The sequence below is a fragment of the Tenrec ecaudatus genome, chromosome 6 (assembly GCF_050624435.1).
Source record: "Tenrec ecaudatus isolate mTenEca1 chromosome 6, mTenEca1.hap1, whole genome shotgun sequence".
Lineage (NCBI taxonomy): Eukaryota > Metazoa > Chordata > Mammalia > Afrosoricida > Tenrecidae > Tenrec > Tenrec ecaudatus.
In genome coordinates this window covers 123,112,474-123,184,562 of record NC_134535.1, presented here as the reverse complement: position 1 = coordinate 123,184,562, position 72,089 = coordinate 123,112,474, and the positions used below count along the sequence as shown (strand labels likewise).

General features: G+C 38.3%; 2 protein-coding genes and 1 pseudogene across 2 annotated transcripts; 2 read left to right on the top strand and 1 right to left on the bottom strand.

Moving 5' to 3' along the window:
• The first annotated feature begins 22,680 nt into the window (after positions 1–22,680).
• Positions 22,681–43,682, top strand: KLRF1 (killer cell lectin like receptor F1). The gene is made up of 6 exons (XM_075553355.1): positions 22,681–22,765; positions 27,548–27,646; positions 28,689–28,844; positions 35,163–35,302; positions 36,189–36,301; positions 43,565–43,682. Exons 1-6 carry the CDS (start codon positions 22,681–22,683, stop codon positions 43,680–43,682), a joined length of 711 nt encoding a protein of 236 aa, XP_075409470.1.
• LOC142451992 (U2 spliceosomal RNA) lies at positions 38,542–38,720 on the top strand (annotated as a pseudogene).
• Positions 43,683–44,136: 454 nt separating the features above from the next.
• CLEC2B (C-type lectin domain family 2 member B) lies at positions 44,137–67,678 on the bottom strand. Its single transcript, XM_075553354.1, has 4 exons — positions 67,657–67,678; positions 49,432–49,598; positions 45,809–45,912; positions 44,137–44,254 (listed from the first exon to the last, which is right to left on the bottom strand). The coding sequence occupies exons 1-4, from the start codon at positions 67,676–67,678 to the stop codon at positions 44,137–44,139; spliced, it is 411 nt and encodes a 136-aa protein (XP_075409469.1).
• Between the last annotated feature and the right edge of the window lie 4,411 nt (positions 67,679–72,089).

Sequence of the window (72,089 nt, the reverse complement as noted above, 5' to 3'; positions counted from 1 at the left end):
ACAAGACAAGGATGCCCCCTGTCCCCTCTTCTATTCAATATCGTTTTGGAGGTTCTGGCTAACAACATAAGACAGCGGAAGGACATCAAAGGGATCCAGTTGGGAGAGCAGGAGGTGAAACTATCGTTATTTGCAGATGACATGATCCTATACATTGAAGACCCCCAAAACTCCACAGTTGGAATACTTATAGCAATAGAGGAATACGGAAGAGTAGCAGGATACAAGATCAGTAAACAGAAGTCGGTAGGGTTTCTATACATATCGGACAGGGCCAGGGAAGAGGCGATTAAGAGGGAAGTACCCTTCACAGTAGCCAAGAACAAACTGAAATACCTAGGAATATATTTAACAAAAAATACTAAAGACCTTTATAAGCATAATTATAAAACCCTATTACAGGAAACCAAAAGTGACCTTCACAAATGGATGACCCACCCCTGCTCATGGTTAGGTAGGCTGAACATAGTAAAGATGACAGTTCTTCCTAAAGCACTGTACAAGTTCAATGCTATACCAATCCAATTACCATCAACCTTCTTCAAAGAATTGGAAAAACTGACCACCACCTTCATATGGAGAGGGAAGAAACCCAGAATTAGCAGAGAACTCCTCAAGAAGAAGGACACAATTGAAGGACTCGCCCTCCCTGATTTTAATGCCTACTACACAGCTACAGTGGTCAAAACAGCATGGTACTGGCACAATGATAGACACTCAGACCAGTGGAAAAGAATAGAAAGCCCAGGAGTAAAATCATCAGCATATATCAACTGATCTTCGACAAGGGTCTCAAAAATGTCAAGTGGGAAGCAGATGCCCTCTTTAATAAGTGGTGCTGGAAACAATGGATATCCACATGTAGAAAGTTGAAACAAGACGTCTACCTCACCCCATGCACAAGAATACACTCAAGGTGGATCACAGATCTAGAAGTCAAACCTCAAACCATCAGGACCATTAAGGAGGGAATCGGGACTAATCTCAGAGCACTGGCCCAGGGAGCACATAGGCTCACTGCAACAGGGAAGGGGACACACACAGGTGATCTGGAAATCGACAAATGGGATCTAATAAGAATAAAACACCTGTGCACCTCGAAAGACTTTGCCAAGAGGGTGACAAGGCAACCCACAGACTGGGAGAAGATTTTTAGTAATGACACGTCAGACAAAGGGCTCATTACTAAAATCTACAACACCATCATGACCTGCAAAAAGAGGAAAACAGTTAACCCCCTAAGGAAGTGGGCAAAAGAAATGAGAAGAACTTTCACTAGAGAGGAGATCAATATGGCCAATAAACATATGAGAAAGTGCTCAAAGTCCCTTGCCATAAGAGAAATGCAAATCAAAACAACCATGCGATACCACCTAACACCCCTGAGGCTAGCCCAGATCAGTAAATCAGAGAGCAACAAGTGTTGGAGGGGCTGTGGTGAAGTAGGAACCCTCCTCCACTGCTGGTGGTCGTGCAGATTTGTACAGCCACTGTGGAAAGCAATCTGGCGATACCTAAAGAAAATGGAAATTGATCTACCTTATGACCCAGCCATCCCTCTACTGGGCATATACCTGGTTGAAGCAGCAAATAAAACACGACCAGTCATATGCGCTCCAATGTTTATTGCGGCACAATTCACAATAGCAAAGACTTGGAAACAGCCTAAGTTTCCATCGATAGACGAGTGTATTAGCAAACTTTGGCACATACACACAATGGAGTATTATGCAGCACTGAAAAGCACCGATGAGCACATGAAACACGTTATTTCATGGGAAGAGCTGGAAGGAATTATGTTAAGCGAGGTAAGCCAGACCCAAAGGGACAGGTACAACATGAGTCCCCTGAGGTAAGTACAATCAGCATGACAGAAATAGAAGAATAAACATCCATCCCACAATAAACAGGAGGAAGCATAGATAGTTGGAGGGAGGACAGGCCACACCTAGGGAGGTACATGAGAGCCCAGCATAAAGAATGAGTAGTGGGGTAGGGAGAGGGAGAACCGGGAGGGGGAGAATCCGAATGGATGGTATGGGGGGGGGGCAGGGTACTAACCCACCTGGGGGAGAGTATCGGTTGTATCCCCACAGATCTGGAACATGCATACGGACCCCAACACGACACACCAAACAAGGAGGGCAACACAAAGTACAGAGGTCTACACAAAGAGGCTGGACGACAAGCCAGCCCAACCCAGAATTAGGCCGACCCCCACACTCGAAGGGAATACCACAGAAAACAAAAATAGATCGTCTGGTGTGGGAAAGGAACTGACCCACCACACCACATCCAGAAGGAAGCTGAAACAAAAGAAGGAGAAAGGACGTAGTGGAGTACACCTGGGTCCACCAAGCCCAAAGTCGATAGACCAGCTAGAAGGGCCCGTCATACAGAGAGGACCATTCAGCTGACCACACTACGAGATACGACATCCTGCACCAACACATGGCCCTACACGGGACAGCACCTGAGACACAATGGGGGATGGGCGACTGAGCTGACGCTGCCACACTGAGGCAAACACTGGGGGCGTGCAATGGAGCAGCGGAGGAAGCAGAGCAAAGGGAGCCCGAGGGAGTATAAAGGATGGTCTTCTGGGCCAGGATGTGGCGCCTCACAAGCTACACCTAGAAAACACTCCTAAAGGCCAACGAAAGGACCTTGAACTACTAGCAATTTTTCTTTTAATATTTGCTATCTTTTTGCTTAGTCTTTTTAAATTTGTTTTGTTTTTTACCTTGTAAATTTTGTATGTTAGTGGCTTTTCTGCTTATCAGTGTGTCGATGTTGCTTCTGTCAAAGCCATGTTCTTATGGGCCACTTGGGCGCAGTCAAAGTCATATCCATTTGTATGCACATATTACTATGTCAGCAGGTCCACCTAGACAAGATAGGCTGGACAAATAATGAGAGAAGAAAACAACAGGACCAACGGTCCTGGAGGGACATGAGAGCGTGGGAGGTAGGGGAAGGGAGGAGGTGTCGCCCAACACAGGGACAAGGGAACAGCGAATGGTTCAAAACCAGAGGAGGGAGGGGAGGGGAGGACTGGAAGGGAATGACCAAGAGCAAGGTAACTGAGAGGAACTACTGAATCCAGAATGAAGGCCAAACATGGTAATGGGTCAGGAGGAAAGCGAAAGGAAATAGAGGAAAGGAGTAGGAGGCAAAGTGCATACAGAGAAGCCTAAATACAGACATGTACATATGTAAATATATTTATGATTATGGGGGCAATAGATTTATATGCATATATTTATAGGTTCAGTAGTAGGGTAGCAGATGGACATTGGGCCTCCTCATGCATAATCCCCCAATACAATAGCACCTCGCCCTGCTAAGCAGACATTGCAGGATACCCATCTTCCCGACATGATCACTGAAGACAGCCGTGTGTGTAAGCAAATGTGGTGAAGAAAGCTGATGGTGCCCGGCTATCAAAAAAAGATATAGCGTCTGGGGTCTTAAAGGCTTGAAGGCAAATAAGCGGCCATCTAGCTCAGAAGCAACAAAGCCCACAGAGAAGAAGCACACGGCCTAAGCGAACACAAGGTGTTGAATGGACCATGTAGCAGATACAAAGGAACAAAAACAATCATTGTGTGATCACCTTCCTCACATAATGGCTGAAGACGAAAGTGTGCATAAGCAAGTGTGGTGAAGAAGGCGGATGGTGCCCGGCTACTGAGAGATATAGCGTCTGGGGACTTAAAGGCTTGAAAGCAAACAAGCGGCCATCTAGCCCAGAAGCAACCGAGCCCACACGGAAGCAGCACACCAACATAGGTGACCATGAAGGACAGAGGAGACCAGGTCTCCAACATCAAAGGTGGGGTGGTGGTGAGAATCACATCACTATGAAAGAATGGGAGTGCATGATGGGGACCCAATGCCCACCTGCAGACAGCTGGACACCCCTTCCAGAGTGGGGTAGCGAGGAGGAGATGGGCCACTCAGGGTTCAGTGTAGCAACAATGAAACTCAAAACCTTCCTCTAGTTCCTGAACGCTTCCTCCCCTCCCAATCCTACCTTGCCTTGCGGACCTGGTTGTACCAGAGGATGTACAGCGGTGCAGTGGGGATCTGGAGGCACAGGGAATCTAGGACAGACGAACCCCTCAACACCAGCGGTGGGAGTGGCGACACCAGGAGGGAAGGGCATGTAGAAAGGGAGAACCGATCTCGGAGATCTATGTGTAACCTCCTCTCTGGGAGATTGTCAAGGGGGATGCGGGTGAGGGGAGACGCCGGGGAGTGTAAGATAAGATATAATAATTATTTATAAACTATCAAGGGACCAGGGGTGGGATCGGGGAGGGAGGGGGATGGGGGGAAAAAAAAGGGAAACCGAGCTGATTCCAGGAACCTAATTGGAAGCTGAATTATGAGAGTGACGAGTGCAACGAATGTATAAGGGTGCTTTGCTCAATTGATGTATGTACAGATTGTGATAAGAGCCTTATGAGCCCCAATAAAAAGATTTAAAAAAATGTAAAAAAAGAAAAGGAAAAAAAAAAGAAAAGAAAATGATTAGTGCAAAGAATGTACAGATGTGCTTTATACAATTGATGTATGTATATGTATGGATTGTGATAAGAGTTGTATGAGCCCCTAATAAAACGTTTTAAAAAAATCCAAAAGTATTAAGTGTTTGAGGGGCTGTGGGGAGATAGGAACTCTCGTCCACTGCTGGTGTACCTGTAGGTATGCACAACCATTATGGAAATCAATTTGGCAATATCTAAAACAGATGGAAATTGAGCTACCATTTGACCCAGCAGCCCCCCTGCTGGGCATATACCCAGAAAAGGCAAGAAAAGAACCATGGCCATACATCTGTGTGCCAATGTTCATTGCAGTGGAGTTCACAATCTCAAGGAGTTGGAAACAACCTAAATTTTCCTTTGTTTTCTTTTGTTGTTTTGTTTTGCTCTGTTTTGTTTTTGTGCTTATTATTGTCTCTGTATATCTATATAGAGAAGCTAGGTGGGATAAACAATCTGGAGGAGAAAACAACACGACTGATGGTTCTGGGGAGACAGGAGAGAGGGGAAGGCAGGAGAAAGGAAGACGGTGTCAACAAACCCAGGGACAAGGGAACAAGTGATCTAAAATTGATGACGAGAAGGGCATAGATGCCTGGCGGGGCTTGATTAAGGGAAATGTAGTTGAGAGTAATTTCTGAAACCCAAAGGAAGCCCGAACATGATAGTGGGACAATAGGAAAGTAGAAGGAACTAGAGGAAAGAACTAGGAGGCAAAGGGCATTTAAAGAGGCCTAAATACAAACATGTACATATGTAAATATATTTATTTATACAAGTAGGGAAATAGATCTATGTATACATATTTATATGTTAAGTATTAAGGCAGCAGGCAGACATTGGATCTCTACTCAAGTACCCTCTCAACGCAGGAGCACTTTGTTCTGGTAACCCGGCATTCTGTTATGCTTTACCTTCCCAACTCTATCACTGAAGAGAAAATGGTGCTTAGGCAAATGTGGTGAAGAAAACTGATGGTGCCCAGCTATCAAAATATATAGTGCCTGAGGTTTTAAAACTTGAAGTTAAACAAGTTACTCTCTAACAGGGAAGCAATGAAGTCCACATGGAAGAAGCACACCAGCCTGTGTGATTACAAGGTGTCAATGGGATCAGGGAATTTCCAATTGTCTACGGATGGGTTTAGAGTCTCCAAATAAAAGGTCAGAGCCCTCAATAAAATGATTTAAAAAACTGTACTTTGGACGGCCAAAAGAACAAACACATCTTACTTTGAAGAAGTATAGCCAGAATACTCCTTAGCGGCAAGAATAATGAGACTTTGTCTCAAGTACTTTGGATATCATGTCAGGATAGACTAGTCCCTGGAGAAAGACATCATGCTTGGTAATGTAGAGGGGCAGTAATAAAGAGGAAAATCCTCGATACGATGGATTGACACTGTGGCTGTCATAATGGGATGAAACATAGTAACACTTGTGAGGATGGAGCTGGACAGGGCAGTGTTTTGTTCTGTTGTATATAGGGTTGCTATAAGTCAGAACTGGATAGCACCTAATACAACATCAACTTGGTGATGCTATCTATCACAGGAAGTCCACTCTATACCCCATGATTAAGCCCATTCATGTATGTCGTGGGCTACAAATCCAGGTTCATTATTAGACTTACTGTGATCAGTAAATCTGAACAAGAGACAACCATGTTCTGATAGGACCTGGAGGGTATGTCCTGATTCAATAGCATGCTGGTGGATGGAGGGGAGTACAGGAACAAGTCCAGAGAATGTGTGAATATCCAACAAATCCTCTAGATGGAATGACAAGTCCGATGTAATTTACCTGCCGAGGTCCTGATCTGTTGGCTCAGGGTTCTGTCCCTGAGCAACGTGTTTAGCCCTGGCAGGATCCAACTAAAAGATGCTGTTTCTGCCTCTTCTCAATACAGTGGCAGTCCATACTTACAGATGCAGTGTTGAATAGTGTTTGAATTCCAATTCGCCAGGATCCTAGGGGGAATCAGTTCACCTCTGCTTATTCTGGGCCAGAGGTTACTGTGCTCTCCATGCTTACTTGATAAGCATCATTTGCTTGGGGGCTTCTTTGTCAGCAAAGCTTCTTTCTGGTGACCCTACACGTGGATAATAAGAAGTTTATTAGGACCTGACTGATTTTTATTCCAATGCCATCGCCACAAGGTTGCTGTTGCTGTTAAGTACACGGAGTTTGTTCAGACTCAGAGCAACTCTAGGGACAACAGAAGGAAACACTCTCCAGTCCTGGGTTATCCTCACAATTGTTCACTGGGTCAATCTATCTCATCCAGGGTTTTTCACTCTTTGGCTGCCCCTAGGCTTTATCAAGCATCATGTTCTTGTCCAGGGACTCATCTCTCCCAACAGTATGTCCAAAATACATGAGAGGAGTCTGACCAGCCTGGCCCAAAGGGCATTTCATAGAAGGGTTGATTTATATATCATTCCTCAACTTGCCAATGATCCAATTGAACAGCCAGGTCATTTGCTATAGTACCAAGCAGGTAGGTTCGCAGACTTCCACCTGTCTCATCTGCAGTCATTTCCATCAAAGTCGGGGGCGTGGGACTGGGATGAAGTAGTTAGTTTATTTTGCCAACCTGGCTGATAAACACATGTGGGATTAATTGAAGGGCGGAGAGATAAATGGCTCAGCAAGCCTTGCCTTTTTTGTCTCTTGCTCTTTGGTCATCGAACCAGTGTGCGGCTGCCTTTCTTGTTCTTTGTCTCAATTTTCAAACTGTGGGACACCTAACCTGTGGACTGTGATGCTGAAATTTAAGGTTCCTTCAAGACCTGCTTTGCCACATCATTGGAATTTGCATCTCTTGAGCTGGGGACTGTTGGACCCTGTCATCTGGCTGACTGTTGGTGACCTGCCTTGCTGTTTGCTGCCTGTGCCCGGATAGCCTGAATCGCTCTACAGAGGACTGCCGGACAGCCCTCAAGACTTGAAGTATTGCCAGTGTCTCACAACTGTCTCACGGGAGTGAGTTGCACTGAGCCACTGGTACTGCTTTATAATTTAATTAACTGTTTATTTGTTATGTTATATATCTATTCGTATAAATATATATTTTATAATTATTAGCATTCTGGTTTTGTTTCTCTAGAGAACCCTGTCTAACACTGGGGGGCGGCGGGGAGAAAGGCTAGCAGGAGTGCACATACACAGTGCATTAATATCTGTAACGGATGTAGCAGGGGAAACACACAGTGAAGATTTTAGAGGAGTCCCAAAGTAGTCACCACAGTCTAGCTTGGGCAATGGTCCAGAAGGCAGAGACCTCAAAGAGAAAAGGGAGCATTTTTTTTTCTGTCATCTTGGTGCCATGAGTTGTGGGAATCACAGTCACCTGTGGGAACTCCTGGCATCCAAAAGTCCCCCAAAGTGCAATGCATTTGCCCTCTTTCTCTGGAATTCTAAAAATTACAGAACTACTTCTGAGGCACGGTGGGTTCCACAATGAGCTGTGAAATACGAGGTCGGCAGTTAGAACCCTGCAGTCTCTGGGAGTGAAAAAACATGATGAAACAGTTTGGTTCTATAAAGATTTAAAATCTCAGAAACTGAAAGGGCAAGTTCCCCTTTTCCTTTAGGGTTGCTGTGGGTTGGAATCAACTCATGGCAGTGGATGTTGTGCAACACCTAGTGTTTGTTTTTTGTTTTCTCTTCAAAGGCCGCAGGGCTCTTCACCCACTTCCAAGCCCACTGGGAGTGACAAAGAGCATGGCCTCCAAGAAAGTCAATTTAACATGAGCTCTGTGGGAAAGGAGATCCTGAACAGCAGCAAGCATATCCACTGCCCCCAGACCCCGCCATTCTGGGGCTGAGAGCTGTGGGCCTGGCAGGAAGGTGGAGTGGGTGGTGGAGGATGAGGTGAGGACTCGTGTTGCCACCCTCACCCTTGTGCTCCTCTTCCTGAATTGACCAGTCTTTGACCCGAACATACCAGAAGCCTTGTGAGAACCACAGCAGCTGCCTTGCCAGGAAGCCCAAGTGCATACAGCACCACACCACGGGCCTCAGCTGACCACTACTACTTGCTTAAGTGGAGAATACATGAGGGGGCTGCTCTCTAGACATTCTGAAGGAAGGGGGTGACATTGGGTTTGTGGGGGTTCTGTTGTCGCTTGTTTCACCTAGAGTCTCTCTCCATTACTACCTTGAACAAGCTTTCAGTCATAGGATAGATACATTTCTAAATGTCTTTTCAAGCCCTGTGGAAAAGGGGTCCTGAATGCCTACACATTCCTTTTATTGGAATATGACCACTGGGTGTTTCAACTGTGTATTAGCACCAGGGACTTGCTTACACATCTCTGGGGGTTCCCTGTGGTCTCCAGTCCCATTTTTAAAGGGCCATAGTTTCCTAGGATATCCGTGTACTATTTCTAACCTGATACACCAGATCCCCTCAGCAAAGGGTTCAGAGGTGAAAAAGAAGGGCCAGCGGTTCTGCTCACACTCAGCAAACTTGTACAGTGAAATGGGAAAGAGCGGGTACGCTGGAGGCCTGTCATGATTTTCCAGGTCTTGCAAAATATTCACCCGTGACAGGGTTTAGAGTTACCATTTTTATAGTGTTCCTTTTACTAGAACATATATATATTTTTCTCTTTAGTGATACGTGCCCGCTTAATACAGGTTCTGGCTTTTAAGGGATGTATTATGTAAACACTAGCCTGGCATTTTACAAACATGCCCAGCAGCTTCCACTTGCACTTACCAGCGCCCATTAGCCTGGTTGGCATAAAGCTTCATGGGATCCACTAGCCCCTACTAGGGTGTTGCCTAAATGCGAGGTTTCCCAGAGGGTCTATGAGGTACAGCCTATGATTAGACCTGAACAAGCATGCATGGGTTTTTAGGCATGAGCTGCAGTCCTCAAATGTACCATGAGAAGAGGAATTCTCTGAGTGGAAGAGACTATAACTAGTAAACAGAAGAAATAAAAGACTGACTCTGATATACCCAAGATTTTTTTTCTTTCAAATGCAGGGAGAAGATGTAATTTGGAATTTCGTGAAGGATGACTCAAGTTGAATCTTGCATCTATAACTACAGGTACTTATTTCTACAACTTATAAAATTCTCTGTAAGATAGAGGATGGAAACCTAGTTAGAATCCTACATACAAGTGCGATTAATAATAAAACATATTCTTATGATTCAAAAAGTAGAACTTAAATAAACTAATACAAGATCTCAGGCTTTGAAGGACACTTAAAAATCAGTCTAACGGATATTCTTCTGATGAAACATCTTTTACAAGAAGTAGCAGAATGTTTCTCAGATTTTATTTTAAGTTGTGAGCTTTGGTAACAAAATAAATGTTGCATTAGTGAAAATGTAGTTCAAATTTTAATAAAGTATCATGTGTACGGCAAAAAACAGGTAGATATGGAACACCAGAATCACATCATTAGCTTGGCACTAAATGGGCTATTGCATTGGTAAATATTGTTAAAATATTGATAGTTCAGGAAAATATTGAAGATATTATAATTAGGGTTGTCACTGAGCTATATCACTCAGGAAACCATATCTTAGTCTACATGAAGTAACCAGGTATTTCTCAAGTTGGATGCTATTAGTTGGGAAAGTGATCATTTGCTATTTGGCAAAAGGTTTCACCGTTAATATTATCTTGTTCAACCTTTTCTCGATGCTAGACTAGTGCACCAAATTGCACATGGCACAGAATTTGTACAGCGAACAGACTGACTGATGAAATCACGAAGTCCACACAATTGAAATTCAGAAAAGATGAGGACTTTGACAAGATGCATCTTTTAAGTATGATCATGTGTCACATAGGGTCCGTTCCAGAAATGTCTGACCACATTTACATCCATTGTCTTATCAGGTTATACTAAAATCTCACTGCCACTGAGTTACAACTCATAGTGACTCAATAGGACAAGGGAGCATTCCCCTGTAGGTTTCTGAGACTAACTCCTTTTGAGAGTAGAAAGCCTCATCTGTCTCCAATGAAATGGCTGTTGGCCTTGCAATTCAACATGTGTATGTCGTCCCTTGCATACAAAATGACTGTGCTGCTGGCCATATAAAAGTATAGTCCATCTTTAATTTATAATTCATATGTGTTGAGAGTCATAATAAATGTTTGTGCTTGCTTATGTTTGTATAGAATTTTCTAGCATTTTAATGTTAACCTTTCCTATTTACAAATAAAAAGATTTTCTATATTATAGTATAACTCTATATAACTCGGAGGTGGCAGCAACTTATCTCATGGATTGCATGTCTCTAGAGCTTTAGGATTATCTGTTTAATTTTCTTTTAAATACATTCCTTGACATGCATTTAGACTCTCAAATGCTGTAAGGTCAGTGCTACTGATAATAGCAGCAAGAAAAAAATAATACAATTTGGGAGCAAAACAAAAAATGGATAATCAGCAAATACCATTGTTCAAGATTTAGGCACGTCACACTAGACAGTCATGATCTGCATCAAAAACAAAGAGAATATTAATCCAACCTGTTAAAGGATTAGCTCCATTGAAAGTCACAAGGCTAACAACAATGTGAGAATATCTATTTTAGATTTGGAGAAATGTCTAAGCATGTGGATTAAGGACCAAACAGAGACACCTTTAATGTTGTTACCAATCACTATTAAGGCATGACACTTGTTTAAGATAAGACAGGACCAGATGGCAATATGGTATTCACACAACGTCCAAATCACACAACATCCTGTCTATTCATCACAGACCATACTTTGGACATTAAGTGATATCTGAATCTTCTAAAATTGCAATTGAAAAACAACAGGTAGGAGGCACTAGCTTGATTTATGGAGCTACCAGAGAACTCACACACACAAAAGTACTAGGGGAAGTTCAGTGGCTACAAGTTCAAAATGAGATGGCGTTGAAATTATGAAATCATGAAGTACTGGAGGATTATGCATGAGGAGGCCCAATGTCCATCTGCTACCCTACTACTGAACCTATAAATATATGCATATAAATCTATTGCCCCCATAAACATAAATATATTTACATATGTACATGTCTGTATTTAGGCTTCTCTGTATGCACTTTGCCTCCTACTCCTTTCCTCTATTTCCTTTCGCTTTCCTCCTGACCCATTACCATGTTTGGCCTTCATTCTGGATTCAGTAGTTCCTCTCAGTTACCTTGCTCTTGGTCACTCCCTTCCAGTCCTCCCCTCCCCTCCCTCCTCTGGTTTAGAACCATTCGCTATTCCCTTGTTTCTGTGTTGGGCGACACCTCCTCCCTTCCCCTACCTCCCACGCTCTCATGTCCCTCCAGGACCGTTGGTCCTGTTGTTTTCTTCTCTCATTATTTGTCCAGCCTATCTTGTCTAGGTGGACCTGCTGACATAGTAATATGTGCATACAAATGGATATGACTTTGCATAATCCCCCAATACAATAGCACCTCGCCCTGCTAAGCAGACATTGCAGGATACCCATCTTCCCGACCTGATCACTGAAGACAGCCGTGTGTGTAAGCAAATGTGGTGAAGAAAGCTGATGGTGCCCGGCTATCAAAAAAAGATATAGCGTCTGGGGTCTTAAAGGCTTGAAGGCAAATAAGCGGCCATCTAGCTCAGAAGCAACAAAGCCCACAGAGAAGAAGCACACGGCCTAAGCGAACACAAGGTGTTGAATGGACCATGTAGCAGATACAAAGGAACAAAAACAATCATTGTGTGATCACCTTCCTCACATAATGGCTGAAGACGAAAGTGTGCATAAGCAAGTGTGGTGAAGAAGGCGGATGGTGCCCGGCTACTGAGAGATATAGCGTCTGGGGACTTAAAGGCTTGAAAGCAAACAAGCAGCCATCTAGCCCAGAAGCAACCGAGCCCACACGGAAGCAGCACACCAACATAGGTGACCATGAAGGACAGAGGAGACCAGGTCTCCAACATCAAAGGTGGGGTGGTGGTGAGAATCACATCACCGTGAAAGAGGGGGAGTGGATGATGGGGACCCAATGCCCACCTGTAGAGAGCTGAACACCCCTTCCAGAGGGGTAGCGAGGAGGAGATGGGCCACACAGGGTTCAGGGTAACAACAATGAAACTGAAAACCTTCCTCTAGTTCCTGAATGCTTCCTCCCCTCCCAATCATCATGACCCCAATCCTACCTTGCCTTGCGAACCTGATTGTACCAGAGGATGTACAGCGGTGCAGTGGGGATCTGAAGGCACAGGGAATCTAGGACAGACGAACCCTTCAACACTAGCGGTGGGAGAGGCGACACCAGGAGGGAAGGGCATGTAGAAAGGGAGAACCAATCTCGGAGATCTATGTGTAACCTCCTCTCTGGGAGATTGTCAAGGGGGAGGCGGGTGAGGGGAGACGCCGGGGAGTGTAAGATAAGATATAATAATTATTTATAAACTATCAAGGGACCAGGGGTGGGATTGGGGAGGGAGGGGGATGGGGGGAAAAAAAGGGAAACCGAGCTGATTCCAGGAACCCAAGTGGAAGGTGAATTATGAGAGTGATGAGTGCAACGAATGTGTAAGGGTGCTTTGCTCATTTGATGTATGCACAGATTGTGATAAGAGCCTTATGAGCCCCAATAAAAAGATTTAAAAAAAAAGAAAGAGAGAAAATGATTAGGGCAAAGAATGTACGGATGTGCTTTATACAATTGATGTATGTATATGTATATGTATGGATTGTGATAAGAGTTGTATGAGCCCCTAATAAAATGTAAAATAAATAAATAAATAAATAAATAGATTTTAAAAAAATTAAAAAAAAAGTAAAGCAAAAAAAAATCATGAAGTACAGTGGGTAGTTATAGTTTCACTTCACTCTGTTGCTTGCCCCATTTTCAAGAAATGATTTGTTTTTTTGTAGTTTCTAACCAACATCACTTCCTCTTTGTTCTCTGCACCTAGCTAAGATCTCTAAATGGTCTCTTAATGGGTTTACATAGGGCACAAAGAGTAATCTGAATCTTACTGCAAATAACTCAAAGGAAAAGCCGGGCTAAGGAAGGAGACCCCTGGGAACATGCTTGCTATTTTCAACGGCTTAAAAAGCAATCCTGTTAAAATGACAGTCCTTTATGACAGGCCCTGGAGGGCAGATTCAAGACACACAGTGTAAAGAAGTATGTCTTCTGGTGATTTTCTCATTGTTGGGCTTTTCAAAAATTGGTTATAACTCTATTACAGAGAATTTAGCTAAATTTAAAGCATCTGGTTAGTGGGCGTACTAAGATAATTGAAAAGCTCTATCTATATGCCCCGCAAGGAATCTTTAGAAAAATTTAAATTAATTTGTTATTGTTGTGTGAGAATATGCACAGCAAAACACACATCAATTCAACATTTTCAACACACACAATTCACTGATGTGGTTTGCATTCTTCATGCAATTCTCAGATTCTGAGTTACTCTTCTGCCATCAATGTAAACTCACTGTCCCTTAAGTTTCCTTTTATGTTATTGTTGCTTTGATCCCTATTTATCTTAAAAGAGCACAATGTTCAAGGCAGATATTCTTTACTAATTAAACTTCAACTGTTGTTTGATTTTAAAATGACCTTTGGGAATATTTTTGCTTTAAAACTTGATTATCTCAGAGCAATCGTTTCAGGGATTCATCCAGTCTTCAATAGTTTCAGAAAGATTGGAATCCATGAGAATTGGAAACCATGTGCTTCATTCGTCAATTATTATCAGAATTATTCTATATAATGTAACAACAAGAGATCTAAACTTGATGGTGAAGAGGGCATAGAATGTCTGGTTCAATCAAGTGCAATATAGCTGAGAGGAAGTACAGAGAGCCGAATGAAGGTGAACATGACAGTGGGACAGGAGGAAAGTAAAAAAGAAATAGAGGACAGAACTAAGAGGCAACAGACATTTATAGAGGTATAAGCATAGACATGTACATATGTAAATATATTAATATATAAAATAGGGATATAAGTCTATGTACATATATGTATAGGTTAAGTATTAAGGTAGCAGATGGACAATGGATGGGCCTCTGTTCAAGTCCTCCCTAAACATAAGAACACTTTATTCTAATAACCTGGCATTTCTTGATGCTCACCTTTCCCACACAATCGCTGAAGACAAAATGGGTGTATAAGCTGATGGGGTGAAGAAAGCAGATGGTGTCTGGATATTACAATATATAGCATCTGGGATCTTAAAGGCTTGAAGTTAAATAAACAACCATCTAGAAGGGAAGCAATAAAGCCCACATGGATGAAACATAACCAACCCACGTGATCACGAGGTGTCCAAGATCAGGTATCAGGTCTATGAAGACTCAAAACAAACAGGCATTTGAATGAGAATGGGGGACTCAGAATGAAGACCTAAAGCCCATCTGTAGATAATTGGACGTTCCCTCACAGAAAGGTCTCAAGGAAGGGATGAGTCAGCCAGGGTGCAATATAGCACTGACAAAAACACACAACATTCCTCTAGTTCTTTAATACTTCCTCCTCCCCACTATCATGATCCCTGTTCCATCTTACAAATCTGTCTAGACCAGAACATGTACACTGGTGCAGATAATAGCTCCTGACAAACAGAATCCAAGACAGATAACCCCGTCAGGACCAATAATGAGAGTAGTGATACCATGAGGGTAGGGGGAAGTTGTGGAGAAAAGGGGGAGAAAAGGGGAACCGATTGAAAATATCAATGTACAACACACATGCACACACACACTGCGTCCTAGGGGGATGACAAACAGAAATGTGCATGAAGGGACACAACGTATGTGGTAAAATATGAAAATAAAAATAATTTTATAAGTTATCTAGGGTTCACGAGTGTGGGAGGGCAGGGGAGGGAGGGGAAAAAAAGAGGAGGTGATACCAAGGGCTCAAGTAAAAAGAAAAATGTTTTGGACGTGATGATCCACAGTTTGTTATGATTTACACGTCATAATTCCTTGCATTTTCAATATAACACAAGTAAACACCTTCGTTTAGTCTCTGCTTTCAGCCAAGATCCATCTTAACACTAGCAATGATAGCCCTTGTGTCGCTTCTGAATCCGGCCTGAGCCTCTGGCAGCGCCCTGTCAACGGACTGCTGAAACCGTTGTTGCATGACCATCAGCACAATTTTACTGGCACGTGGTAGTAATGATACTGTCCTAAACTTGAGCATTCTGTTGGGTCACCTTTCTTCCTAATGGGCACAAATCTGGATCTCTTCCAGTCAGTTGGCCAAGTAGCTTTCTTGTTTCCAGGCATAGATGAGTCAATGCTTCCAATGTCTCATGAGCTTGTTAAAACATTTCAATTGCTATCAATTCCTGGAGCTTTGTTTTAAGCTAATGCTTTCAATGAACTTTGAACTTCTTCCTTCAGCACTGTTGATTCTTGCTCATATGTTACCTCCTGAAATGGTGGAATGTGACTGTTTTCTTTCCACTTTCTTTTGATGCTTCTTGCATCCTTCAATATTTTGTCCTTGGGATCTTTCAATATTTCAACTCTACATTTGAATTTTTTCTTGAGTTCTTTCAGTTTAACATATGCTGAGTGTGCTCTCCCTTTCGGGTCTCTAACTCTAGGATTTGCACGTTTCATTATATTTCACTTTGTCTCTGAGCTGCCCTTTGACATTTTATGTTCAGCTCTTTGACGTCGTCATTTGCCTTATGATTTAAATTTCAGTCTCTTCTGCCATCCACTTTGATCTCTTCCTTTTTTCTTATCTTTATAATGACCTTTTACTTTAATGAGTGATGTTCTTAATGTGCTCCCATAGCTCGTCGGGTTGTTTGTCATTCGTGTCCAATATGTCAAATCTGTTTTTGAGATGTTCCAGACGATAGACTCAAGGAGTTATTTTGGCTCTCATAGACTTAGTTTAATTTTCTTCAACTTCAACCTGAAGTTATACTAGATAGCTAGATTCAGGGTCAAGGAGGTTGTCCCTCCCATGACTTCATAGGCCTCCTAGAGGAGATTGGAAGGAAATCAGGCAACCAGATACCTATGAAGATCCCAAACTCCTATTCAAGCCCCAAGCCAGGTGGGAGGTACACCTGGGCGGTCGAAACTAGCCCAGAGCTCATGACTTCACCCAGTTGGGCTTAACCCAGCCAATGGGATTAACCAATACCTTCAACCATGCCTTCCCCCAGTCAGGGGGTGCATTAGAATAAAGGACGGAAGCATTCTATGGGACTCCTCTTACTCTCTTCTATCCTGCTCCTGGACAAGGGCAGGTCGGAGGGTGGAGGAGCATGTGTGCAGCAGCCTGGGTGAGACTCCTCAGAGCCTGATCCAGACCTGCCGGGACCCACAGCCTCTCTCTCTCTCTCTCTCTCTCTCTCTCTCTCTCTTATCCCTTTTGTCTCTTGTCCCTGCTTGTGCCACAGACTCTCTGGGCCATCTTGAGTTGTGAACTGCAGCGTGGCTTCCATGAGGCTTGGCATGCTTCCCAGGGATAGCGGGTACCCTTTGAGACTCTAAAACCTGAAACTTGTCCAATACTTCATAAAAACCCACTCGGATTACAAAACAATTTGAAATTCTTTTATCATGCAAAGCCAAGAACCAAGGTAGTACACACTCCAGAAACTTTACGGTTACACATCAGCAATTAAGGGTGTGTTCTGATATCAGCCCCATTGTCTGGCTTTAGCTATGGATATGGAGCTTCCCCAGTTCCTCTTCCCACGGATGTAGTCCATTTCATTTCTCTGAATTCTACCTGGAGAAGTCCATGTGTACGTTTTGTGTTGTTGAAGGAAAGGGAAGTAGAGTTGCCCATGGGGACAGGAATGGAGTAAATCCTGTGCGAGTGAAGCCTTCAGGGCCTTCAATTGCTGATGGGGCACACCTCAAAATGAGAAGAGAAAGCTGCTAACATATACTAATCATCCGAATGTGAAGTGGGGGAAAGTATGAATCTCGGGAAATTGGAGGTCATAACAAATGAAATGGAATACATAAAGATCTATATCCTGGGCTTTAGTAAGCTGAAATGGACGCATGATGGCCATTTTGAATCAGATGATTTACTCTGCTGGGAATGACACAGTCCAGAGGAATGGCATGGAATTCACAGTCCAAAGGGACATTCCAGGTCGATTTTGAAATACGATGCAGTCTGTAGTAGAATGTTCTGTCTTCAAAGAAACCTGATCGATAAACTATTATTCAAATCTATGCACCAACCATAAATGCTAGCGATGAAGAAACTGAAGAATTCTACCGTTGACTTTAGTCAGAAACTGATCAAACATGCAACCAAGAAGCATTGATAATAATTGGCAATGGGAATGCCCAAGGTTGGAAACAAAGAGGAAAGAAAAGTACTTGACAAACATGGTTTGGGGATAGAAACAACTTGGTGTTGAAGATTGCATGATAGAATTTTGCAAGACCAACAACTTGTTCAAAGCAAGCATCTTTCCTCCAATCTTCTGACACAGTCTCTGACACTGTTCTGCTTACATGCATTAGGCATTCAGTATCAGATGATGTTTTGAAGATATGCCAATGAAGGCGAAATGGTATCACATTATGGTTTTGATTTTCATATCTCAGATAACTAATGTTATTGAGCATTTTTCCATATATTTGGTAATCATTTGATTGTCTTTTTGACTGTTGGTAAGTGTCTGAGTAATATTCTCAAATGGCCTTTTATTGTTACTTGAAAGAATCATTTGTGGTTGCTTGGACTTTTGATTTAATTAGAATTATCTAAATTTAAATTCCACGTTTAAAATGTATTACCTTAACCATAAGCCTAACATCTCTTGAACAGTTCTATTTATTGTAAGACGGTATTGTGAATATCCATTTATAGCTATACTTGATATAAGAATCAGGTAAAATTACCTCATGAGTAAGTCAAATAGGATTTATTCATTTAAGTCTATAGTTTTCCCAGACCATATCTTGGGGCAGGCTACTCATTCCTAAACTTCAACATTGAATCTAGAGTTGGGAATGACACCATCCAAATGAGTAAATGACAGGATAGGATTTCTACAAACATGAGGACTTTTTTGGATTGTTTTTTCCTTTCTATGTACAATTGTGCTTGTAAAGGAATCTGGAGAGATGTCATGGATCTCTTTGATCTTCATTGGTGTTGGAGTTATACAATATGATTCAATTATAGTACACTCAAACATGTATATAATTGTCATGTCACTTCAGTCTTACCAGGCCAGGAGCCTTGGCCAAGTATATTAACTAATTCTAGGATCATGAGCCTGAATAAAGGTTAAGTTCTCAGAAATCTCAGAAAGCTGTACTGACAAACACGAAGGATGTCTCTATGGCTTCTCCTTAATGCCATATAATGCTGTTAAACTAATTTAAACAGATTAAAGTCTCTGTAACAATGATTCTGATTAACAAACTTCATGATTATACCAACATGCTCCCACCCACATTTAAAATGAAATGCTTGCCTTTGTAAAATTTTCCTGAATAAAAAGTTCAGAATAATACCTGGAGCAAAATAATATTAGGTAAACATTGAAACACTAATAGTACGTTAAAATGTGACCATTGATACTGTTCAATTTTATGTGAAACTATAATTCCATAGGTACTAGAGAACCTGCTCTGAATGGGTTGTGTGAACAGTTCACAAAACTGATGCGCTAACCTACCATTTTCTTCTAGATCACACTCAAAGTTTTGTGTCTGGAAACTGGGCATGAGACTTAGCTTGAAAGTCACCACTGTACATCTGAATGTGGTAAAAAGTAGGAGAACGCCTGCTTTGCCTTCAGTCACATTAGCACCTGAGATGCTCTGTGTCCTCCAGGGTTTGACGTGTGTAGGGATTGATAGTTTGAAGATGAAAAGCTGTGGTTAGAAGCACTTGTAATCAAAGGGTAAAAGTGGAAGTGATGGAAGTAGGTCTCACCTCCATCATTGAGAAAGCCTAAGGGAATGCTTCCATTGGCCAGATGTTGATTCCATGAAAAGGAATCAGCCAGGCATCATGTATTAAAGAAATCAACCTCCAGTTGTATCATTACAGGAGGGCAGCTTTTGAAAACTTACTGTTAAGTAAGGTAATATCAAAATGATTGTCTAAAATGTTTGTGTAGTGGTTTGGCAGCAATTTGTTATTTTAAGAAAAATATACTTGCCATTAGCTACAACCACTAAAAAAAAGGAGGAGGACGTCCCAGTTACATGCAATAATAGCTACAAGATTAAAATTCTATGCTAATTAAGTTGTTGAATTTCCATATCTAATTACAAAGATGGTTCAAATCATGTGGTTTCTTCTACAAGTGCTACAAGCACGTTATTTTCATTGCTGTCAGTGTTTTTGTAGTTGGTTTGGCCAATGTTTTTATTAAATACTTTTATTGGGGGCTCTTACATCTCTTATAACAATCAATACATTCATCCATAGTGTCAAGCACATTTGTACATAGGCTGCCATCATCATTTTCAAAGCATTTTCTTTCTACTTGAGCCCTTGATGTCAGCTCCTCATTTCCCCCACCCACCCTCACTCATGAACCCTTGATAAGTTACAGATTGTTATTTGCATATCTTACATCATCCCCTGTCACCCTTCACCCACTTTTCTGTTGTTCATCCCCCTGGGAGAGGGTTGGTTATATGTTGATCTTTGTGATCAATTCCGCCTCTCTCCCCCCACCTGCCCCTTATCCTCCTGTTTTTTTCTATCATCTGTGGTAATTAGTATTTGTGAACCTATATCAATAAATTTTTGAGAATAAATTAGGAGTTAAAGGATAAAATGCAGAAAGGACTTTGGCCCAGTTACCAATTTTGTAACCAATAAGGCTGTAATTTAAAGGAGTCAGATTTTACCAAGCAATTTTGTTAATATAATCTATGAAATACTACATTAAGGATACTTATAATGACTGAAATTGATAGTAAACAATGGATGCTCTGAACCAGGAAGAGGTTCATGGTCAGTGAGGTAGTAGTGACTCCATGAGCTTCCATTAGGTGACTCCAACCCTAGTCACTCCACTGCCCACCTAATGATGCGCTTCCTCCACCAGTGAGTCAGCCTCAAGCAGAAAACAGTGACTGGGGTGTGGGCAGGGAGAGCTAGTGATTTTCAAGCACCCTTACCCCCACGTTCCTCTGAAACAGAATTTTAGGAAAACTCTCAGGAGTATTTCAGAAGAAAGGAGACCATCTGGCCTGCCTGCAGAGATTAAAATTATCCAGTTTAAGAAGACCTTTTCCATGTGTCTATCTGTATGAGAGTCCACTTTCATTCATATCCAGGGGGGAGAGGGAAGATGTAGAAGCAGCTACTACAGAAAGTGGGGAGTTCCAGTAGGCTCCAACATAGGTTCAAGTCTGGGCGTAGACGCTGAGTTAAATTAGTTAAAAGTTGAACCTTAGGTATTAGACTCAGTTGAATTTTTCAGTAGCCTAAATTTAGAGAGCAATATTTACATGGAGCTTCAAAAAGTTGCTAGAAAAAAAAATCATTATATTTTATTTCCAATTGTCCACATTTTGAACCCCCACCCCCATCCCCATAATGGAATGGCTAGAGGAATTGCCTGTGACATGGGGAAAATCTGTCATTAGCTCACCTGATTATTGATACACAGAGAGAAAGCTTGGAAATGTGTGGCAGTACTAACCAAAGTACTACGACTGTATCTATGATTATCTAGATATAATAATCGTTGTCGTTGCATGCTGTTAGTTGATCCCAACACATACCAACCTATGCACATCCCTGGTCCTGCCCATCCTCGAAATAGTCACTGTGTTTGAGCCCTTTGTTTCGGTCTTTTTTCACCCAGCATGATCTCTTTTCCCAGGACTGGTCCTTCCTGAGAAGTTGCACAAATAGAACTGTTAGATGACTACAATAGTAAAGGGATGATCGTGCCGATTTCCTCTCCAGATATGCTACCCAACATTTACATCCTGCAGCTTTCTGTAAAACACTAACCTGCGGGGATGACTGTGCCCTCAGACTTCTGGTCACCTTTGGTCAACGGAAGGTGGTTAGGAGAGCAGATAAACAAGGAGATACAGGCCAGAGCTGAGGGGCCTGGACCCTGCCTGTAAGCATGGTCTGGCTGGGTCTTCCCAGTGCTGCCGGCTCTCTGGCCATGTCTCTTTCCTTCAGGACTTTAAATCTATAGGGCAAAGACGAAGACTTCGGATTTCTATTATAGATTTGCTACAAATGCCAGATATTTTGGGTTTAGTTGCCAGATGTTAAACTATTTTCTCAGAAGGTATAAAATCATAAACCCAGAATGATATTTCTCTTTTTAGGCTGGGTTCAAGAAGTGACAGGAAAGTTCTCAAGCTGCCTGGTGGTGATAATTGTACAGATTTATAAATGTACTAAAATTAGACTTAGAATAGGTTAGTTCTAGAGTATGTAAAGTGTGCCCTAATACAGTGATTCTCAACCTTCCTCATGCAGCTACCCTTTAATACAGTTCCTCATGCTATGGTGGCCCCCAACCGTAAAATTATTTTTGTTGTTACTTCATAACTGTAATTTTGCTACTGTTATGAATCGGGCGACCTCTGTGAAAGGGTCGTTTGACCCCCCAAGGGGGTCACGACCCCCAGGTTGAGAACTGCTGCCTCAATACATCTGTAAAGTAAATAAATAAAGCACAGTGAATGTTTATTTTTTTCCCTAAAATTATATTGTAAGCTTTTACTTGATTCATAATTAATACTGTTTCAGGATCAGAAAATAATTTAACCATTATGAAACAGCAAGTTACTATATTAAATAAAATATGCATATTTATGCAATTATAATTCAAAATTCACATAAATAATTAGACTAAAACAATAGACAGTTACACAACATTACCCCGAACAGCACACTTTCAATTCCTTTGACTTTTGGTTAAATCAATGGATAATTTTTGAAATGCTAAATAGATACTAGATTATGCATTGGGTAGAGAATGGAAAATGTATGTATTATGCAAATCAGAGGGAAAAAAACCAAAGTAAAACAAAACCAAATTTCCTTTGAGGTTTTGGTCAGCAGGTCAAACTGTGAATCCTTGTACGTACCCTGAGAGGAAAATTTGAAACACATCTGTACTTAAGGGCAATTGTATTATCTTGTTCCTTAATATGTATATGCAACATTGAAACATGCAAAGATGTTAGATGAAGACGGATACATGACACTGCATGTACAACCAAAGAAAAGGGGCTCCGGTCAAACATCTCAACTTAAATCTAAAGGTATAGAATTCAGGAATTCTCCCTCCCCCCATTGTTGTAAATTCATGCATTGCTTCTTAATTTTCATTCTATTCCGTTCTGGACTGTTTTATTTTCTTGGTCTCCTCTATTTCTTCTTCCTGTGTCTCCCTTCTTTATTTCCTCTCTTTTAATAATAATTAAATGCTAAACACTATAACCTTTTAAGTTATACAAGCTGAAGACTATACAGGGTCTATTATCTGTGTTCTTTTACTTAATCTTACAAAATTCATAAGAGAGATTTAATCTTATGCATTTAAGAATTTGTCATATTTATCAATGTGGGACAGGTCATTTTCAATAATATTTGCCTGGTGTAATTTCTTAAGAGTATTCTTTGGGTTTATTCACCTTCAATTAAAGTGAACAATTTAATAACATTTAATATTAATGAATATTTGGTGCCAGTCGTCCATCTCCCTATCATTTTTAAATATGAACATTTTCAGTGCTAAATTTTAAACTCAACTTTTCAAAGTCTTTAAAACATGCTCTTCCCCAAGTTACCTCAAAAAAACCAACCTACGGTTTTTATTTAACTCCTAGAAAGCATACCTCCGTGCACCAGGAGAATCTATCCTGCCATTTAAAAAAAAATCATTTTATTAGGGGCTCATACAACTCTTTTTACGATCCATACGTACATCATTTGTGTCCAGCACATTTGTACATATGTTGCCATCATCATTCTCAAAACACCTGCTTTCTACTTGAGCCCTTGGTATCAGCTCCTCATTTTTCGCCCTCCCTCCCCGCACCCCTCCTCCCAAACCCTTGATAATTTATAAATAATTATTGTTTTATCATATCTTACACCATCCGACATCTTCCTCACCCAATTCTCCGCTGTCCGTCCTCCAGGGAGGAGGTTGCATGTAGATCTTGCCATCTCCCTCACCCTCCCTCCACCTTCCCGATATTATCCTGCCAATTTTATGTGATTTCGTTAAAAGAGAAAAACAAATAAACAATATCACTTGTAGTAAGGACTTGTTCTGTACTTCAGTGAGACTGCTTTCCTGCTTGCACATTTCCCATTTGATCTCTGGATCTGATTTTATGTCACTCATATCCCTCTCGTTTCTCCTCGACCTAGATACTAAAAGATTTGGTGAATCTTTCGTGGGGAGTTTGTAATTCTCACTCAGTTGTTATACTTCCTTTACATTTTGTTTTAGAACACAGAGGTATTAAAACTGGAAGAAAAAGATCATCGGTCCTCTGCACGAACTTTTCTCACACTCAGTTTTAACAGGTCACTCTGAAACTGAAATGTGTATTCGTGCAGAAAAGAGCCCAGAAAATTGCAAAGAATAGATTTCTAGTTTCAAATATTTAAGTGACACATGTCTTCTTTCCACTGCTAATAATTAGTAAAACATGGAATGAGTGAGTCTTATATTTTACTTGCGTCTCATTGACGATTTGAACGGTTTGATTTTTTATAGGATTGAACTTTGTGATGGTGTATTTGCAGTTCTTTTCTCATCTGTTGACAGAATCACTGTAAAATGGCACGGACAATAATACAATCACTGAAAATAGATTAAAATGCTTTTGCAATTCTTCTGTTTTTAAACTGTTTTCCACTGTCTATTCACAAAATACTGTGTTTTAGGACCACTTGATATAATTATTTTATTGATTCTCATTGTATAAATAACTCACTCAATACCCAATTAGGTTTCTTTGTCTCATTGTGCACTCTATTTCAGTGGATCATATTTTTATTTGTTTTTATAACTTGGCTTAATTTCTGTTGTAATTGAACAAAATATGTCCTCAAGATTCAACCTTGACAGCAAAGTACCTCGAGAGAAAGAGTTTTCTTTCAACATGTTGCCTTCCTTCCCCCATTGGAAATTATTTTTAATAACTTCGGCCTTAGTCTCATCTATATATCTTTAACAATAAATAAAATACATGGTAAAATATGCAGGTATTTATACACTTGTGTGTGCCTCCTATTTGATTAGTCAACACTTAATATGCGGTTTTACATCTTTTGTTACTTAGGGATACTTTAAGACGGTTATTCTATAGTCGTATGTAGACATCTAAAACATTTTTTGTAGTTATTGTATTGTGAATGAGGTGGCAATTGATATTTCATAGCATCATTTTGTATCGAAATGTTTAAGCTACTATCAACATCCTCTCACACCCACCCCATTAGCTTGCTGTCCCTCTCCTTTGATTTCTCTTTTCTTGCTAGTGGTTTTCTCTCTTCCTCACCACCCAAGGTGAGAGCTGCCGGCCCTCTAGCCAGGGCTCGCCAAACTGCTGCTTGATGTGTCTCTTAAGTAAAGTTCAAAAATTTTAAAGGACATTATTCAGATTATGGTACTCAGACAAATCCATTAATTTGTCTATAAAATGCATTTATGACTTTCAAATAATTTTTAAAGTGCTGTGGGGCACAGGATTCCCTCTTCCATATCCCAAGTTTGCTGTCCCTGCCCTGGTCTATTCCTCCATCTCCCCTTGGTTGCCCTTTTCCCAAGATCTTCCAAGATATGAAAATCTTTGTTAGCTTTTTTCTTTTCTTTTATTTATTTTTAAATTTTTTTAAAAACCATCAAAATATGTATTTATTTAAACCAAAGCAGGAGGGAGAAGAGCAATTAGGAAGGCAAATCAAAGTGCAGACAGGGGGTGGGGGTGTCAGTGACACAGCCTGGAGTAGGGAAGGGACACTTCCAACGCCACAGAAGGGGGCCCTGCATCTGGGCTGGGGAGGGACCCTCCGCCCACCCTGTCACAGGTCCCCACTCACCTCTCCCATCTCCATCCTAGGGGCCAGCTTTTTTCTTTTCTTTTAAACTGTGGTCTCCTACAATATTTTTCTTTCTGTGACTGACTGATTTCACTCAGAATAAGGTTTTTCTAGTACATCCATGCCACTAAGTACTATGTGGTTTCATCATTATTTTTTATTGGTGCATAGAATTCTATTGTATGTTTGTACCAAATTTTCTTTATACATACATTCTTCTACTGATGACCATTTAGGTTACTGTGGTGAACCTAGGTGGAAATATGTCTGCTAATTCTTACTCTTATGCCTTTAGGGTATATACTCAGTACAAGGATTACTGGGTTGTATGGAATTTCTGTTCCAGTTGTTTGAGGTAGCACTATATTGCTTTCCACAGTGGTTGCAAATATTTACAGTCCTATCAGCAGTGCATAAGGGTTCCAATCTCTAGCATTTGTTGATTTCTGTCTTTTTGGACTTGGCTATTGTTAGCATAAGGTGGCATCTCATCATGGCTTTGATTTTCATAGCTTGGATACCAGGATATCACTCATTTTTGTAAATGAACATTTCTCCATTATGTAGACACACCATCGTTTATATAATTAGTACCCCATTGATGAGCATTCATTAAATATGTAATATTTTGTTATTGTACATATTATTGCAATCAAAAGATTTGCACATAAGACTTCATATTTTGTGAATGTATCTTTGGGATAGTTTTTAATGGGAGTTTTGGATAAGAAAGTAAATGCCTATATACATTTGCGGGTTAAAAAAATTTTTTTCAAATTGCCACTCATAGAATTGCACCATTGTGCATTTCCACCCTTTACAATGTTTACTTGAAAATTCCTACTCATTTCTTCTTTCATATTATTTTATGATAAATTTGAAAACTCACAAATCTCAAGATATGATAATAGCTTTACAGTATCCTAAAGTGTTCCTTAATTTAGCAATGCTTTGATCTCAAAGGCTTAGTTTAGGCAAACTGGATGGGAATTTAAAATCAGACTAGTCCCTTAATACTCCTTGTCAATATTATCTTAGGGGAAGAGTGAAATATGGTTTATCACCGTTTTTCTTGCAGGATTTGGCAACTTCAAATGCAATTTTTCTATTTAGATTTAAAAGACCTTCAGAATATGAATTTCTCTATAAATAGTGAATGTATTCACAAAGAAATAAGGGAAAGTCATAGTTATGGGGAGTGATGTCCATTTTTATGACTTAATTGTATTAATTTTCTTTGGTCAGAATATGCCCTGTTTTATAAAGTACTAACGTTCATTATTTTATGCCAAATCATTATTTATATAATTTCTGTAAGTCGGCACCCACAAGATTTTATTTCTCTTTAATGAGACTGAGAAAAGAACAAAATCTGCATTTTGGACTGGGATGAGATTGGTTACTTTCTGGCCTGTGGTACCCGTATGTACTGGTTGTCAAATGAGAGCCTTAATTACGGGAATCACTTCATATTGAATCTAGCAGTGCAGATATTTGGAAAGAAACATTCTTAATCTTAAGGATTTCTTTTACCTAATAAGAATCTAAAGGTTCATTGATTTGTGCATTAGGCTACTGATACCATGTTTTTAAAGTAGTAAGGCACCAGAAGCCATACTTATTTCTGATGTATATGACACACTTTCAAAATAAAGTGGGTATGAAGAACTTGTACCTATTGTATTAAAACAAATGATTAGGAATTTTATATTTCTGCTAATACATAGTAAGATTATTAGGTAGATTAATATTTAGATTTAAATTGTTTTCACAGATCATAAACCTTAAATATTAGCAATTTATTATGATTCAATACAGGGTTCATTATCAATATAAAATAAAACAAATGCAGTTTTTGTATCTACAAAGACTTTGTACTTTGTCTAATTTCCATGGAAAAGAAAAACATTATATCAAATCCTTACCATTTTTATAACTTCTGGAACATGTACTTTTAAAGCTAATCTCTCTGTTTGATCTCTCAGAGTACACAATGAACTTTATCCCATATAAAACTTTATTGGGACTCTCTGGAATCATAAATTGTATTCTGGCTCTTACTTTGATCACCTTGATTTTTTTGGGTAAGTTAGAAAATCTTCATTAAAATATATATTTACTTTTCCTTTATGATTCTTCCTTTACATTTGTTCACTATTCTTCACATTATCTAAGATTTAATGAGAAACTACAGTACAATGCTATGTTGGATAGCCAAGATAGATAAGAATCTTATCCTCAAGGGGCTCACAGTCCAATAGAGGGTAAAACCCGTGTGTAGATGTGTGATGGAAGTTATGACAGAGACATATAAAGGCTTTGGGTATTTGGCTGTGATCAAAGTGATGATGGAGGTGGCGAGGATGATGACAGCGTGAGTATGTGTGCATACACATATCAATAAGTTTATTTGGGAACCAGCTCTCTGAATTTGTTAAGTATTTGTGAATAGATAGAATTTTACTATTTTTTCTGAAATATTTTTACACATTTCATCTAAGGCTATGTTTAATTTATTCCTATCCAGAAAAGATTTACAGAGCAGAATTATCCCACATTCCATAAAGACAAAAAGAGTCAGGGTGAAGTCTCATATTCTAGTGGGATGGACAAGTATTAAATAAACTATCATGGTACAACATGCTGAGTTCAATCTGAGTTTTCATCAAACTTTTTTGATAAGCATGGAGTGACCAGTTATACTTTCCTGAGCAAGAATTTTGCTTTACTTATTGCTGAATCACCATTTCTTAAGGCAAAACCTGGCACAGAGTAGACAGGTGCGTGCTCACTAAATGGATTAATTATACACTACAGCAGAGCGATGGCGTTTTCTACTCCTCTAAAGAGTTGTAGTCCGAGAAACTCACAAGGAGCATCTACCCAACCCTATGCAGCCTGATGAGTCAGAATTCTCCCAATGGCAATTGAATTTGGCTTTTTGGTTGTATTTGAAATTATTTTCTACTAAGGAAACATGAAAATTAAAACAAACAAACCAGAGCTTTATAGTTATCTTTTCTGTTACTTCTGGCCCACGTAATCAGAATCATCCCAAATAATTTGTATCTGAGATAGGCTACAGCGAAGATATTTATCCGATGTTAAATAATTCTATTTTTCAAGTTTCTCAAGGAGTGTTACTAAAATGCCAATATGGAAACAGTTCAAGACTCACCCCGCAAGAGGAATTTGGAAACCTGAAAGTGAACAGTAAAGTCAGAAGAAATATAAGTTGTAAGGCCACAGACCCCTATATTTCAAGAGCTACACGTCCAACAGGTATCAGTATGTCAGTCTTTAGTCTATACTAGAATTACTCCTATGGATTCCTTAGGCGTACTGGACACATAAACAACGAATATGCACTCAATCAAGTTGATCAATGAAGGTTTTTATATTGTCTGCTTCTTACATAAAACAATTGATAAATATCTTTTTTCCTTTTGCAGGGGGAACTGGAGCTATAAGTAACAAACAAATATAAGAAATATTCTTTCCCCTCATAGAATTTAAAATCAAGTTTTTATATATATAGAAATTTAATTTTAATTATGAGGCACTATGTAAATAAGTCCTTTGTTAACCTTTTATTTACTATTTCCTTTAATAATTTAGGATTAGAAGTTTAGAATTTCCTATCATACAGTTTTTAATGATATTTTCTCTACATTCTTTTGTTTTATAGCTCATTTTTGAAAAACAGATAATGTTTTAAGCCTTGGGATATTTATTACATTGCATGGCATTAGATGAATGTCAGATTAAATAACTATATTTATTAATCATACAATCTTCTCTAATCCATAGTTTGTGTTATCACCTTTGTCATATATGAAAAAATATATGTTTATTATGGTTTATTTATTGGTGCTCTTCTTTTGGACTGCCTACAACTATGTACATATCCAAAACCAGTTGAAATATTACAACTTTAACAAATATTTTTCTGTGTGACAAACTAATTCCTCATCATGTTATGTATCACTATAATTAGACCTTTCCAAGGTAAGGAAGCAATGATGGGAAAAACATGGAATCATATATACCATTAAATCATTTTTAGAGCAGGTCTGCATATTATGCATATTGTCTTATTTGGAATGAGGTAGTCAGTCTGCTCCTTAGAATCAAAGATGGTGAGATTTTATTACATAAACTTTACGCATGTTGTCAGTCCCTGGAAAAAGACATTATGCTTGGTAAAGGAGAGGATCAATGAAAAAGATAAAGACTTTTAAGGAGATGGATTGACACAGTGGCTGCAAACATAGGCTCAAGCCTAAAGTTTGTGAGGATGGTGCAGGACTGGGCAGTGTTTTGTTTGATGGGACATTGGGTCACTAAGAGTCAGAAACAACTCAATAACACCTAACAACAACACCAGCAGCAACAACATATTGTATAATAAACTTTAAGCTACTTATGTCATTTTTCCCATTAAAAAATTAAAGTAAAATGGATACAACATGAAATTAACCTTTGCTGAAGTGACATTTGCTACATTCATATTATTGTATGTATGCATGGATATTATATGTACAGATCATACATAGGAGAAAAAAAATGACTGTCTCTGAGGAAATCTAGATATTGGATGCATAATAGAAAGACTATAAGTCTGTTATTTAAATAGTGATTGCCATAATATTCATAATGATCAACAGTTGAATTAACCCAAATATCTATTAGCTAATAATGACTGGATTAAAATAAAACAGAGTATGTCCATATTTTCAGCCACAATTAGAAATGAAGAAGTGATATATGCCACAATCTGAATGAACCTTAAAAACACTATACTAAGTGAAAAGTCAGGCACAAAAGGTCACATCTTTTATGATTTCATTTTTGTGAAATGTGCATCATAGGCAAATCCCCAGAGACAAAAAAAGAGCGGGTGTTAGGACAGGTAGTGGAGAGGAAGAAATGAGAAGTGGCTACTTAATAGGTGTAGAATTTTTCTTTACACTGAAAAAATGTAAAATAATGGTCTCACAATATCATGGATGTACTAAACTTTATTGAATCATACATTCTTAAGTGATCAGAATGGTCAATATTAAGTTATGTGCCTTATACCACAATTTGTGTATATATGAGTCAATTAAAAGGCTTGCCTAAGAAATAATAGAAAACGTTATAAAACAAAAATGTTAAAATATGAAGCAATGGATTCTTCTTGCTCTCCAGATAGGTCTGCATACTTCCAACGGTTGTGTAAGAACTCTGCACTCTTCTGCTTACACCACATCTAATTAGCAGTTTTGGCATCCATGAGGATTCCAAATCATTTTCGTTTGAAACTCTCTTTGAGTGTGGGGAAAAGAATCTGAGGGAGCAATATCAAACCTGTAGACAAGATGAGGTCAATTTTCCCAATGAAATGCTCATAATACATTCTTTGCTACTCTTAAATGAAGAGGTACATTGTCATAAAGGAAAACAAAACAAATTATTTTGTGTAATTCTATGCCCCCCCATTACTGAAATTTTAAATTTCCTTAAAATTCTCCATAATAAGCCCCAGATCCCCCCACCTTGGTCATCAAATATCCTTTAGAAAATATTTTTCAAGACTACCCCTTTGAAATAGGGAACAGTCTCTAACTTTCTGAGCTGACAACTTTGTATTGACTTTATCTAGCCCATATGATCCCTTCAGAAGCCACCATTTTACGGTAACTTTCTAAAAAATTGTTTCATTGACTTGTAATCCACATAGTCACATACCATTGATTCAAATATATTAAAACAGTAGTGTAATAATTATCACACTCAATCTTAGGATGGATTCATTTTGTATATATTATTAGATTCCCATTTTCCCAATCTTCCTGGCCATAACCTACGAAACTATTTAGTTATTGTCTTTATAGATTTACCTAATTTCATATTAAAAATATACCCCAAAAAGTCAATAACAGCAACAACAAAATAGAAGAGGAAAACCTCATTCCAAAAGAAAACATAAAATAATAATACCTACAAAAGTAAACATGGGTCAAAGGGGAAATAGTAAGATATTATGTTTTAACTTGACTATGTATATAATGATTCACTTTCCAAAGCGATCTGGTGGAGGACAAGACTATCAGCAATTGTGGCCAATGGCCTGAGGGAATTCAATGGAAGCTTAATCCATGCAGGGGTTCTCCAAATGAATTTTAGGCTTTCACTGTCATCCATAGCCTTCTGCAAACCAGATGCTCAGGAGTTAAGCTCTAATACAGTCTTCCCTTCACTCCCCTGATCTCGGATTTTGTTACTAACAATCCTTTGATCACACTGGTGATGTGCTTATTTCTTGTGGACTTATCTGACACTTCATAAAAATGGCTTCTTGTTTTAAGGCAAGCCTTTGCCATCCCAGACACTATTCATTCTAATGACTGGGCACAATCACATTTCTTCACCATACGCTGTCATAGTGCCCATATTTTCAGTAGTCACTCATGAATGCAAGAATTGAGCAGGGCCACATCATAAGAATTAATTTTTCTTAGGTTAGGGCTTAAAATTAATATCAAGCTCAAAATTCACTTATTTATCTACAGTCTATGTATATCTATGGACCAAATATAACCCTGGTCCACTTTAGGGGAAGTATTATCAATTTCTTGAGAAATAATATAAACAACCTCCATAGGACATTTGGTAATTCTAAAAATGACATAATAAATCTAGCCAATAGTATAGAATTTAAAGTACCACTGGTTTCAGTGCACCTCTTTTTGACCTAACCTTGCTCACAGAAAGCAAGGAGGACTTGGAATAGTTGATGGTAAAAAAATCTAAGATTGCATTCTTCAGTGTGGATTGCAACTCAGGGCAAAGAAAATGAAAATATTCATAACTGGACCAACAGACATGATTGTGATAAATGTAGAAAAGATTGAAGTTGTTAAGGATTTTATTTTATTTAAATCCACAAATCATGCTTGTTTAAACACAGTCAAGTAATCAAGCAACATAACTGCATTTGGGAAATTTTTTCCCAAGACCTCATTAAAGTGCTGAAAAACTAGAATATTGCTATGAGACTTAAGATACTCCTAACTTAAGATGTTGTATTTTCAGTTGCCTCATCTTCTTGGGAAAAGTAGGCATTGAATAAGAAAGGCTAAAGAATTAATGCATTTCAATTATGGTGTTAGGGAGAATATTCAAAGTAACATGGAATGCAAGAAAAACAAACAAATCTGTGTTGAAAAAAATATACAGCCAAAATTCTCCATAGAAACAACAATTGCAAGACATTATCTCACATACTTTGAACATGTTATCAAGAGAGAGCAGTTCCTTGGTAAAGTATTGGGTCAAAGAAAAATAAAACCTCATTGATATGGATTGATACAATGGCTGCAGCAATGGACTCCAACAGAACAACAATTGTGAGAATGGCTGTGGATCAGGCAGTAAAACCAGAGTTTTGTTCTGCTCTGCAAAGGGGTACTATGGGTCAGAGCTGCCTCAAAAGCACATTAAAGCAAGAATAAAAGAGCAACGAATAGTAAGAGAGAATGTGTCTGTAGCCATCCATTGATGACTGTGGCAGTTACATAATCTACTGTCAACTTGAGGAAGGGGCAGAGTGTAGCCTGTCAATCTGGTGACCTCATGTGGATGCACAAAGTAAATAAATAGCTCACTTTAGGCCAGACACACTCTCTCTGCTTCGTCTTCCTGTTGACAAAATACAAAGAGCTAGGCTGATGGAGCCAGAGTTCTGGAGCTGTAGGAGGACGTGGAGACACCTGCAAGCGCTGAGATGCTTTCACTGCTGCTGGATTTATAAGACTTTCCACTCACTGGCCTGCAATCTTCCGCATTTGTTGTCATGAGGAATTTATAGACTGGTATTGGACATATGGGCTAACATTGGACTTATGAACTTGATCTGGACAGACTGGGGTGGTTTCTCAATATACAATTGCTCTTTTATATAAAACTTCTTCTTACTTATGAGTGTCTCTGGATTTGTTTCTCTAGTCAACCCAGGCGAACACAATGACAAAGATGTATTTAAGTCTGTTTTGCTCAGAATAAATTTGTGCATGTATAAAATGGAATCCTAGTAACAATTCCTTATTTTAATATTTGTATTGGCCTATGGTTCACATATCCTACAGTTAAATAGTTCAGTCATATTTAGAAGAATTGTGCATGCACCCACCACAATCAATTTTTGAACATTTCCTTAATTTTCCTACTCATTGTTGTTAGTTCTCTTTTCCCGCCAATCTCCCCTGACATTCTTCTACATAATTATTAATTCAGGTACTATCTCTGTAGATTTATCGCTCCTAGGTTTCATATACAGAAAGTCATAGAAACAAAAATAATTAAAAAACAAAAAAACAACCCAGCAACACTGACAAAATAAAACTGAAAAAAGCCTCATTTAAAAAGAAAGCAGAAAATACTGAAAGCTGAAACAACTTTAAAATGTGTTAAAAGGATGATTAAATGATGTATTTTAAACTAACTACATCTGTTATAATTGACTATACAGTGATCTTTGCCTGATAGCTAGGCTATGGACGATGAACAGAGGGAATTCACAAAAGTCTTAATTTGCATAGGAAACCTGAAAATGGATTTTGGGCTTCCACTGTCACGACTATGGGTTTTCATAGTCTTCTGCAAACCAGATGTTTATAAATTAAGCTCTGATACAATTCACTAGTATGGATTTGGAATTTTTTTTGGATTTGAATTTTATTATTCACAATTCCTTCATCCTATCGGCTGATGTGTTTCTTCCACGTGGACTTAGTTGACTCTCACTTAGATGGTTGCTTGTTTGAGACAAACCTTTAAGATTCTAGACACTATTCTTTCTCACAGGTTGGCGCCATCTGATTTCTTCATCATGTTTAGTAGCAATTCTTTATCGCGTATAGATCTTGTTAATACCGCTTCTCTTCAGATTATACCAAAAAATCAGGTAATTTCTCTTAGAAATGACATGGTATTAATTTAAGGAAATTCAATGGCTTGGGTGTCTTGAATGTAGGGAAAGATAAAAAATACATAAAAAACACATCTATTATTAACCCTGACTTTTTAAAACTATCAAGAGTTTAAAGCAGATACATAAAAAATGAAAAGAGAGGTTCTACAACTTTATATGGAAAAATTCTTAGCATTATAGATAATATTTCATCTAATTTCTTAAGTAGCCTTAGTATAACATATACCAAATATACTTGAATATAAACTGACACAAATATAAGCCAAGGCACCTAATTTTACCACAAAAGCTGCATAAAAATGTGCTGGAAAAACCTCGGCTTATATACAAGTATATATGGCAATTTAAGTGGTTCACATGATTGTGGTCATTATATTAGCCACTGTATTTCATGGCCTGTCCAAATATCATTTATCAGCATTTTAATTTTTTTAAGTAAATTAAAGTTTGTAATTCTTGTAGATTATTATTTGTATTTGGAGAATATAGCAGGATTTAATGTTTTCTCATAAGTGATTTTACTATAAATCCACTTACTAATGCAATACATAAAATGTGTTCTTTCTGTTGATTTCATATCTAATATAGTTATGTTGCCTACCCAATTTCTCATGTTTTCATAGACTTTTGCTCAGCAGAATGGGTAAAATATCAAGAAAAATATTACTGGTTCTCTAATGAATTGAAAAATTGGAGTAACAGCTATAAGCATTGTTTGGGAAAAAAATCTCAGCTGCTAATAATACAAGATCAACTTGAAATGGTACGTGGCTTAGAATCATTATAAGGACATTAGTTTCTTTCCATTAAAACGTCTCTTTACACAAACATCTTCCCATCCTTATTTAAATGATAATTTCAAAAAGTTTGTACTCAAAGTAAATGCCTAACTTGACTGTGTGAGTCCAGGTAGAGAAACATAATAATGGACACACATATGTGTATAACAAAGAATTTTATATTCAAGAGCAATTGAATTTTGAGAAAACGTCTCAGCCAAGTCCAGATCAAGTCCATAAGTCCGATATTAGCCCATATGTTCGATACCAAGCTATAAAGTCCTCTTCGGACTCACGAAACATATGCAATGTTGCTGAATGCAGCAAGACCACAGGCCAGTGGGTGGGAAGTCTTGTGGATCCAGTGGTGTTATAAGCATCTCAGTGCTGGCAGGGGTCTCCACATGTCTTCTTCAGCTGTGAGGCTCTGGCTGTCATCAGTCTGTCTCCATGTGTCTTGTCAGCTGCAAGATCTCTCAGGGAGTGAGCCAACAGAGAGTGTTTCCCGCCTCCAAGGAGGAATACAGGAGTTCCCAGAATCCTCAGGAGAAGGCCATGCCCATACAAAGGCTTCATTGGCTATGACCTGATTGACAGACTAGACTCTACTCCTTCACTCTTAATCCTCTCATACTGACAAATGATTATGTAACTACCACACTTGACTCATTCTAATCTTGGTTTTGAATACCTTCTATTCATTTTGAAAGGATTCGTTTTGGATATTTATTTTGCTTTAAGTACAATTTGAATTAGTTGATTACTAGAAGAGTACCCAGGGAAACTAATTTTTCAATATATTTCTAAAATCTCATTGCATTTGAGCTTTTAAAATAGTCTATTCATTTGCTATTTTCACCCATTTTTTAGGATTTTATACAGAAATATATGATGCAACCAAATTATGTGTGGATTGGACTTCATATTACCACCCCAAAAAAGTCATGGACTTGGGTGGATGGTTCTCCACTGGATCAAAAGCTGTGAGTCCTTCTTAAAGGCAATTGGATTTGATAATCTGTGCATTGTCGAATTGTTGTCATAAATATCTTTACATTCCCACATTTAACTCTGAAATAACTCTGTTCAACAACACTAAAAACAATGAAAAGCATTTTAACTGTCCCTGCATGGTACAAACTTGGCTGCTAAGTAATAGGTTGGATATTGAAGTTCGTCCAAAGGAATTTTGGGAGAGAGGCCTGGTGCTCTAATTCAGAAAAATCAGCTACTGCAGAGCACAGATCTGGTATGATATACATGGGCTTTCCAGGAATTGGAATTGACGTGACAGAAACTAGTAAAATTGAGTTTAATGATGGATATTTTGACTTGGGTATTCAAAGCTATGTTGACGATTCTGATTTGACTTTCAAATCAGAACGAATTGAAAAAACAGCAGTTGTCCTTGGTCAAATATTATTTACCCTTTATATGGCAAGGTGGATTGGACAATATATAGTCTTCTACTTTCAAAGTTCCAAATGTTTATTCAAGCTATTGTTATAAATTTTAAAAATTATGATTCTTGTAATATGTTTTATTGTTCAAAGAAAAGTTATGAAATATAAAACAGAAAAAAGTAAACCAAATTTATCTCAGCCATAGATTGAGATTGGAAATTTGTTTTACATCATCAATGTACTTCATGGGTGTATTTTTATAATAAAATATTTAAAACTATATTCAAATAGTTAAACAGGAAAATTAGTCTTATTCTTATGAGTAGTAAGCAGAATAATTGTCCCCAGTTGATCAACTTCTAATCTCTCAAGCCTGTGCATGTTAACGTAACATGTGATTGTCCTAAAGATCTTGAGGTAGGGATTTATCCTGATGTGCTAAGTATAATCACAAGGGTCCTTATAGGCCTAAGGAAGAAGGAGGGGAGAGTCAAAGAAAGAGTCTTTTACCAAGACAAAATTACAAGTCAAAGTGGTGTGGCCATAAACCAAGCAAAGCAGGGTACCTCTAGAATCTAGAAAATTTAAACACATTTGCCCTTAAAAGTTGTAGAAGACACATAGCTTTGCATTCACCTTAATTTTGGCCCTGGAAAACTCATTTCGATTCTCCTATCTGTAAATGTAAGATCTTGCATTTTTAAAGCCACTAAGTTTTTGGTCATTGTTAAAACAACAATTGGAAGCCATGGCTATGTGGTAACCATTTAATGATGCTATTGTGTCATTTTCCCTTTACTCTTATTGTGCTATTAAATATTACTTATTGTCTAACCTATTGATCTAACTTAAGGAGCTAAGACTTTGAGATAAAGAATATACTGAAGAGTGTGTCAGAGCTATTTTGTTTAAAATATGTTCAAATACAATACAAATCCATTAAAATAAAAAAATTCAAATGATGACGTTAGACAAGATATATTATCTAAGATGAAAATTCAGCTCTTATGTGTTCCCTATTAATTTCAAAGTTTTGATGATTCAGAGCAGTTCTTTTGTAATCTGTCCTTGAACTTTTAGAGCTGTCTGAATAAATCTCTCATAGAATAAATCACCAACAATATAGTATTTTATAAATAATTTTATATTTATAATCAACGCATAGTCCATGTACAGGATCTGAATGATTGTATTAAGGGTTCTAGAAATTCCATTCTCTTCAATGTTACCCATAGTTTATTGTAGCCTACACAGTCAAATGCTTTTGTGTAGTCAATAAAACATACGTGTATTCTCATCGATCTCTGCTTTTAACCAAAATCCATTTGAGGTGAGCTGTGAAATCCATGGTGTCACCTTCTCTTCTGAACACAGCTTGAATTGCTGTCAGCTCCTTACAATGTCTGGCTGTAACTACTGTTGAGTGACCTTTAGCAAAAGGAGGTCAGTGAGGGAGGTGGGGGGTGAGCAGCAAAAAACGGAGGGTTTAATGGGGAAAATGAAATGAAAATGTCTCCGTGCAAAAAACAAAACCCTCCAGATTCTGGACTCCTCAGAACTAAGTATTCATCTGAGTGGCTCAAAAAGGTGGAAAAGTAAACTGAAGTGTTTTTGGAGCATTTAGTGACAGACAAATTCATTTAAAACACACACAAACACACACACACACATACATACGTACACACACATGCACACAAATGCGTGCATGCACACACACACCACAAACATGGAGGACTGCAACAGGAAGAAACACATACATGCATACATTTACCTACCAGGAAAATATTCTCTCACATACATGTACCAAAATGAAACCTACTTTACTTGCCTTATTTCTTGGCCTAGTAGCTGTTCATATCAGTTTAACATCTGATATGTCCACTATTCAAAGACAACATAATAAGTGGATTTGGGGAACAGGGATATGGGTTAGGTACTTACTACTCTGCTCCACTCATTGACGTGGTACTGTGGTATCTCCAGGAAAAGTGCAGGGGGTAGAACACTGGACATCCCCTTACAAAAGGGTCTCAGGGAGGAGACAAGCCAGTCAGGGTGCAGTGCAGCAACGATGAAACATACAACTTTCCTCTAGTTCCTAAATGCTTCCTCCTCACCCACTATCATGATCCCATTTATACCTTACACATCTGGCTAGACCAGAGTATGGACACTGGTACAGGTAGGAACTGGAAATGCAGGGAATCCAGGGCAGATGATCCCTTCGGGATCAGTGGTGTGAGTGGCAATAATGGGAGGGTTCAGGATGAGTGGGTTGGAAAGGGGGAACCGATTACAAGGATCTGCATGTGACCTCCTCCCTGGGGAACAGACAACAGAAAAGTGGGTGAAGGGAGACATCAGACAGGGCAAGATAAGACAAACTAATAATTTATAAATTATCAAGGGTTCATAAAGGAGACGGGTGTGGGGAGGGAGGGGAAGAAATGAGGAGATGATTAAAAAAAAAAAGAAATGAGGAGATGATGCCAGGGGCTTAGGTGGAGAGCAAATGTTTTGAGAATGATGAGGACAATGAATGTACAAATGTGCTTTATACAATTGATGTATGTATGGATTGTGATAAGAGTTGTATAAGCCCCTAATAAAATAATTAAAAAAAAGAAAAGTTCAGGGGGCATATTTTACTTGCATATGATATAAATAGTATGGTGAATAATTTTCACAGGTGTTGGGTTACTTCACTTTGGAATGTGTACAAATACCAGTCTCTTACAGCTTTCACAGTCGGTTGGGCAGATTCATTGGCATAAGCAAGTGAATGCTTCCAGTGCTTCTTCGTCTGATTGAAACAATTCAATCAATATTCCATCAATCCATGAAATCTTATCTTTTGCTAATGCCTGCAGTGTGACGTGGACTTCTTTTGTCAGTACTAATGGTTCTGGACCATGTGTCACCTCTAGAAATGGTCACACGTTGTCCACTTCTTTTGGGTGCAGTCCTCTTTTGTTCGGTATTAGGTCCATAGGACCTTTCAGTATTGCTACTTGAGGTTTGAATTTTTACTTCCGTTCTTTCAAACTGGCATCTTTTCAGTTAGAGTGTGTTCTTCCATTTTGGTTTTCTAATTTTCATGATCTGTCCACATTTCATTAAAACACATTACTGCACCTTCTCCAGCTGTCCTTCTGAGTCTGCACAGGAGTCTGAACAGGAGTTGAGAGCCATGTCCTTCTCTCACAGAGCAGCACCTGTCCCCACGATACCGCCAGAATGCCTCTGTTCCTATACATGTGTTCAGTTTGATTTCTGTGTTTTCCATTTCATGAAGCCCCTGTGTGTATTTTGTTTGTGTTGTTTAACAAACGTATTTGCAATGAAGAAGTCATCCATCTTTCAAAATTCTGTCATATGATGTCTAGCTGAATTTGTATCACCAAGGCCTTACTGTTCAGCTCCTGTTCCCTGTGCTTTTGTCCCAACACTGGCATTCCAATCCCAATGCGTCCTGACTGCATAGCTTATCGATTTCAAACTAAAGATGTTGGTGGAATGCTTCAATCGCTTCACCACTAGCTTTAGTGGTTTGTGCATAACTTTTAATAATAGTTGTCTTAACTGGACTTCGTTGTATGTACAGAAATTACTTTATCACAGACAACATTATGCTTCAAGAGATATGTTGAAATTTTCTGTTTGATGATGGAAGCAACCCCATTTCTCTTGACTCTGTTATTCCCAGTATAGAAAAGGAGATATTGACTCAATAGTAATGAGATTAAAAAGAGAAAGAAAACGAGATGAGTGACGGACTCTAAAGGGGCAATGGCAGACCATTTCAGCTCAGGAATGCCTACCATATGGACCTCTGTGTGCTCTACTGCATCTTAGTACTTTCAATGATCTTACTTATCTATGCTATATTCTAATTGTTAATGGCTATTTTCAGCTGTCTCTTCTAATTTTTGAGTCATGTCCCATCAGCAAATGAAAGTCTCAAAGGTTTCACTCTATCCATCCACCTTGCTATGGTTGAAGGAGGCCTTGGAATCTGAAGGAATCCTCCTGGGATTAGATCTGAAAATGTTCTTCTGCTAGTCTTAAGATTTTCAGCATAAATGGTAAATGTGTTTCCCATTTCCAGTTGTTCTTTTCCGTCTTTTCTTTCCCATTCCTGGGAAAATGCTGCTCTTCGAGCTAGGAAAAAGATTGCTCATTAATTGCTTTTTGATTATTCCAAGAAATGTGTTTCTCTCTTGTGTGTTGCTCACTATTTAGGTCCTTTGATTGTTCTGGCTGAAATTTGAGCTGTACATGTGAGTCATAGCACTTTGGGGGTGGGGGAAATACCATCCGTCTCTATCAGACCATTAAATCTGATCTTTATGATATTGAATTTGGTTCCACAGCTATTTCTCATGCTATCCAAGAACTTCTAATGTGAGTACTTTCAGAGAGATTAGCCGGGGTTGCAGGACACTATCTAGTGAAGTGGATCTCCACCTTCCTTACACTGCAACTCTTTCATACAGTTCCTCATGTGGTGGTGACCCCCAACCTTAAAATTATTTTGTTGCTACTTCATAACTGTAATTTTGCTACTGTTATGAATCATCATGCAAATATCTGATATGCAGGATGTATTTTCATTGTTACAAATTGGACATAATTAAACATAGTGATTCATCACAAAAACAATATGTAATTATATATTGTGAAATATTGATAATTACAAATAAATGAAATTTTGTCTTGAAGCATGGTGTAGCATGGTTAACAGTCTTCACTCTGGGTACTCCTATGTGGGTGCATCTGCATGTGAGCAGACCTGCCTGGAGACAGATAGAGTGGTGGTGTCTCAGTTTCTAAAATTCTCAGAAATATGTTTTTCTGATGGTCTTAGGTGACTTCTGTGAAAGGGTCATTTGACCCCCAAAGGGGTCACAACCCACAAATGAAGAACTCCTGATCTAGTCCTTCGATTCTCTGAGTAATTAAAGCTGGGGAGCCTGGGCTCTCTTAGTGCTTTGGACTGAACCTTTCCATTTCTCTTTGGTTCTCCTCACTCTTCTGTGCTCCAAACAGGGAGAAACCAATAGCACTAGCCAGCACACATGTTCGGGTCTCAAATGTTAACCCTGTTGCTGGGTATATTTGAACCATGCTGATTCAAAAAATGGCACCAGTTGCTCCCTATGAGCTCTAGCTTTTGAGATAGAGAACACGTACATCTACCATATACACGTCAGTCTACTCACCCTTAAGACAAAACAAAACACAATATTTGGCTGGACCAGCACTTGATGGGCAGTTGGTCATAACATGGTAGTGTGTGTGTTACTGTGATGTTGGAAACTATGGACCTGGTATTTCAAATGCCAGCAGGGTCCCCCAAATTGAGTAAGTTTCAGCAGAGCTTCCTAAGAACAGACAATGAGGAAGGGATCTGCTCCTCACTTAGATGACAGTAGCCACGGAAAATTGTATGCATTGCCGCATTTTCAATTATTGAAAGCCTACACAAAGGAAGCAATGTTGTCGGAGACACTGCTGGCCCTTCGGTCCCAGGGTGCTCCAATTGTGACATGCTTGTTTCATACCAAAAGCCTGCATTTCGGATAAAAAATGTTTCTGTCAGCAGGCTGCTTAGTTGCACCTTAGGTGGCCAATTAAGCTTTTAAGACCCCACTCACTAAAATAGGATGTAGAAAATTGTCCTTGTGGAATCCGTTATGCCACTTGAGCTTGGTGTCACCCCAGACTGTCGTCCTGAGCCCCAGGCTCATCAACTCATTCACTTAAGGTGTTTGGTTATGGTTAAGAGGGTTTATTATTTTGCACTGTTATGCTCTACTATAAAAAGCAAAGCAAACCAACCCGTGGACAGCAGCAGTCAGGAGGGGCACCCTCAGACTGGCGCACTTCCCCTTCTTGCTGCCCAACTCTGTCCTCCCAGAGTCTAGTCTCACCCTCATTTCATCCCCTTTTTACCCACCAATACCTATTTTTGGACTTTGCCCCTCCCATCCCCACTGTTCAAAATCTCAGTGACTGTCCCCACTGTACCTTTACTGCTGGGTATCTTGCTTAATAGGAAATTGTGTGGGTGGGAATCTCTTGGAGAGTTGAGATTGGGGTTAGGGGGGACTACACCCAAGTCTGGGAGTCTTGATTCCCATTCACAGTGTTTAGGCATTATCTCCCTCCCTATCCTCCCTCACCTCTGCCTTTTTTTCTTTTTAAAGAATGAGAATAAAATCATAGACATGTCAAAAAAAAAACAAAAAACCAACTCATTGTCATTACAACACTGCTGACTTATCCTACAGTACAGGATAGAACTGCCCCCACTGGGTTTCTGAGACTGTAATTCATTACAGGAGTAGAAAGCCAAGTCTTTCTCCCTAGGAGCTGTTGGTGGTTTCACACTGCCACCCTTGGGAATCACAGCCCAATGGGAAGCATTATACCACCTGGGCTCCTATGCCTTTCTATATTCGTGAATCAACCAGTGTGCAATTTGATATGAGACCAACCGAGATTACGTGACTGGTGGTGTAAACTTAATCTTACTTTTTAAATCTAACACATCTATGTGGAACTATAAAAGGAATTCTAGAAGCGAAATTCGAGGGATAATTTATTATTAGTGCTTCATCTATAACCAGTCTGTCTGGAACTCCCTGTTCCAGAGATTGACAGATTAGAGTTCTGCATTGTAGAGATAATGGTTAGCGCAAGGATTCGTGAGTCAAGGCATTTGAAATATTTTGAAATGTTGAATTACTTTTATAATTTAAGGGGGAGGTTAGCTGAGCAAAATAAAGAGATATTTTCCCCAACCAATTATTAACAATGGCTTTATTCTCTCTTCAATAGATTTTCCATTAAGGGTCCAGCTAAAGAAAACAGCTGTGGTGCCATCAAAAAACACAAGCTTCACTCTGAAACCTGCAGCAGTTTTTTCAAATGGGTTTGCCAGTATCAGGATTTTTAAAAATGATACTGGAATAAGCAGTATATTTGATTGATACATTCCAAATATTAATATTTCTGAAGCAAGACTTTAAAATGCAGTTGTATATGAAAATCTCTTCTTTTTGTCGTCTACGTTGGTCTTTGAGTAACTAATAATCCAATATCCATCTTTCCAGATCTTTTATGTGATCATATGGGTATAATCAAATGTGACGCCTTGCTTTCACAACCATAATTTTCATTCATTGTTTATTTTTTAATAAATCTGATCAAACAATGCCTGCTTTTCTGTTTCATTATTTCTGTTTCGCTCTTTGAATCATATGAAAATCTCAGCATTTTCAGAGTTGCATAATAGTGTAGATTCATATATTTTGCACCCCTTTGCAAATGAGCATTTGTTTGGGGGTTTTGCTAAAGTAAATGATGTTACAACAAATATCTTGAATCTATTGCTCTAAGTAGTAGAGACGTCAACTTAAATGGTCCATTTTTTTTTTGCAAATCCATTTCCTTTCTGAGGAGCATCTAGCCGCTGCCACACCAACTTCATTGAGGTAGGCACATCCTTCACTTCCTCTCACAAAAAACCTGTAATAAAAGGATTAAACATGAGATCACTTCTCACAGCTCCAGCTGCACTTTCAAAATCAAGACGTAGCTGTGCAGAATTCTGGTAAGGTGTCCTTGAACACTGTCCTCCCGTGCTAGGGTCCCAAAGATCTTTCTTCTAAGACTGATTTGCTACACGGACATGAAGTTAACTGCATTGAGCAGTGGGGTGAATAAAAGCCAATCCTTCTCAGCCATGGCAGGTATTGTTCCTTTTCGCTCTACAAAACTTGGCAATATCTGGAGACAGTTTTATCAAATGAGGGGGTGATATCGCTTCTCAGCCTTTTGGCAGAGATCAAGTGCAAATTGCTGGGTGCTAAGTCTTCAACTGTATGGAGGTCAGAGATGCTGCCTGGATACAGGAAAACCTCCTCCCCACGCAAAGAATTTGAGTCCAAAAATGTCACTAGTGTTCCTGCTGAGAAACTCCAATGCAGAGTCAATGTCTGGGATCATGATGGGGACAGTTTCACTGTAGTTATGTTTGCATGACACTGAAGTCTTGATAGCCAGGCTTCTGTATAATAAAACTCAAACCAAATTTAACTTTCACTACAAATAAAATGAAGTGTAAATGAACATCAAATTGGTCTTGAACTGTAAAAAGACATCAAAAAAACAGGTAACATAGCCAATGAATAATGTATATAGAATAGGGAAACCAGAAATGAGGCAAAAATGGACTGTTATGTTGAGCTGTGTATATGAATCTTTCTTTTTAAAAATCATTTTACTGGGGCTCATACAACTCTTATCACAATCCACAGTTATAGGGGTCCTCAAAGTATGGCCCGTGGGCCAAATGCAGCCCACCAAGGATATTTATCTGGCCCGCCGGGTGTTTTTGCCCCACTTGTTTTTTACTTCTAAATAAGATATGAGCAGTGTGCATAGGAATTTGTTCAGGTTTTTTGAGCTATAGTCTGGCCCCACAACGGGTCTGAGGGACAATGAACTGGCCTCCTGTTTAAAAAGTTTGAGGACTCCTGAAATTCCATCCATCCATCCATTGTGTCAAGCACATTTGTACATTTGTTGCCATCATCCTTCTCAAAACATTTGCTTTCTGCTTGAGCCCTTGGTATCAGCTCCAAACTGAATCGGTTTTTATTTTCTAAATCAACAGTTAAGATGTCTTTCCCTTCATATCTACATTTTAACTAGTCTGGTTGATTTAAAGGCCCTTGTAGTTAAAGTGCTCAAAGGCTGGCATTTCAAACCTATCAGCTACTCCATTGGAGAAATCTTTGGCAGTCTTCTTCCACACAGACTATAGCCTAAGGGCAGTTCTACTGTGTTTTATAGGAACAGAATCAATTTAGCAGAATCAACTCAATGGAGACAACTCAACAAGGCTTATTTTTGGAGGGGTTTGGGTTGACTCATAGGAGTGATCCCAAAAATGGCACAATGTTCCCCAAGCCCCTCTTTCCCTCATGCACACTGATACTCAACTCTAGAGCAGTTTCTCTAATTCACAAGCCCTGAAGCAGATTGCATTACGTGAATTTTTCAGAGAAAGGTACTCACCAATTGTCAAACGGGGTCCCATTAACCCATTTTCCCGTGTGATTTTTTGTCAGTGTCATTCCAATCCAGTGATCATAGTTGCATTTGAAGTGTTTTAAAAATGCCTTGAGGGAGAAAAGAAAGTTGGTCATTTTCCTTCAACCCACTGCCATTCCTCTTGTTCTCAGTTTCTGAGGACAGTGACAAAGGCTCAACACTCGCTTCACTGGAAGAGACATGTGTGATCTTCCACGTTATCTTTTTCTTTCTACCCTGACTTTTCTCATGCAACCCAAACCAAGAAATCAAGCTCCGTGCTATCAAGTCAATTATGACTTAATAACCCTGTAGGACAGAGTGGGTTTCTGAGGCTGTACATTTCTCAGGAGCAGAAAGCCTCATTTTGCCCCCAACTCATATCCTATTATGCCACAATATGTGGGACAAATTTTTCTTAAAGTGTTTTCTGGGTCTAACCTGATTAATATTCAATTTGGAAATATATTCCACCCAGGTTCTGAGGGATTTCTAGGAAGTCTGGATTGTGGTTGAGCTATTGTGACGCATTTCTAATCATCCATGATTTATTATAATGCTGTTGCCTTAGAAAAGTGTTTTTGGCAAAATGTGAGCAGTTAAAGAAACATCATTTCAACATTTTACACATGTGCAATTGAGTGTCATGAATTATGATCTTCAAGTTCTGCCATCGGTCTTGCTATTTCCCACCCCTGACCCTGAATTATTCTCCCACCTTAACTAAAAACCATTGACCTTTAAACTTCCCATCATATGTTGGTCTTCACCTTTTGAATTTCCATTGGCAATTTGGTCTCGTATAGATAATTTTTAAGAAGAACATAATGCTCAAAGCAGACATATATTTTTAACTAATGTAAACCATTCCTTAAAGAAGACCATAGGGAATATTTTTGCTTTAAGGTTTAAAGTTTAAGGATTATCACAGACTAGTAATTTCGGACATTCATAGAGCATCAGAAAGTATTCAGCCGCATGACTTATTTTGTTGGAGATAGTATGTAGAAGCCAGAGGCTGAAAATAATGGGTGTAAAATTAAATTAGCTACGGAGAAATCACTGGCTGCAAAAACACTGCCTTGGTGGGGGGTGTATCCCAGACAATGTGACATTGTAAAGTGCCTCAGGAAACCTATAAAGTCCATGCTTCACTGAAAGACCATGCTCAGCGAGGACACTGGGACTAGTAGGTGACCTAAAATGGTGGCTCCAGCGTTAACCTCGGATTCAAAACCCAAAGAAAGGAGCTGTAAAAATGTCCAACTTGCTCTGCTAAGCATCCCAGATGTTCTTGCTACAAACTCCACTTTGACTAGTCAGACCCCGTCTAGGCCCAATGTTGCATATGTACCCCCCTTACATAGGACTCAGAAAAGAGCATGTATGAACTGCATGACTGCACAAATTGCCCAAACTAAAAATCTAATCCCAAGAAACACACACTGAGTTTTGACTAAGACAACAGCCTCAAATATTCGGAGAGAACTTACTATCTATCACATGCTTCCTTTGCAAGATTCTATATTTTAATAAAGATCTTAACACAGTTTTGCATTTCTGTCTTTCTGTGCACCCCCTCTCTAAGAATACTATAACACATTACATGGCTTGATCCTATATAATAACAATGACCTTAATAGCTTTGACATTTTAACATAGCATTTCTCCACAAATTTATATGGAAAAAAAATCTTATTCCAATCCTGGATTAAGCTTTGATTTTTTAAATGCTTAATATTAGTAAAATTTTATTCTTGGGCCCAAAGGACTTCATATCTAGTGAAGACGGTTATGTAACCATAAAGTGAGGGAATATTCTGATAGATCATCAGGTGAGAGTGAGTGGAGCACATCCTATGAAGTTTTGAAATGAAAGGTGTGATCTGAAAGGTAAATATGGAAGGAAAGAATAGAAAATTCTGTAATGAATCCAGAGAGCGAGGGAGAAGCAAATAATCCATATGCTAGATTTAGGAAAGAGCTATTTATAGTGGGGATAAAGATTGGACAATATGTATCACAAGTCACCAGAATGCTATTGCATACTTGGGAAATTCTGATGAGACTCAGAATTAGTAGTCTTGGTGACAGAGAATTAGAAAGTGTGTTTCTTATATACTATCCAATGAAAAAATATTATGCACTATTTACTCAATAATGATAGTAATAATATACACCTGGCTTCTTAGAAGTGAGCAAGGTGACTTTGTCTCAAGTGCTTTGGACATGTTATCAGGAGAGACCAGTTCCTGAAAAAAGAGAATCACTGTTGATAGAGAAGAGGGGCAGTGAAAAAACAAAAACAAAAACCTTGATAAGAGGGATTGACACAGACGCTGAAATAATGGGGCCAACTGTAGCAATTGTGGGGAGGTCACAGGATCAGGCAGTATTTCATTCTGTGGATAAAAGGTTGCTGTGAGTTGGAACCTACTGATAGTTACCTCACAACAAAAGTCCCTTATTAAAAATGCAAAAATTCTAAGTAAATGGAAATGAAAATTGAAAATACTTTATGAAACAAGTTGTAGATGTTTATATTAGGAAAATAGTACTTCATATTTTTTAATTTTATAAAGATGCATGTATCAAATTTTAAGTAAACAATTTAAAGGAAACCCCATTAATGATTCCTCTATACATTAATTTTACCGTAAATTCACAATTATGCCTAATTTTATTTTGCCATGTAAATTTACCATACTTATAGTCTTCTGTGAGCTTTTAAATATATCAGGATACTATATGCATAAAGTCTTTTTGCTGATCCAAACTATTTTTACCTGATAAGCTAAATGATTTCTCTTAAATTTAAAGTTAATTAGCATAATGATAAGTCTAATTCTTATGATAAGTCTAATTCTTGACTATTTTTATGAATCTTTCCTAAAAAGATTCATACATATAATTTTTTAAATATAGCTTTGGCCTTTTGTATCACACATATATTTACTTGCACTCAGTTTTCACTCCTATTTTGCCTCAGGCGGAACAATGATGATCAAAATATTTCTCAGAATAGTTACATCCAAAAGTAAGTCAGAATTCCTCGGTGAAAATTATGAAGACAAAACTGCTGATGATTAAATTGAGCCTGCTGATGGCTTTTTCTTTTCTGGGTCTATTCTGAATCTAGGTTTTCGCATCTAGCTCAGCTTCCACAGCTTTTGGTAATTCTAAATAGTTGAGTTTCCTTGCACTGATGATTTGCAAACCGGCGTAGGCTGGTTTGCATCATTTCAAAGACTGACCCCGCTCAGCACAAAGTCAGCCATTGAAACCCATCAACTGCTTGTTCCTCAGGAGAAAGATGAGGCTTTCTTGTAAAAATGCCCTGTCTGGAAAACCTGCTTCTCTGTGCTGCAGGGTCACTAAGAGTTGAAATTGACTCAGGGACAATGAGCTTAGCTATTGTGGTATCATAACTACCACTTCATTTAACTCACTCTGCCCCTTCATGCCACCCCTAAACTCTCTATTTGACATATTCTGAACTTGCATGTTCTACACAATATTGTATACATATTTTAGACACTCCAATAGTTCCAGTGCTATTGGGTATGTACCAAGTAAACATAGTTCATAAAGGAAAGGCTGTTCATTACCATTTCTTCCACGGTGTCAATTGTAGTCAGGTTAGAGTGTAGAGAAGAGCAGTTGTGACTACTTGAATCAAAAGACCCTTCATGTTCTTTAGAGAAATAGTAGCATCGGTCTCGGAAACCAATCCAGTCGTCTGGGCAAACATGTTGAGGACACTTGCCGTTCAACTCTGAGGGTAAAACATATTTATGAAACAAATGTAAATATTTATTGAAGCAAATGTATTTTAAGGCCTATAAAGATAAAATAAAACAAGTATTCACGTCAAAAAGTTAGTAAATGAGTGTTGAATGAAAGCCAAAGAAAGTAGAAAGACAAGAACAATAGCATAGTAGGCCCACTAAATAAAATATTGATATATTTTTAAACATACAAAGTCAAAAGGTAACTTTTTTGGAATAATCTAAAATAAGATAGGCCAGTAGGAAGACTGCTGATGAAGGCGAGGGGTGGGAGGGACGGAAAAGACATGGGTTAAGACAAATATTAAAAACATGAAGGAAGAAAATGAGAACCAATTCTTATGAAAATCCAACTTAGAACTGAGAAAACTAAAGCGATAAATCTGAATAATACTGTATTGAGTATTTTATTAAAATACTCCCCACAAAGAAATCTTCCAATCTAGCTGGCTTTACTAGTGAATATGTCTAATCATTTGAGAATGAAATGGCATAACACAAATATTATGCGAACTTTTTCAGAAATTAGCAAACAAGAGAAAACTTTCTAACTTTCTAACTTTCTAGCATAATCTTGATACCAATATCCAACAGAAATCTTACAAGCAAAGGAAACTAGAGGTTAATCTCCCATTGACATATATGTATACATCTTAAAAGAGTATATAATTATATTAAGGGATATTAAAAGATTAATACATTATAATCAAATGAAGTTAATTCCATAAATGAAAGTTTGGTTTATCAATTGGTATTTCAAATCTCTGTTCAGTAGCTCATCATATTAACATGATGAAGACAAGTTAAGTAACTATCTTAATTAGTTCATATAAAGCTTTTGTTAACAATCAGAATAAGTTATGCAAATCATGAGGGAATTAACAGAAATTTCTTTAGCTTAGTTTATGGCACTGATAAATAACTGTCTTAATATGTAAAATGCTCTCATTGGGCATGGGAATGGTACAAAGATGGAAAGTGATCTATCACTACTTCTACTCAACCCCATAGAACAATTTAAAAAAATTAAATGTATAATAGTTGTAAATTATTTGCACACATCTGATTACCATATTTTCATTCAACATCCCAAATAAATGAGGTAATTAATTTATTTATAATTAACAAATACAAAATTCATGCAAGAAGTATATATATGTATACATGTATATATAAACATGCACTATGCAAAAGGCATATGCACATCTATTAAACTATGTTTTATATAAATAGCACATAGCAAATAAAGTTAATAAGTAGAGGCCATTTGCTACTGTATTATGAAGCATCTAATATTCAAGAACAAACCTTTTCAAATATGTTTTAAGCACTATTCTGAAAGCTATTAAAGACTGATGGGTGAAATCACAGACCAAACAAAATATCTCAAATGGATGATTTGATAATCTTAAGACAATTTTTTCAAAACTGACTATAGATTTAATACAATCTCAACAAAAAGTAGATAATGAAATTTACAGGGCAATTTAAAGGGCCAAGATAAGCCAAGAAAAAGCACAGAGACTGAAAATGCCAGGAATCACGACGTATTGTGAAGTTACTATTGTAAGAAAGTAGGGAACCAACTTTCTTCCAATAGGACTGTGGCAACAACGATTTATAACAACCAACCAACTGCATATAAGGAAGAAAAATGGGCTCTTAATAATAAATTGTTCCAAGTCAAATGCAGATTTTAATATGAAAAAAGCATACTAGCTTGCAGCAATCATGAACATAAATAAATTCCACATGGATTATTGTTCTAAATGTGAGATAGAGCATGTGAGAGAGTAAGCTGGACACTCTAGGGGAACACCATCATGGTTTTCCTGTGTGGTAAATCTCTTAAACAGGAAGCAGGAAGTGGTCACCATCAAGACAGATGAAAATGTACAATATGTTACAATTAAGTATGTAGCTCACATTCAGAGGATCAGGAGCCCATCTTCAGCGGGGAAAGTCTATTTGAAAAGCTCTAAATTTCATGAGACTGGGTTGCAGTTAGTTGCTGACAAGGCGATCTGACTGGTGGCCACGCGGTGCAAGCTGAGGCGAAGTGGCCCAGGGGGTGTTCCAGACTGTCACCCGGGCTGTGTCCTGCAACACTTCTGAGGGAGCGTCAACTGCCAACCTTTCAGCCAGTCCTGGAATCCGCCATTGTGTGTGCCCCCCATGCACTGCTCCAACTATGATCGAATCCAATGAAGTCTTATTAATCCAATTTAGAAGTAGACATGACAACAATGTGGATGAGCTGTCTGAACATTCCCGTCACCAAGCAGCACTACTCAATGACCAGTGAGTGAAAAAGGTCTCTTCTGAGATCGGTCACTGGGAAAATATCAATGAAAGTCACAATAAAGTTCTTCTGCCATGCATAAAAATGGCAGAATGGGTAGAACTTGTAACAAACACTTGACTAGATTATGGAGCAATTGGCCTTCTCATACTTTTGATGTTATCTTACATAGTTTTAAATACTTGGGGAAAATTTGGCAATAGCTACTAAAGCTGATCTTCACATAATCTACACTTTCAATTCCCACTCATAAAATTTACACTTTCAACTTCTACTCATAAGTACACCCCAAATGTTATGCGCACAATATTTATTCAAATACATAAGAAGGATGTTCAAAGCAGCACTGTTTGCAAGGTATAAGATGATCAAGATGTTCCGCAAAAGTCGAAGAGTTAATTAACCATGCCCTTCACACAGCATACACCCCCTCCAGCCAATACCTATAGCCAAGGCCAAGGCCGCAACCCCCTCCAGCCAATACCTATAGCCAAGGCCAAGTCCACAACCCCCTCCAGCCAATACCTATAGTCAAGGCCAAGTACGCAACCCCCTCCAGGCAATACCTACAGCCAAGGCCAAGTCCGCAACCCCCTCCACCTGAAACCTACAGCCAAGGCCAAGTCTGCAACCCCCTCCAGCCGAAACCTACAGCCAAGGCCAAGTCTGCAACCCCCTCCAGCCGAAACCTACAGCCAAGGCCAAGTCCGCAACCCCCTCCAGTCGAAAGCTACAGCCAAGGCCAAGTCCACAACCCCCTCCAGCCAAAACCTACAGCCAAGGCCAAGTCCGCACTGCTCCTGTGTGTGTGCAGTCGATGAGCTGTAAATGCTTTTGATATTTTCAATTGATTGGAACCAAAAATAAAAGCACATTTTATGACATGTAGAAATTATATAAAATAAATAACCATTTCCTAGTTTATTAAAAGTCCTGTTAATGTATATTTTCTGGCTGTAATGAGTTTGGCTACAATCAGAACCTCATTGCTATCAAGTTGACTTCATCTCGTCGTGAGCCTCTAACATGTTTCTGAGGCTATAAATCTTCTAAGGGAGCAGGTAGCCCTTTCTTTCTCCCTCAGAGCAGCAGGTAGGCGTGTACCTCCGACCTTGCAGTTAGCAGTCCCATGCTTACTAGGGCACCAAGTTTCCTTCCCGAGCCACACAGAGTGGAGCAATTGTCTTACAGAATGGAGGAATAGGAGCAGCGGCCCTATGTCGAGCAAAGCCTGAAGTATTTACTCTTCAACCCCTCTACAGCAAAGAGGGTTAAATACAGGGTTAGTACATGTTATGACAGAAGTATTACACAACCACAAAAACAAAACACAAAGGAAACGTGCGGCTTGCATAATTTTATTTATATATATATATTTTTAAAATGACTAACAGTCTGTGACAATATAAATCAGAGGGAGTGGTAAGTGTGATAGCAGAGTATCATAGAGAGACTTTGCTTTAATTATGTTTTGTTTTTCCTAATGCCTTATATAAATCCAAACCACACCCACTGATATCTAGTCAATGCCAACTCATAGAGATCTTATAGGGAAAGATGAGGGGACCAGTCCTGCCGCGTGATGTCGAAGACAGAGTCAAACGACGCCTGGCCCGGCTTCAAAGAAGCTGGACGGTGGGAGTTGGCTGCCCAAACCCGCTCTCGATATGTATTTGGACTTGTTTGATTGGCCTTGCCATAATTATTTGGAGCGCTTTTGTGCAAGATTCTAAAAAAGTTCATCATCTTCTTCCCACGGTTTTTCCCTTTCCTTATCTTGGTTACCGCATAGGGGCAGAATACGGCATCCCACTCCAGGAAATAACTCAAAGAGAAATAGAGTTCCTGGCCCTGATTTACCTTATACGAGGGCTTACAATGAAAATGGCATAAGAGTAGTTAACAAAGAAGGTGTACAAGTTCCTTTTAGTAGTTTAAGTTTTATGGAACGGTTAGCAAGAAGAGGGCCTCCATGATGTTTGAAGTCCACTGAAGCAAAGCTACCTATTGTGAGGCAACTCATGCCTTGGTACAGAAAGACTTTTGGGAGTTTAATTTATGGGAACTTAGTGGAAAAGTAAGAACAAGAAATGAAAGCCCTAGAGGAACAGCCCAAGAAGGAACAGAAAGAACAGCCAAAGCTTGTCAAGTAATTTTTGATAATGAAATGTATTAATGCTTTATTGATTTCATAGTTAGAACAATGCACCCTAGTTGGGTGAGGTGTGCTTAGTTATTGTTAGAAGGTTTATGTCTATCACCCTTGTATCAGAAAGTTTTAGTTTCAAGATGTACTAAATTTTAACCAAGAATCATGATGTGATTGATGTAACTTGTTACGGTCTTGTGGCCTGAGAATTTCCTAATGTATGATCTCAGGCTATAAGCTTTAAGCCAAGAAAAAGGAAATATAAGTTGAAGCTTTGCATGAATAAAATTGGAACAGTCACCACAAACTTTGAGTTGTATGATTTCTGTCTCCCACTCGTCGAAGCCTTACCCACCTAGTGGGGGACCCAAACCTGCTGCGACTGGACCGCGGCAGGAAGAGGAGAACTGTACCTGTGAGTTTCTGAGACTTTTTATGGGAGTAGAAAGTGGTCTTCCTCACTCAGAGAGGGGTTGTTTCGAACTGCTGACCTTGAGTTTAGCAACCCAATGGCTAATTGCTACAATACTCCTTATACACACCAAGGTATATTAATTGACTTTTTATAAAAGGTTATATAAGAGAGAAAAAAAAGGAGAAAGCAAATGAGAAAAACGTATAGATTTATTACTCACGTGTCAGAAAATAAATATTGGAAATAAGAGATATTATTAAAACAGCGCACATGGCATATTCTCTCTTCTTAATGCCAGCTAAGCCTAGAAAACAAAAATGCATACATCCAAGTAAGGAAACTAGAAGCAGAAAGACAAAATTAGTGTCCATAGCCATTGTCTAGTAAAATTCTTTAGCTATCATATTCTGATGTTTCACAAGGAGGTGGCACAAATATATCTTTATCCTTGTCACATAGAAGAAATGTGCCTTCTCCTTTGGTTAAAATTACTCAGTTCATTATTAAGTAAACGTTGTTACCCTAGACTACTCTTCTACTAAGATCACGTATCAAGGAATCATATTTGTATGGCTAAGGAATCATATTTGTATGGCTGTCAAGGGTAAGACCACCTCCGGTCTAGAGCAGATCCAGGTTGTTCATTGCTCAGCAAAAATTGCTCTATGATGAAACAGCCAGCATATCAAAATGCCCTTTGAATTGTTCTGATCATTTCTATTTGGTAACTAGTGAATAAGTCCATTTTAGAGAGATCCAATAATGTTGGTGTTAGGTGCTATGGAGATGATTCTATCTCATAGTGACCCAATTCATAAGAAAACAGAACACTGGCAGATCCTGCACAATTCGTACAGCTGTGGTTATGCTTAGCATTGTAGAAGGCACTGTCAATCCACCTTCCTGTGAGTCTTCCTAGTCTTGCTGACCAAATAATATACATAGTTAAATGTCATAAAACAATGAATCAGATTTGGGTTTAAAATTTCTGTTACAATTAAGCAAAGAAAACTTAAAACAGTAAAATATAAATAATGAGTGTGGTGTTTTTTTGTTTGTTTTTTGTAAAGGAGGTAACCAGTGTCAATGAACAATTAGTGCAGAAATTGTTGAGTGACTGTCCCAGTGATTCTTTTTTTAGTAGTAGGAGATCCTTCTGTCTCTGCTTACTTCTCTCTTTTCATCACATTTCCCCAGGGAAATAGCCTTACATTGGACAGGGCTGGGATTGGGTAAAAGTATCGCATACCTCACTAATCCCTTTGATTGATTATATCAGATCATATCCAGAGGGATGATGACATCATTATGTGACTTTCAGATCACCAACCAAAAAACCAAACTCGCTGTCATCGAATTGCCGACTAACAGCAATTGTATAGGACAGGTTACTTCCAGGATCACCTCGTCCTGGATTCCCTGTGTGTCCAGGTCCCCTCTGCACCAGTGTACATCCTCGGGTCTAGCCGGATTTGTAGAATTGGGAGGGTGAAGGAAGGGTGGGGTAGAAAAGGGAAGCCTATTGCAGGGATCTATGTATAACCTGCTCCCTGGGGGCTGGACAACAGTAAAGTGGGTGAAGGGAGATGTCAGACAGTATAAGATATGACAAAATAATAATTTATAAATTATCAAGGTTCATGAGGGAGGGGGGAGTGAGGAGGGAAGTGGGGGAAATGAGCTGATGCCAGGGGCTTAAGTGGAGAACAAATATTTTGAGAATGACCAGGGCAATGAATGTACAAATGTGCTTTACACAATTGATGTATGTATGGATTGTGATAAGAGTTGTATGAGTCACCAATAAAATGCTTAAAAAATAATAAAATAAAAAAGAAAGAGATGAAAAATTATAGACTTGGCTTAAAAAAAGAATTACTTCCAGGAGTTTCTATGACTGTTATTGTTTATAGGAGCTATTAAAAGAAACAAACAAACCATCTTTTTCCCTTGGAGTGACTTTTAGTTTAGAACTACAAACTTTGCTGATTGTAGCCAAAGTCATAACCACTACAGTCCTGGGTTTTTTTTTTAACTAGATTGCCTTATAACTTAACTGTCAAACAATTGAAAATTATGGCTGGCCGAATTGAAACATATATTAAAGGAGCAAAATTTAATCCATGACAGGAATCTAAACTATTATGCAAATTCTCACAAAAAGTAAAATTTAAAAAAATTCAGGCAATTTGGGCAAACCATTTCCTTATCGACACAATCATTAACAGAATGTTTTTCTTCTTACTAGCATCAATTGAAAAAAACTACCCAGGAGACATTTTCAGTGAAGCATTTTAAATATTTCATATGAATTTATTCATTCTGATAAAATTTATTAAATAAAAATGTACATACTATTTTATATAGACTACAAATTATCAGAAGCATTTATGATTCCTATTTGCTTTCCTCAACCTTCTGTAGAACTAGTAGTGGACCTGGTGGAACCGGAATTGAAAGCACTTGGTTGTTCCCTTCCAAACACACAGGACACTCACTGCCCTCGTGTCATTTCCCAGTCATTGCAACCCTATGCGAAAGGGTGGGCCTGCTCCTTTGGGTTTCTGAGACACACTCTTTATGGAAGTTTTTGTTGTTTGGTGTGATCTGACCCAGAATGACCCTTTCCACACAGCATGAAACTAGGCCCAGTCCTGGCCCATCCTCACAATTGTTCCTATGCCTGACCCCACTGCTGCAGTCGTGGTGTCAATCCACCTCCTTGAGGGCTGTCACTCTATGAAGCATATTTCCTTCTCCAGGCAATGATCTCTCTTGACTCCATGTCCAAAGTATGTAAGCTAAAGTTTGGCATTCTTGCCTCTAAGGAAAATTCTGGCCATACTTTTTTACAGGACAGATTAGTTTGTCCTTTCGTATTTTCAATCCATTGTGTTTTCAATATATTTTGCCTGCACCACAATTCAAATCCATTCACTCTGCTTAGAACTTCCTTAAACAAAGTCCAATTCACATATGCATATGAGAAAAATTTAAATTCAATGGTCAGGCACTCCTTAATACTCAAAGTGACATCCTTGCTTTTCAACATTCTAAAGAAGTCTTGGGCAGCAATTTCTTTTTCTTTTTTAAACATTTTATTAGGGGCTCATACAACTCTTATCACAATCCATACATATATACATCAATTGTATAAAGCACATCTGTACATTCTTTGCCCTAATCATTTTTTTCTCCTCTTTTCTTTTTTTACATTTTATTAGGGACTCATACAACTCTTACCACAATCCATACCTATACATATATCAATTGTATAAAGCACATCCATACATTCTCTGCCCCAATCATTTTCAAAGCATTTGCTCTCCACTTAAGCCCTTTGCATCAGGTCCTCTTTTGAGGGAGGGGGAGCGGGGAGGGAGGGAAAAAAAGAATACCAGTTTTGTAGAACAAAGGTGATGGCTTGTGTGTTGCTGTGCATTTGGAAGCTATGTCACTGGGATTTCAAAAGCCAGTGACATAGCTTCCAAATGCACAGCAACACACAAGCCATCACAGTACAAGCTGGCAAACAGTGTGTTTGGTTTGTGGAAGTAGAAAGGCTAATCTTTTTCCTGTGCAGCCACAGGGGTTTTGAAATGCTGGCCTTGTGTTTAGAGCACCAATGTGTAACCCACAATACCATCAAAACTTCTGCTAACTGCCTTAGGCTTTGTTATTCGGAGAAGCAAAACCAGTAAAACTTATATATTTACAGAGTTAAAAAATTATTTTTGTAGAAGTACTGTAGCTTAATTTTGGGGGTTAATATTTTTATTGGGGGCTCTTACATTTTTATCATAATCCATATATCCACGCAGTGAGCGAAGCACATTTGCACATATCCTGCCATCATCATTTTTAAATCTTTCTCTTCCCACATGAGCCCCAGATATCGGCTCCCCATTTCTTCCCTCTCCTTGGCATTAGCGAGCTGAAATGGACTGTAATATTGAACCAGGAAATTATATTGTAAACTATGCTGTGAAGGACATATAGAACAAGAATGGTGAGGAAAATAACATTTTAACACCTCTACTGAAGTCCAAGGCTGTCAGTAATAGGACCATTTCTATACACCTAAAAAGAAGACCAAATATTATTTTAATCAAATTTATGCCACATGCAATGTCAAAAATAAACAATTTTATTTCTTTCGACATTTAAAGTCTGAAGTTGTCAAAACACAATCAAGATTCACAGTATATATATATATATAATATATATATATATATATATATATATACCATATTGAATGAAGGGGGAAGTGCAGAGTGTAGACCCAAGGCCCAAGAGTCGGCCAATGGAGATTCCCTCATAGAGGGGTTTAGGAGAGGAGATGGGTTAATTAGGGTGCGAGGTAGTACCGATGAAGAACACAGCTTTCCCCCAGATCCTGGATGCTTCCCCCACCCCAACTACCATGATCCGAATTGCAGGGGTGGATAGGGCAGAGGTTGTACACTGGTACATATGAGGGCTGGAGGCACAGGGAATCCAGGGTGGATGATACCTTTAGGAGCAAGGGTGTGAGGGGCGATGTTGGGAGAGTGGAGGGTGAGTGGGTTGGAAAGGGGGAACTGATTACAAGGATCCACATGTGACCTCCTCCCTGGGAGAGGGACGACAGAGAAGGGGGGGAAGGGAGACATCGGATAGGGCAAGATATGACAAAATAACGATGTATAAATTACCAAGGGCACATGAGGGAGCGGGGAGCGGGGAGGGAGGGGGAAAAAAAGAGGACCTGATGCAAGGGGCTTGAGTGGAGAGCAAATGCTTTGAGAATGATTGGGGCAGGGAATGTACAGATGTGCTTTATACAATTGATGTATGTATATGTATGGATTGTGATAAGAGTTGTATGAGTCCCTAATAAAATGTAAAAAAAGAAAAGAGGAGAAAAAAAGAGAAACTGATTAGGGCAAAGAATGTACAGATGTGCTTTATACAGTTGATGTATGTATATGTATGGACTGTGATAAGAGTTGTATGAGCCCCTAATAAATTATTTAAAAAAAAGATTCACAGTACTAATGACTAGAAATGAAAGTTGGAAATAAGAAGAAGGATTAAGGCCAAACAACACTCATTGCCATCAAGTTAATTCTGAGTCATGACCACCCTGTACTGACATTAGACTACCAAGTAGAACTGCTCTGTGATGTGCATGTTGGGGGGCGGGTGTAGAGGTTGAGCTGTAAATCCTTTTGGAAGCAGACTGCTTCATCTTTTTTTCTCTGCAGCACTTTGTAGATTATAACTACAGCTTATAAATTAGCAGACCAAATGCTTAACACACAGTGCCACCACAGCTCCTGGAAGAAGGTGCCACCACAGCTCCTGGAAGAAGGCTCAGTAGTTAGAAAAATTTGCTTCATCGATAAAAATGGTGCTGAATACCCATCGTTGGAATTCTACAAGATCAATGGCTTATTCATTGAAAACTCCTTTTATTTTTTCCCCCTACAACATAAATGGAAACTACACACAGGAACCTCACTGGTTGAAATACACAGAAACCAAATTGACTATACCTGTGGAAGGAGACAAGGATACCTTGTGGCTGTCAATTAAGTACAGGACAGCTAACAGCAAGGTCGTTGGTTCAGAACACTGTTCTCTCTTCAGGAAAGAAGATGTGGTTTACAGTCTTGGAAACAATATATAGGATCTCTATGAGTCAATATAAACTCGATGGCAGTCTGTCATGTTTGGATGAAGAGAGATGATGGGAAATTTCGATTCCACCAGTTAGAACAAGGTCAGGATTCAACTAGAACAGATTATCGATTGCTTATAAGCAAGTTCTAATAGACACTGAGGACAATTTAAACACATTCTTAAGAGTCAAAGTTTGAAGATCAGTATATTCCACCTGAATTCCATTAATAACCCTCTCAAGAATCAATTGAATGTGTTGATCATTAATGACGAGTTATGGACGGCGTCGAGTCCATCAGAGATCATGGAAGCAGAAGCTAATTTAAATGACAGGAAAAACCAAAACTTGTGAAATGGATGTCAGAAGAGCCTCTGAAACTTGGTCTTGAATGTCAGGCAGTGACTCATACAGGAGACAGGTAAAAAGCCAGGTGAGCTGCAGAGTGCAAAGGTACAGCACAAGAAGACAGAGAAAACCACTGCAATGAAATGTGCAATGACTTACATTGACACAGCGGAAAGGGACAAAGAACACACTAGGCACTTCTCAAGCTGAAATAACAGAATAAACACTTCGCGTCTTATGTTGTGCTATTGAAGAGTTCTATGAGCAAGCAAACAAACAAAACCCCACCGCTTCTCTGACAATTTATTGTCTTGCTGTGGCTTGTATGTTGCTGTGATGCTGAAGGCTAAGTCACTGTTATTTCAGATTCCAGAAGGCTCACTCAAAGTGAACAGGTTTTAACAGAGCTTCCACACTAAGAATAGACAAAGAAAAAGGAATATTCTGTCCATTTCAGAGGAAGTCATTGCTGAACCCCTATGGCCAGCAGCAAAACATTGTAAGTTACTGGAAACCTCATGTATAGAAGCAGAACATCATCAGAGATAGTGCCAGAAGATGAGCCCCCAAGGTCAGAAAGCACTCAAAATATGACTGAGGACAAGTTCCCTTCTCAAAGTAGAGTTGACCATAAAGCCTATGAAACAAAAATCTTCGGGGCCTTCATTTAATATTAGGGAATGACTCAAAATGAGAAGAAACTATTGAAAACATCAATTAATAATTGGAAACTGGACTGTATGAAGTCTGAATCTAGGAAAATTGGAAATCTTTAAAGATAGAAAGAACACATAAAATCAATATATTAGGCATAAGTGAACTGAAATTGACCTGTATGGTTCATTTTGAATCAGAAAATATATGGATTTTCTATGCCTGTAATAACATAGTCAAGGGAAAAGGCATGATATTCATCGTCAAAAAAGGACATGCCAAGATTTACTTTGAAGTAAAATGGTGCCTGTGGTAGGATAATTTCTGTCCACATACACAGAAATGCAGTTAATACAACTATTATTCAAATGTATGCACCAACCACTAAAGCTAGTGATGCAGACAAGGAAGAATCATAACTTTCAGTATCATGGCAACATTCAAGCTGCCACAGCATGACAGATTGACAGAAGAGTGCTGGTGGCAACATTGAGGGTCAACAATAAAGTGGAAAACCTTTTTGGAGATGGATTGATACAGTGACTGCAACATTGGACTTCGACAGAACAACAGTTGTGAGAAAGATGTAATAATTGACTGTTTTGGTTCTGTTATCCCTAAGATAACTGTGAGTGAGCACCAACTTAAATACATTTTAGAATAACAAAACAACATAAATCATTTAAACAAACAGAAAAGATAATGATTTCACACGATGATTCTATTACTAGAAGATAAATCTGAAAGAAGTTGCTCGTGGTTGAAGAGTCAGCAACCTAGCTTTCCTAAAGGTTATCTCAATTAAAAGCCTATTTAATTAATTTTGTAATGAAAATAGCTTTATATGAGCCCCATAAAGTAAACAAAAACAGTTTAGGACTTATTATTTTCACAATAGACCGTGTTTCCTTGTTATATAGTTATATTTTCTCCCTTGTTCTGTCTCTGATTTTCTTTTAGGAGAAAACAAGCCAGGGTGATTCATTATTGAAAACCAATCAAATTTTTTTTATCCCTAGCTCTTCTCAAAACCCAAACTCAATGCCAAGGAGTAATTTCTAACTTACAGCAATCCTAAGGACAGAGCAGACTTGCGCCTGTGGGTCTTCAAGTTTATAAATTTTTATGAGAACAGAAAGTTTCATCTTTCTCCACAGGGTGCTAGGTAGACTCAAACTGCTGACTTTGTGATTTAGCAGCTCAAGGAATTACATACTATGTTACTAGGCATAGTAAATACAAATCATAAAGTGTTTATGTACAGAAGCTTAAAATAAAAATAACCAAGTTATATTGCACTGCTCTTATTTAGCTACCCTTATAATGGTGGATATAATTTCAAGTGTGTGTGTATATGCGAGGGTACTTCCCAAAGCTGGAATTGTGCTGAAGAGAGCAGAGCTTTCCTAGTACTCATTTTTCCCCACTAGGTGAGCATCTCTCTCTGAGTTAGTACATCCAGTGGTGTCACCTGGGAAGGTACTCTCCAGTCACAGTGATTTTTTTTTCATAAAAGCAGTTTTGCTCAAACAGCGTTTTTTGGTGATGACCAATTCAAGAGTAGCCATGAAATTTTGTTTCATGCTCAGAAAAAATGTTGCACAAATTGCTCTGCTGTTGAACACATCTTACAAGGACAGTGCTATGGGAAAAATTCAAATGTATGAGTGGTTTTCTCTTTTCAAAAAGGTGAATTGTCAATTAATGACAAGCCTCATTCTGGACATCCGTCAACTTCCCAAATAGATGAAAATGTTGAATCATAGTGCATTTGGAGTTTGTCTTGCCAGGTCAGACTTTTACTCAATATTTCTCAATGTTTACTCAAGATAGTGTAAAAGTGTGTGATCAAAAAAAGGCCCATTCGGTGGCAGATGGGGGACTGTTTTTGCCACCATGACAATGCACCTGCTAACACAGCCATCTCAGTGTACCAGTTTAGGGCAAAAACAGCATGCCTCTCTTGCCTATGTACCTTAATCATCTGACCTTGCTTTGTGTGACTTCTTTTTGTTTCCACGAATGCAGAGGAACATGAAAGAAAAGCGATTTGATGAAGTAGAAGAGGTGAAGAAAAAATGAGGGAGGGGATGTCGGCCATTCAAACAGATGAGTTTAGAAAATGTTTCCAAGAATGGAATTGCAGATTTGACAAATTCATTAAGTGTAATAGAGAGTACTTTGAAGGTGATAAGGTTGATTTTTAAAAAAAAAAAACAACAACTTAGATACATAGTTTTGGGGCAAAAAATCATTGTGATGGGGTACCGCGTATGATAGGTAGGTTTATTGTGCCAACCTGACCAATTGGAACATGTGGGATTAATATGGTTGCAGTTTGATTGGAGGAGAAAGAAAGAAATGGCTCGGTAAGTCCTCTCTCTCTCTCTCTCTCTCTCTCTCTCTTTCTGTCTCTCTCGCTTGTTACTCTCTGGTGAACAGACCAGTGTGCGGCTGCTAGTGCTCTGCCTCAACTTATGAGCTACACTACCTGTGGGATTGCCAACACCTGGATCATGTCACTAGAGCTTGAGGTTCCTCTGAGACCTGCTTTGCCACGCTGCTGGTGTATACATCATTGGAGCTTGGGACTGTCATATCCTGTCATCTTGCTGACTGTTGTTGACTGCCATGCTGTTTGATGTCTGTGGCCAAACTACCTACATTGCTCTACAGAAGACTTAGCTTCCTTGACCTTGAACCCAGCAGTCCTCATGAGTTGAGGACTTCCAATACATTAACTGTTCCATGGAAGTGAGTTAAACTGAGCCCTCTGTACTGCTGAGTGGACTAATTAGCTGTTTTAATCTTTCATGCTATATCTATCTATCTATCTATCTATCTATCTATCTATCTATCTATCTATCTATCTATCTATCATAAGTGCCCTGGTTTTGTTTCTCTAGAGAACCCTAACATGCCCCCTCATATGTGTGTATACACACATATATATGCACAGTATAATATTATATGTACTCCATAATCTATATTTTGTAATGGTATTTTAATGCATATCATATTAAACTTCATGTATACACAAAAATATATAAATTCTTATTTTATATTTAATGTAGAAATTAACACTAATTTTATGAGTGACTAAAACATCATTAAAAAACACATTAATTGGACTTGGGTTATGATTACGGAGATCTTAATTCCATATTTAACTATTCATATGTGTTTTGGTTGATCATTGCAATTCTTTCAATGTACCATCCATCACTTATCTTGTTTCCTTCTGGAGTTTCTGCTTCCATTGGTTTTCCTTTCCTAATCCTCTGAACTTTGTTTCCTTGGATAAATGCCACCCTTTTGATTCAATGGTTGATTAAGGTGTACATAACTCACTTCTGTTATTGGTCTCCTTATAGACCAATCGATTATTTGGGGGAAACTTGAGCCACCATATGAGTTCAAGTCCAGACCCGCAGGGGACCTAAAGGGAACAGTCTTGAGGGTTCCACCAATCTCTGCCCGACCAGTAAACTTACCCTCTTATGATTTTGAGTTTTGTAGAATACATTCTTAAACTCTTATTTAAGTTCTATTTCATGTGATTGCTGAATATGTAATCCATTTCCCCAATTCACTAACCTTAGGCAGATTTAAGAAATCATATATTTATTTCTTCTTTTACAATTGGAAGTTAATACATATATCATATTCTGTAGTTCAAGCACATCAAGCAATATTGTACAATTGCTACTCTAATCAGTTTCCAAACATTGTTTTCCTTCCTGGATTCCTCGACCTCATCTTCCTTTTACTTCCCCACTGAACACCACCACTGTACCTCCCAGAAACCCTTATTCTACTTGCTGTCCCTATAAGTTCATCAGTTCTGGACTTTAAATACCCCCCCCAAAAAAAAAGGAAAGCAAGAAAAGAAAAACATATAACACAAATATAAGAGGATGACCCCTAATGGCATAACACTTCTGAGATAAACCCTAATATGAACAAAAAATACCAAAATACAGAACATGTTGAAAACCAGATTAGGTCCAGTGAGCGTCAGAGGGGGAATAACTGAGAAGCTCTTAACCATTCAAGTGAGGCTTATCCCTTTGATTTTTCGTGTTCATAGCTCCAATGCACTCTGTTCAGTAATCACTCTCTTCTTATCCCTCTGTTATGGTTAGAGGGAGATCACCAGGGACACATTTCCTATGTAGTTCTCACATCATTTAAATAATAACATTCTTTTAAAGTATAAGAATACTGGCTAACTTTTTAAAACGTTAACAGAAAGCCTCTCTCCATTATAAATAAAGGACAAGCTACAGTAAATCTGAATTTATAAGAATACAATAGTCATTTACAAATTACATTTAGATGTATGAATTTTCTTTAAGAGAATAATAACTAAACATTTTTTTCTCCTAGTAGGATGGATTAGAAACAACACAAAATCCGATTCATATCTTCAGAGGCACTTTAAAAACACATTTCTACAAATAGCATTCATTTTTAAGTAATTGGAATGGTCTTACATGAACACATTTCAACAGTTCCTTGGTTGTCCGTTTAGTGGCGTGCACCTCTTCATTCGATGAAAGTAACTGGCTTCTTTGATTCCTCTCTTCTAAATCTATTATCTAAATATTAGTCATTTAATTTTAATGTAAAAATATTGTTGTGCTCACAACACAACTTCAAACTAGAGTTTTACACTTTAAAACAGCAACTTGTAAACTGTAAGCTTAATACAGGAGAAATCATGAATCATACTCTTCTCTAACTTACATTTTTTTCAAAAGAAAAAAATTGTTGGGGAAACAGGAAGTTTAGTAAAAGAGAAACTAAATAGGTGACAAATAACAAGCATACTTTTACAAAAGTAAAACAACTAAATGCATGTTTAAGAAAGTAAGGCTTAGTACCTTGTGTTAAGAAGAAAACATCTTGAAAGTGATGAAATAAAGCTAGACTTTAAACGTTACATAATGAAATGACACCTAAATAATTTCTTCACTCTCCCCCAGTGCCCATTTGCCCCTCTGTATGTGTGTCTGTGGTTTTTTTTGCTTCTTTCTTGGTCACATGCGTGCACACACAAATGTGGTAGAGATGAGCAAGAGAGAAATATAGTTTATAAATATGTAAAAGATTGTATACATAAAGTGATACAAAGTCTTAGAAATCCTGCGCAGGATCACCATGAGTCAGAATGGAGTTGGTGGCAGCAGATTTTGCGTGGGTAAATTTACCCTACATCAAAAGGGCAGTCCTGGCATCTCGAAGGGACTCAAATTGTGCTCCCTTTTTTGAGCATGGGAAACAAAAAGAAGTCTGAAGGGAAAAGACCATAGTTGTAGGGTGGATGGAATAAGGTGTCCCAAGAAATTCTTATAGGCCAACCCTTACTATACTTGCAAAATGAGCAGGTCCATTGTTGTGATAGAAAAGAATTTCTTTATGCAATTTTTCTGGCCTTTTCTCATCACTACAATGTTCAATTTTTTAGAACTGAAAGTTTCAACCTTCTTTCTAATAAACCCCTATGATCATCCTATGCTCTTTGCTAAAATGTGTAAAGATTTCTCTTTTAGGATCCCAGAGAGAAATTTCCATAAGCTTCTAATCAGACCTTTCTGGTCTGGATGTAATTGACCTAGATGATCCCCTTTGAAATCACTGTTCTGGGTGGACTTTTTCTTTTTTTTTAAGGCACCTAATGAATTCATTACTGAGAGAACTTGTCTGTAGCAATTCGCTGATTGAACAGACATTGTAAAACACATTTTGATTGGAACACGTTATGCATGTGTGAACTAGAACTCCAGTAGCATTAGTGTTTGAAATAGCCGCGTATGCCTGTCTTCCAGAGTAGAGCCTTATCAGATGGATGATTTGCAAGCATTTCTCATATTCTGGATGTCTTCTTACTTTATTGTTAGTGTCCTTTGTAACCTAATGTTTAAAAAAACTCACATTTATTGTGGCAATGATTTCACAACTCTTCTTGATATGATTGAACTACTGAATTGTGTGATGTATGGTTTATGGCTTCATAAAATGGTTCACTTAAACAAACTCAGATAAGTCCAGTTTATCTTTGGTTGTTTGTTTTGATTTTAGTTACCTGTTAACCTGATTAACCCTTAGACAACCAAATGTATCAAAAATGTCTATGTATCTTTCTAAAACATTGAAAAACCAAATGGGTTTTAAATCTAAGCCTTTGATTAATTTTAAATTAATTCTTGTGTGTGTTGTGAAATGGTTTAAGTTCATTCTTTCGCTTGAAAATGTCTAGACTTATAGAAAAACTTCCATTTCTTCAATTGAGTTGTTTTGGTGCCCTTACTGACATTTGGATTAAAGAATAATTATGTATATTTGAATATATATTAGAATAAATATACATTTGAATATTTATTGAATACATATATGAATACATATTCAAATACATATTATTTGAATACATGTGCACTCATATGTCAGTATCTATATATCTCTATATATTCCTACACTTATACCTACACTTATACATACACCTACACCTGTACCTACATCTACATCTGTATCCATGGTGGCATCCTGTTTACAGGTTTGCTTACAATCCACAAGGTCAGCAGTTTGAAACTACCAGCTGCTTCTCAGGAGAAAAATGAGGCTTTCTATTCTGGTAAAGAGTTACAGTTTTGGAGACCGCAGGGGAAGTTTTACTTGTCCTATAGCATCACTAAGGGTTGGCATGAAATTGATAGCATTGAATGAATTATATACATATATATGGACATACTTTAAGATTCTCAGTCATAGTCTACTAATCTCTACGTACACTTATGTGAATACCACAATGGATTACTCTAGTTTTGTAGTACATTTTGAACTTGGGAATTTCTGTGCTTTAGATTGGTTATTTTTCCATGATACTTTCAAGTTCACTAAATTTTTCTTTTTTGTCTAATATGCTATTAACCCCATGTTTGAAAATTTTACTTCAGATATTACATTTTGAATCTTTACAAGTTCCATTTTTAAATATTGTCATATATAACCTCTTCTTAAATTCCTCTTGTTTTCTTTGAAACCCTTGAGTTTATTTATTTGGTTTAAACCCTTGTCTGCTGATTGCATGATATTTATCAATTCTATGTATATTTTTATTTACTAATATTTTCCTAGTTATGACTCATATTTTTGCATTTCATCGCTTATCTTTGATGAGTGCTAGGAATTGTAGATTACAAATTTATGAATGTTACATCTGTTGTCTTTCTTATTTAAAAAAATCACTTTTATTGGGGATGCTTACTGCTCTTTTAACACTTCATACATCAATTGTACCAAGCATATTTGTACATATGTTACCATCACCATTTCCAAAACATTTTCTACTTGAGTCCTTCACATAAGCTCCTCTTTTTTACCCTCTCCCTGCCCCACCCTCCCATCCTCATGTATCCTTGATCAACAATATATTGTTATTGTTACTTTGTGTCTTACACTATTCATTGTCTCCCTTCACCCACATTTCTGTTATTTCTCCTCTTTGTGAGGGCCGAGGGGGGGAAAATATATCCAATTTTGTGAAAAGGGGAACCCATAACAAGAAGATTGTCTTTCTTTAAGGAATGTTGATCTCTCTGTGGTTGGGAAGTTTAATTAGTTTGCCTCTTTTGTCCCCACCAAACCCCTCCTCCCGGTCTAGAGTAGCTTTTATTCTATGATAGTTTGGCTTAATATCAATATATTATCATCTACTAATGTCATATTTATCTGTAATAAATTTGGTAAGTTTGCTGAGGGAAAATAAGAAACCTTCCACACAGATTCTCTGTTTCATAGATCAGATAAGAATGTTCCCAGCCTTGTGTATGCTCTCAGAATTGTTCTTTTTAGAGTTCCTTGGTCATTTTATTTAAAATTTCATGATGTTCTACTCTAAGAAAACATTTACTCTCTTTTAAGAAATTTAGAATTCAATATTCACATTAAAATAATTTATCTAAAATATCCTTATCTTTATACATTTTTCTTTTTTTCAGGTACTTCCTATTAATTACTTTATTTTAATCATTTTTGGGGGGCTCGTACAACTCTTATCACAATCCATACATAGATCCATTGTGTCAAGCACATTTGTAAATTTGTTGTCATCATCATTCTCAAAACATTTTCTTTTTTTTCTGAGATCTTTTTAAAATTTTTTATTAATAAATCTTTTTATTGGGGCTCATACAACTCTTATCACATATACATCAATTAAGCAAAGCACCCTTATACATTCGTTTCACTTGTCATTCTCAAAATTCACCGTCCACTTGGGTTCCTGGAATCAACTCGGTTTCCCCTTTTATTTCCCTCCCCCTCCCTCCCCGCTCCCCGCTCCCCCCTTCCCCCTGGTCCCTTAATAGTTTATAAATAATTATTATATCTTATCTTACACTCCCCGGCGTCTCCCCTCACCCACCCTCCCATTGCCCATCTCCCAGAGAGGAGGTCACACATAGATCTCCAAGATCGGTTCTCCCTTTCTACACCCCCTTCCCTCCGGGTATCACCACTCCTACCGTTTTATAAAGCTTCAACTGATTCCTTCCGATCATAGATCATCGTGAATGACAAGTAGAAGTATATAGATGCTCCTTTGGCTCCACCAAGTGGCCAAAGTCCAGCTCTTTCACCATGTAGTTTCCAGATACTCAATGACTGTTCTGTTCTTGCGAAAATGGTTTATGAAAACAAAAATGCCCCGGATATAAACCGTCATCCATAATTTATCTACTGCTGTGGTAGTATGGAAATTACCTAATCTCTCTGAAGATGAAACAGATTGCACTAAAATATAAGAAATAATTTCTACATCAAAATTTCACTGTGAGAATTTAAAGATAATATAAACATTTTAAATAGATAAAACAGTTGCTAAGGACTTAAAAAGATGAGAGATTAATAGGTTTTTAACACCCATTGATTAATCTTAAAGTATTAATATCTAAGTCATTCAAGGAATATCATTATAATTTTTACAGATTATTACGTTTGATTTGTAATTGAGTAAAAATAAAAATGATAAGTGCTGTATAGTGGATTTCAAGTTTTGGTGACCCCTCCACTGTCTGTACAAAATAATTCAATTGAGGAAGTTAAAGGAAAAAGAATATGTGATAAGAAAAAACAGATGAATGGATCAGAAAAAAATGTCTAAAATATTCTACTTAGAAAAAATAATGACAACGAATAATACAGTAAAATGAAAAGGGATTTTCATTAGAACAAGAATGTTCATCAGAAGAGAAAGTTTAAAGACAGTTTTAAAATGTTGCACTAAATAAATCTAAAGACTGCTGTGTATATTTTGGGGGGTCTGGTACATTTAATTCTGACATCGGGGAAATGATTGAAAGATTGCATGTGAGTTGAATCTACTACAAAACACTCAAAATGGAGCCACCATAAAGGAAAGACAAAGTTCCAGAAACCGTCATCCATCCCATTTGAGGGAAGAGAAGAATCCCATTCACATTTTAGGTAAAGGCAGTGGTCAACTGAGAAAAGGAAGCACTTATAATGAAACCATGCTGGCAAGCACAATGTTTATTGGTCACATTGATAATTTTCATCTTCAATGAAAGATTCAGTGAAAGATAGTAAAGAGCTGAAAGAGTTGGACAAAAAAGACCTATCTGGTTTCAATGTAAGAAATAAACTGAAACAGTACAGATAATAAAATAGAAAAAAAAGAGATGCATAGAGATCTAAAGAGATTTTAATGCAGTTCTTATAGATGAAGGTATTGTGAACTCTAAGATACCTGTCAAGGACATTTGCTTTGCATACCTTGGTAGATAGTGGTGAAATATACTGTAACAGAAAACCCTAGATAGACATCAAAATGTGGGGGGAAATATTTAGTGAATGCAGTGTTTAGAAAGGAGTCAAGATGGTCCCCAGGTAGAATCACCTGCCTGGTGGCCCTGTTGTTAGATCAGAAAATTAAAAGGTATGGAGGCCAGTATTGGGAGCTGGGTGCTAAAAATAGACTCAGTATACTAGGATCTGGTTCAGACTTCCCATTGCAATTTTCACCCATGGAGTGATTCAAGAACTTGCTGAAATTCTCGAAGTTCACTGCTTCTGCCTTTGGGCTCCATTAAGCCCTTGTCAGGTCAAGTGGGACAGAATCCACCACCTCTTCCTGTGCCTAAGATCTGAGACCTGAAACATGAAGCAATTTCCCCAGACTGTTGTCTAAAGGTGGTCATAATCCCAGACTCATGGAGATCCTCTGAGAACTAGCCATAAGACCTCCCACCAGAGTTCCCTATCTGCTATCTTCCCTCGTTTCTGCATTCTTAGGCTTTGCATCTACCCTTCCAAGCCAGGAATGGAGCGACTACATCTACTATCCCCTTCCCCCCTCTTCTCAGTTCCATGCATGCCAACATGGGTAACTATAGATAATTAGACACTAATTTGCAGCATTTGAAGAGCCCTTGGAATATTTACCTATGACAGAACACAGATCTCCAGAACACAGCCTACAGAACTGTGCAGGAGAGAACCAGGGGTGACAAAGGAGTGTGGTTGGGAAACAATTCAGATCTAATCTGCCCCAGACCTGTTTGGGCTAAACTGGTCCCCCTTCCCTGGGGGATAGAAGGGATAGAACAGATACTAAGGCACCCCACAAACACATTATAAAAAGAAAAAGAAAAAAATTAATGCTTTCAATTCCAAGCTGTGTTCCTTTGTGTAACATTTAATGTAAGCCACCAGAAATCTGGTCCTTTAGCATAACATTAACATAACAAAACAGGCAGATCTCTCCCCAAAGCACAGCCTAGGATTTTAATATAACAAAACAAGAAAAGCCAACAGATACGGAAAGCCATATCCCAAGCCAAAAAGTGGCTCTACTAGTTTTGGGCTCCACAGTGAGTTTTTTTAAAAAAAAACTGCAAATTGTGGCCAGATACTCCAGACCAGGCCC

What these genes read in the sequence shown, in the direction of transcription:
- KLRF1 (XM_075553355.1), top strand. Translation starts at nt 22,681, where the DNA reads ATGTTAGATGAAGACGGATACATGACACTGCATGTACAACCAAAGAAA. An exon ending in ATCTCAACTTAAATCTAAAG is followed by an intron (nt 22,766 to 27,547) that starts GTATAGAATTCA and finishes TTGATCTCTCAG; the next exon opens with AGTACACAATGAACTTTATC. An exon ending in TACAAGATCAACTTGAAATG is followed by an intron (nt 35,303 to 36,188) that starts GTACGTGGCTTA and finishes CCCATTTTTTAG; the next exon opens with GATTTTATACAGAAATATAT.
- CLEC2B (XM_075553354.1), bottom strand. Translation starts at nt 67,678, where the DNA reads ATGGATACAGATGTAGATGTAG. An exon ending in TTGACACCGTGGAAGAAATG is followed by an intron (nt 45,913 to 49,431) that starts GTAATGAACAGC and finishes TTCTCCCTCAAG; the next exon opens with GCATTTTTAAAACACTTCAA. An exon ending in GGGACCCCGTTTGACAATTG is followed by an intron (nt 44,255 to 45,808) that starts GTGAGTACCTTT and finishes CTTTTATTACAG; the next exon opens with GTTTTTTGTGAGAGGAAGTG.